This window comes from Diplotaxodon limnothrissa, linkage group LG18 (assembly GCF_057381915.1).
Source record: "Diplotaxodon limnothrissa isolate DT_005_m linkage group LG18, D_limnothrissa_male_GT1.1, whole genome shotgun sequence".
NCBI classification, from domain to species: domain Eukaryota; kingdom Metazoa; phylum Chordata; class Actinopteri; order Cichliformes; family Cichlidae; genus Diplotaxodon; species Diplotaxodon limnothrissa.
This window is the reverse complement of record NC_140613.1, coordinates 38,238,263-38,310,351: the sequence shown is the minus strand read 5'-3', so window position 1 is coordinate 38,310,351 and position 72,089 is coordinate 38,238,263. Positions and strand designations below refer to the sequence as shown.

The following is a 72,089-nucleotide window of genomic DNA, read 5'->3' as shown; positions in this document are numbered from 1 at the left end:
TTCTGTCGGTCTGCCCCAGGGCAGCTGTGGCTACACCTGTAGCTGCCTCCACCAGTGTGTGAATGTGAGAGTGACTGAATAGTGGCATTGTAAAGCGCTTTGGGTGCCTTGGAAAGCGCTATATCAATCCACTCCATTATTATTGTTATTATTAAATTACTTACGAGTTTAATTTGTCAGCAACTTTCTGCCAGCCCTCTCTCCTTCCTTTTGCAGCCTTTGCAGTGTTCCCTTGCGTTCTGATTAAACTCTGAAACTCCTGAAATCCCTCACTCAAGAGTTCTTGCTCTGCTGCCGAAAAATACCGAGCGCTCTCCTTCGACATTTTCGCCGACCAATCAGAGGGTTGCCGATCAATGTTTCTACTATCGATGCGTAGCCCCTTTTACGACACCCAGTGATCTCACATTACTTCATCCAGCTGTACTGATCGTCAACAGCAGGTGTGTTCGGGGAACCGGATTAGCGAGCTCACGGTTAGCGCGATGGTTTGGTCTTGGATGTGTCATTTGATCTTGGATGTAGTAAGCGACGTACGAAGAACGGGCCCCAGAGCCCCAATACAGGAAGTCTGTGTCGGCACTCTTTTTAAAAAAGTTTTATCCTCTGAGCCTGTGGGTCAGAGTTCACATGGAGCCAATGTGGATGTGATGAACCAAGCAATGAAGGAGCATCAGCCACAGGTTAAAGTCCAAAAAAAGGCTTTTCATTTAACCCCAAAACAAACTTGGTTAAATTATACAACAATCAAAATCTTGGGCCCAACTGAAGCTAACATAACAAATCCCCCCCCCCCCATGATCCAGAGTTGTGGTATGACCCAATTTGCAGGTCTCCATATAGGCTTGCTTCACCCTTTTCCACCTCTTGGCTCATCAACCAAGGGACTGGGAGCAGCTGCCACTGAGGTAACTCAGAAAACAAAGAAAGATTAAATCATAGATGCACAACAGTGTAACCTAAAATCTGCGCACTTATTTTAGAATAGTGTATTATGTGATTGTATAAATGAATGAATTCTAAACCAAAACCAATTCTTTGTTATCCTGTAAATTAAATCCTATATTTAAAGAAAGAAAAATGTAAATGTAAGCCTCTATTGTAACACTATTACCACTGTGTGGCTGTACCTGCAGCCATAACAGTGGATGAGGGGACTCGCCCAGCTCTGACTACCTCGAAGTCCAGGTGTCTTCCCTCCTTTCACTGTTGTGGGGGGGACCTGACTAGACTTGCAGCTCATATCCTACCAGTCACACCTGTTACAGACCCTAGATTGTTAATTTTAGGGACCATGACAGTAGGCCTCAAGGTACTGTTATATTTAAATGGCTGGAGTAACCTGTAAGAACTTTTTACACTCGGAAAACAAGGGACTTAATACCCAGATTTTTACCTTTAACCATTTCACAAAAGGTTAAACATTTAATGTCCACAATTTAGACTTGCAGGTTACAGAATCCAAAATTAATAAAAATCAAAGTATAATAATCACATTACCTAAATTATACTTCTCTAATTTACCAACTCTGAGCTAATGCTGATTTTGTTCTGATCCTGTGGAGGAGAGAGGCTGGAGAGGATGGTAAAATGGTAATTGGCCTGTATTTATATAGCGCTTTTCTAGTCCCTAAGGACCCCAAAGCGCTTTACACAACCAGTCATCCACCCATTCACACACTGGTGATGGCAGCTACAATGTAGCCACAGCCACCCTGGGGCGCACTGACAGAGGCGAGGCTGCCAGACACTGGCGCCACCGGGCCCTCTGACCACCACCAGTAGGCGGTAGGTGAAGTGTCTTGCCCAAGGACACAACGACCGAGACTGTCCAAGCCGGGGCTCGAACCGGCAACCTTCCGATTACAAGGCGAACTCCCAACTCTTGAGCCACGATCGCCCCCACAGGATAAAGCAGATCAAAGGAAAAACAGGATCCCCCGGGCATTCAGTGGAAGTATGCTGTGAATGAAAGACCTTCTGAATTAATCATCTTAACACGGCTTCAAATTTAGCAGAGGAAAACCCCCAAAATATACAAAACCAACTTGCAGGTGTACGGTTTGGTCAGTGATTGGTTCCTCTGGCATCTCTGCTGGAATTTTCAACTGTGACCTCTTTAGATCCAATCTTCTGATCATCAGAAGACAAAAAAGAACCTTGTATGTCTTCTTCACCTCACTTGTATACATTTCCACCTTTTCTCCCCCTTTTCTTTCTGGACACTAAATCTTCTGAGATCACATCCTGCCTCACCCACCACAGGGGCATCAAATTACTCAGTTAACATCGAATCACCTGATATCCACACACCTTATCATCCTCTCTCTGACTCAGTCATCCCACATGCATGAACTAAAGTTTAAACTTTAAAATCACTTCATGACATTTTCTGTGTTATTGTTAACATAGATATTTGAACATTCAGTCATATATGGGTACACTCCTTCGTTTCATTCAGTTTATGTAATTCTACTTCAGTTAGATATCTTCAACATATTCTCACATGAACATTCAGTTTTAAAATGATGCCTTTTTAATTCAAATCAAGAGGATTACTTGCTTTTATTTCTTTCTTTTATTCAAAATCATAATGGGTGAGACACACACTAGTCTGCCAAGGTCAGAGCCAGATCATGTCCTCACAAAAATCAGACATTAGAACAGTTATTTCCACTACTCAAACTACATTTGTCATTTAACATACCATACTAATCAGACTTCTACTTTGGCTTCAGTAAATCATTTTTTAAGAATAAAAATGATTTACTATTAGCAAATAAGGGAAAAGCGTTTTACCTCCTCTCAGATGGAATAAGAGGAAACAGCCAGGGGAACTTCAGTCTCTATCGGTCCCACCTCTTTCACACAGCATAACCAAGGGAGGATTCACATGAGCAGGCCCTATCAAAAAAGCAAAGTTTTAAGAAATATCTCAAAAGTAGAGAGTCAATATGACCCTGTTCATCAGCCAGCTTTATCTGACAGGACACCTGTTATAAATTAAGATGACATCAGCTTGCAGAAACTTTTAAATCTCTCACTGTAAGAGAAGAAGTCACACAGACATCAAACCTATTGTGTCTGTGTGCATTTGATGTAAGAAGGCATCACATCCAGTTCAGAGTCTAAGTGTACAAGATACTAGTAAATGCACTAGTAATTATATAGTGCATTTGAGCACGCAACCTTCTGCTACATCCCACTCACCCAGTCACTTACACACACACATTCATACAGTGTTTTGTATCTATGCCTTTAATCTAACACACACACACACACACACACACACACACACACACACACACACACACACACACACACACACCACTCATTCCCAGTATCTTTTCAAAGGACACGTCAACAAATGGAGTTGATCAGTCCACTGACCTTCCGTGTAGTAGAGGACCTTGTCAAGCACCCGAGCTACAGCTGCCCCAACACTGAAACCTCAAATTGTGAAGTTTTTCTATCTGTCCACTAGATGGAGCTAATTGATTATATAAACTTTTGGCTGCTTTGTGTTTTATGCTTACCTGCAGTAGTAGGACAGAAATTACAAAGCTCAATGGGAGAATCCTGCAACAGCAAAGATGGTGATGGAACTGAAAAAAATCCTAGGATTTTTTTTTTTTACTTCAGAATTGAGCTGGTTAAAAGGTAACTGCTTTGAAGTAACTGCTCGAATAAGTGCTCTGAGCTATTTCAAGCTGGTTGCTGAGCAGTTAACACCTGCTTCTGGTAGTGTGTGATTTACATTTTCTAAATGTGTGACATCTTCCAGCTGTTCCACTGATTCTTTACTAGACTGAAAATAACATTGCTCTGACAATGGCAAAATTCATTGGAGTAAGAAATCATCACTAACATAACCTCATTGTATATGAGGCCTTTCTGTTTGTGTGAGAACACCAAGTCTTATTCTATTTTTTTTTTTAAACAAGTCTGTCCATTTACTCTGATAATTTCAACCTTACCTCCATACATACTAATGAAAAAACCAGTATGGCCCACGTTTCCAAATAATTTTAGCCCATGAATTCAGTTTGTCTCTGCTGTTTAGGTTATTATTCAGAAGAGAGAAAGTTCTGCTGGAAAGCACCTCATTAACAACAACAACAACAACAACAACAACAAAAAAAAGCCAAAAAAAAGTGTGATCTTGCTCAACACTGCTTGCAATACTGAAAGCAATTGACTATAAAGGATAAAGGTTATCATATGAAAGTGATAATGTGCTTGAGAAAACTCAAACTACAGCATGTGCATTGTTACAGCAAGTGGTCCTAAGTGAGACTGTTTAACTGTAACTCAGCAGTCCTGTCCAACAGATGCCTGGAAAACTGGAACACACACTCTGGAAATTTGGTGCAGAGACAAAGGGGCAGGAGGAGCAATAATAATGACACTAAAAAGAGATGGTTATGTAAAAGAGGTGGAAAACGGATTTAAAGTTGAGGTGAAAATGTGTGAAAATGAAAAGAGTTGGAAGGAAAGAAAGGGGGATGTGTCTGAGTTTTCCATTCTCTCATTAGCATTGTATTTGGGAATCCATTCCAGCTTCATGCACAGTATGGCTGTGCACGATTTTTTTTTCAAAAATGTGAAATCGTATAATCATCGGGGTCATAAAAAGTAAAGATTTTCTTCTCTGTGAAGGAAAATGATTTATCAGTTCAGTTCAGCTGAATATACTAAAGCTGTGCCACTCAGTTCTATCTACCACTGCTCCCTGAACCTCCCTCACCCAACTCCCCCCACACACTACTACAGCTCTATTGGGATAATATGGTACTATCTTTAAGATATGACTGAGCCTGATTATTAGCCACATGGAGAGGGGTAGACTATTTTTAAAGCATTCCACTATTCCATTTTAACTTTACTTTATGAAACAATTTAAAAAGGTCATACACTCGATCATGCATGCTACCACCATCACTATCAAGAAGGGAGCTTAGACAAAAACAGTGTGGGCCCAGTATCGTGAAAGTGTCATGGTAACCCGAGCCTCTTTGCAATACCCACAATCTTTATCTGTTTTCTATAGTTTAGCTGTAGGAGGAAGATACTTTTCAGTCTTGACAATACTGACAAATGTATTTTTAATTTATGTATTTACTTTTTTTAAGCAATCTTCTAATGTTTTTGTTAATCTCTCTCTCTCGCTCGCTCGCTTGCGCTCTCTCTCTCTCTAATGATATACAGTTTTTTTTAATTGGTTTGGCACTATTTTCATAACTGAAGTGTACATTTTCAAATCTCTCAGTACAAAACTCACATTTGATCACATTTGTAACACCACTAGTCATTCTTTCAAATCTGATGTCATGATTTCATTGTATTTGCACATATTCCACTTAATCATTGTTTCAGAACACATGATCATTGTGATATATTTTGAGAACATTTGCTTTAATCACCCAAACAAAACAGTAAGATCTTTTTTCAACTTAGTACTTTTACCAATCATTTCATTCAGGAGCAAATAATACAAGGTAAGGGTTTCATATTGTCCTTGTTGATGAATGAGTGTAACTGAACTGTAAAACTTTACACAGCAAATATTACACTTATGTTCAGACATAAAAAAATTATATACACACACACACACACACACACACACACACACACACACACACACACACACACACACGAAAAATAGAGAGAAAAAACAAGTCATTTACATAAGCAAAATATATATTATTCTGTTTTATTTTATTTTTTTTTATCACTTTTACACAATTAATCAAGCCGGTCATTAACATTGGGCCATAAATTGTCATCAACATCACAGTAGATGTCTTCGTTGTTCAGGCACCGTGGGAAAAATCTCCTGCCATGACGAATCCAGGCTTGACATTGCTCAGCAGTTATATCACCGCAAGCTTCACACATGGCTTGAAGAAGGGAGACATGCTCATGGGGATGGCGATCATACACCTTCCACCTCCATGTAGAGAAGAATTCCTCAATTGGGTTGAGGAAAGGGGAATATGGTGGAAGATAGTGTCATGAAGCGAGGATGTGTTTGAAACCATTCCTGAACCAGCTGTACATGGTGGAAGCTGACATTGTCCCACACAACAACATAGACGATGTCTTCTCCCTGACAGGCCTGCTCCAGTTCATTTAAAAAAACTATCAGGTGTTCAGTGTTGTATGACCCTAGAACTGGTCTACAGCCTACCACACCATATAGCATATCGCTGCACACATTGAGATGTTTCCCCCACGTTGTCCAGGGACGTGGATGGTAGCCCTTTGTCCAATAAGGTTACGTCCTCTGCGTCTAGTTTTTGCCAGATTGAAACTGGCCTCATCAACAAAAATATACTTGTGATGATTCACAGCAGCGTCCAGCTCCATCACCCTCTAAAATGATAATTCAGTTGTTTTTTTTTTAATTACAACTAATAGTTGTCAGTACTGTCACAGTGATTGCATGCCAGTTTAAAGTTTTTCCAGCAAGATGGTGCACCACCACATTATGGGTGCCAGGTCCAAGCATTTCTAGATGAACAGTTTCCTGGAAATTGGATTGTCATCGTGGGCCAGTTGAATGGCCCCCAAGGTCTCCCGATCTGACCCCCTTAGACTCATCTGAAGGCAATTGTCTATGGTGTGAAGATACGAGATGTGCAGCACCTGAAACTACGGATACTGGATGCCTGTGCTGGCATTTCTCCTGCGGTGTTGCTATCAGTGTGTGAAGAGTGGGAGAAGAGGGTTGCATTGACAATCCAACACAATGGGCAGCACATTGAACACATTTTATAAGTGGTCAGAAACTTGTAAATACCTCATGAAAGAATAAAGTTACGTTGAAACCAGGCACACCATTGTAATATATATATATACCTATACATACATATGAATGTATGTGTATGTATATATATGTGTATATATACACTCAACAAAAATATAAATGCAACACCTTTGTTACTGCTCCCATTTCCCATGGGATGGACGTAGAGACCTAAAATTCATTCCAGATACACAATATAACCATCCCTCCCAAACAGTGGTCACAAATCAGTCCAAATGTGTGGTAGTGGGCACATCTGCTATATTGAGATAATCCATCCCACCTCACAGGTGTGCCACATCAGGATGCTGATCTGACATCATGAGTAGTGCACAGGTGTACCTCAGACTGCCCACAACAAAAGGCCACCCTGGAATGTGCAGTTTTTTGCGCTATTGGGGGTCTGGGGACCCAGAACCGGTCAGTATCTGGTGTGACCACCATTTGCCTCATGCAGTGCAACACATCGTCGCATGGAGTCTATCAGATTGTCAATTGTGGCCTGTGGAATGTTGGTCCACTCCACTTCAATGGCTGTGCGAGGTTGTTGGATATTCGTGGGAACTGGTACACGCTGTCGTATACGCCGGTCAAGCACATCCCGAACATGCTCAATGGGTGACATGTCCGGTGACTATGCTGGCCATGCAAGAACTGGGACATTCTCAGCTGCCATCTGCCCTGAACAATGTGAACCATGATTCATCCGTGAAGCACACACCTCTCCAACGTGCCATCGAATGTGAGCATTTGCCCACACAAGTCTGTTACGGCGACGAGCTGGAGTCAGGTCAAGACCCCGATGAGGACGACGGGCATGCAGTTGAGCGTCCCTGAGACGGTTTCTGACAGTTTGTGCAGAAATTGTTTGGTTGTGCAAACCAATTGTTCCAGCAGCTGTCTGGGTGGCTGGTCTCAGACGATCTTGGAGGTGAACCTGCTGGATGTGGAGGTCCTGGGCTGGTGTGGTTACACGAGGTCTGCGGTTGTGAGGCCGGTTGGATGTGCTGCCATATTCTCTGAAACGCCTGTGGAGACGGCTTATGGTTGAGAAATGAACATTCAATGCACGGGCGACAGATCTGGTTGACATTCCTGCTGTCAGCATGCCAATTGCACGTTCCCTCATTGCTTGTGGCATCTGTGGCATTTTGCTGTGAGACAAAACTGCACATTCCAGGGTGGCCTTTTGTTGTGGGCAGTCTGAGGTACACCTGTGCACTACTCATGATGTCAGATCAGCATCCTGATGTGGCACACCTGTGAGGTGGGATGGATTATCTCAATATAGCAGATGTGCCCACTACCACACATTTGGACTGATTTGTGACCACTGTTTGGGAGGGATGGTTATATTGTGTATCTGGAATGAATTTTAGGTCTCTACGTCCATCCCATGGGGAATGGGAGCAGTAACAAAGGTGTTGCGTTTATATTTTTGTTGAGTGTATGTATTTATGTTTTTCTATGATTAAGTGGAGGAGTGCAATAGACCTGTATAGTCCAAAGCAAATTTCTCCTAGGGGGGACAAATAAAGACACTTTGACTTTATTTTGGCCACTTTGTAACTCAAAATCAAACAGAACATGTAGTTTGGTCTAATACATTCATATCATCAATATCATCACAATAAAACCTTTTATTCTTTTTATGTAAATTATGATTACATCCTCTTATGTTTTAACGTTAACTTACACTGAAGAAAAAAGAATAAGCCCGAAGGTGTGGCAGAGCAATGTTAGCATTGCTTCCAATTCAATTTAATTCAATTTAATGTATATAGCACCAAATCACAACAACAGGCACCTCTTCCAGAGAAAAATGATTTCAAATGAACTAATTAATTTTCCATCCATCCATCCATCCATTCGCTTCTGCTTATCCTTTTCAGGGTCACCGGGGGCGCTGGAGCCTATTCCAGCTGTCATAGGGCAAAAGGCGGGGTACACCCTGGACAGGTCGCCAGTCTGTCGCAGGGCTAACACATAGGGACAGACTCACATTCACACCTAGTGGCAATTTGGATTATCCAATTAACCTATCCCCACAAGCTGCATGTCTTTGGACGGTGGGAGGAAGCTGGAGTACCCATGCAAACACGGGGAGAACATGCAAACTCCACACAGAAAGACCCCGGCCTGATGGTGGAATTGAACTCAGGACCTTCTTGCTGTGCGACAACAATGCTAACCACCGTGCCAAATTTTGTATATTTGAGCTAATGGTAGCACTAGATGATGGCAGTATAGCTCTCTTACTCATGGATGTAAAGCTCCAGCACAGAATGAAGATATGACTTATGACTGTGACTAATGCAGAACCTGCATCAAAGGAGGAGGGGAGGTGGTTTGCAAGGAAGATCGCAAGACAGTTTGCAATACATAATAGAGATTTAAAAAAAAAAATCTTCACAAAGGTGGTACACTGAACCTTCTAGCAAGCCAAAATAATAATTCTAAATTGATTTGTACGGGAGGAGCTTGTTAATGTTCTGAAGGCAGTTGGGGCCATAGTTACTAAGAAAACCAACTTACCGTTGGTGTTCATCTGTAATAGACAGAAATCCTGCACCACTCGCAAGGTCCCAACAAGGCACATGTACAGAGAATACTTGGGAGAACCTGCTGTGGTCAGAATGCTTACATCAAGTTACAATAATTTCTTCAAAGTTGACATTTTGCGCCCACTTAAGACAGTGTATAATGTCTTCCTAAATTTTAGATGCCATTTATAATGACTTACATTATAAATGACACCTATAGTAAATTTTTAGTTCTAAATAGTTCATCTTTCATTATTTCAGTGGAAATAATGAAAGATAAAATATTTGCTCACTGAACAATACCAAGCACTGCTGTTTCTTTGAAATCTCCAGGTTTGTTTTTATTACTAAAGCTGATCACAAAAGTGTCATTCATCTGTCTGCTGAGATGGTTTCTTTAACTTTATGGTCTGCGAGAGCAAAACATAAAGTGCAGGGTTTAAGAAATCCTTTTAAAGTGCTTTAAACAGATCTCACATATGCCCAGGATTTCATTAATTTAAGTGGTTCTGTCTCAAGTTATCGTTAGTGGAGTACCTAGACAGCCTGTGCTCTAGCAGTATGTCTGTTAATACAGATGACAGATGAAATACTTCTGTTAAGAAATTTTTTTTTTTAAAAATTCAGAATATTTCCTTTCATGGCCAAACAGCCTGTCTGGTCCTGGTGGAAATCCCATTTTATGCTGCTATTTCACACCAAAGAAGAGTGGTAACCATTTTTAGAATACTGTCTGCAGTGTTTCTGGGGTCAACTATAGTCCTTCCTAAAATTTACAGCTCTATTTTGATTTAACTGACAAAATTTTAGGTTCAGTGCAGCCAGGCTGAGTGGCAGTTTACCTTACAAAGAAGAAGTTACAGTTTTCCCACAGTTAATTATGTATAATATTGCCTTATCAAAGCACATCCCACACTCAGCATAACAGTAATCATAGTTTTTCGCTGTTTCTCAAGAGTCGTGTTGCAACCACATTTTCTGCACTTCATCAAATGTCTTTGTTCTAAAACCATAACAACTCTGTTTATAAGACTTTATAAACACAATGATGGTCCATAAAGTCTTCCATAAAAATGACCAGCTTTGGTAATTCACCTAAACAGCTTTTTTTCAACCATGGACCTTATATGTAAAATTAAATAAAATACAACCACACTGACATCACTCATTAATTTAGTCAAGTCTTGTTGTGAAGCCTCAAAATACGTATTTTTGCCATCACCATATTGGGAACCCCAAAATGAAAACCAAGAGGTGGAGCTGGCTTTCTCCTCCACGACAGACCAGTGCAGCCTGAGTCTCCCTGCAGTCTATCTGTCTCCCACTTCCCTCTCAACTCATTTGTGAACAAGATACCAAGTTACTTAAACTCTACTTAGAGAAGCAACTTGTCCCTATCCCAGAGTCAGCACCCCACCTTTTTCTGTGTGAGGACTAATTCTCATTCCTGCCACTTTGCACTAGGCTGCGAAACTCCCCAATGCAAGCTGGAGGCCACCACCTGATGAAGCCATCAGAATCACATCATCTACAAAAGGAAGGATGAGATTCTGAGGCCACCAAGGTGGAGCCATGCCACTAATTGACCACGCCTAGAAATTGGTGGTAAGGGAAGCTCTGGTAGAGTCCAAAACACACTGGGAGCGAGTCCAGCTTATTGCTGGCAATGTAGACTAAGCTCTTGCAACAGTTGTACAGGGACTGAAATGTCTCATAAGAAAGGGGGTCAGACACCCCGTACTGCCAAAGCACCACCCAGAGGATAACCTGAGGGATACAATTGAATACCTTCTCCAAGTCCACAAAACAAAGTAGACTGGATGGATGAACTCCACACACACTCAGATTTTGTGAGCCACTAAAGAGTCACTCCAGCATTTCACAAGAAGGAAAAAAATCAAATACTCCCCCTATTGTTGTTGTGCTGCATACCTGCAGTTTAATTGGGGGTCAGCATCTCCCTCAGCATAAAGTCATCTAGGCTTTGCTTCTCACTCTGTACTCCTTTGCAAACAGCAATGCAATACCATAATTATGATACAGCGTCCTTTCATTCTTTGGAGATGGCATGCTTATTAACTGCCAATTGTTAAATGTGTGTGCGCGTGCGTGTGAGATTTTATTTGATCTATGACTGTTAAGCACTTGGCCCTGCTTTTAACACATCAGTTCCCTCAGAAGTCCCACTTAATAATCAAGGTGGATAGGATTGCTTTGTCAACCAATTGCTGTCCAACCATCTGCTTTGAGGATTACCACCACAACAGGTACCAACCACCTTGAACCATGTTCCACACCTCCATTGTTGTGGCCCATGGTTCATTTGAACTCCATGTTTCTAGGCTCTCTTGGAATGTTGTTGTATTTCTGTTGGAGTTGGGAGCTAAAGATCTCACAGTCTGGGACCTCTTAACAGCACTCCCAGAGCACCCTCACTGTATGTTTAGGTGTGCCAGGCCTTTCCAGCATCCTTCCCTGCCACCTGATCCAACTCACCAACAGGTAGTGATCATCTGACACCTCAGCTTCTCTCTTCATCCAGGTGTCCAGAACATACAATCACAGATCTGATGATACAATTACAAAATTAACTTGTGACATGGTGTGCCAATGGTCCCGTGCAATTATGGACACGCCTATGCTTGAACATTCTGTTCATTATAGACAAACTATGGTTTGCACAGAACTTCAATAACAAAGCACTACTCAGGCTTAGATCAGGCTGGCTGTTCCTCCCAATCATGTCCATCAGCCCTTGGGTCCAGGGTTGCTGAGGGTGCTCAAGAGGGTGCTGCTCTTCAACATCTTTCAAGAGGGAGGCTTGGGACACTGAGTCTGAGTGGACCATACTGAGCATCTCTAGTGCTGATGTCGAAGTACAAAGATGTTGCTGAAAGGTGGTTGGTGTCTGTCCACCAGATGATGGACACCAGAGGTGAAGGGAGCCACCAAGCTAAAGAAGGAATGCTAACAGGCTTGATTAGCCTGTGGGACTATAAGCAATCCAACTGGAGTGCAGTAATGTCAGTAGCTGAACCAAAACCTCAGATGTGGTAGGAGTTTGTTGAGGCGTTGGTCACTTCTCTCACCGCTACAACTTTTCCCTCACAGTCACTTGTCACCTGCCTTAAGGCACAGGAAACTGCTGCAGTATTCTGCAGTAGTCCAAAGTTGCTAATGATAAACAGTCATTCTATAACTCCAAACCCAGAGGATTTCCTGTAGAAAAACAACAACTTAAGCTGAGCATGAAGAAGTGAAGAATGAAGAATTTTTTTGAGAAAATGACCACAGACTAATAAAGCAGATGTATCGTGATGAGACACACAAATAAGCAGAGAATATATGTGGATGTCACCTTTTGCCATTTATCGCTATCACATCACAAGATTACTTACATTAACCTACTTCGTGTAACGTGATCCAAGACCTGCAGGACCTCCAGGAAAAGCAAAGAAGTGACATGATGGAGGATGTGAGTCACATTCAAACTTCAACCGTGTGACTCTGTGGTCTGTATGTCTGGGCTCATGGAGCAGGATGTCTATTTAGAAAGCACTCAGCAGGCATTTGCTGCTCTGACTGGGCTTAGAGGAAAGGTGACTTAGGCTATCATTATGCAAACAATTGTTTTGGCACAGAAGTAAGAGTCTTTGTAAAGTGAAATCTTTGCAGATTAGTTCAAGAACTACTTTTCAAGCTATTTCTGTCTTTCTGCCTCATTTATACTTCTCTGCCTTTGGCTGTAGACAGACACGGCAAACAAAGTTATTTTCCTTTCCGAGTGATTGATGTGTGATTTAACATCCTCTTGCTTCCAACAATTTCTTATTTTCAGTCTGTTCTTCAAAGATCTTTACTTTCATAAGCTACCTAAGCTGCTTGTTATTTTTGTCTTGTCTCCATTACCACACCACAACCACAACAAGGTTATTCCTGCAAGTACTTTGGCTGTATTTCTCAGTCTGTCTGAGAAGCTTAGAGTAACAAACCAGATGTTGTAACGTAATGCCTGGGGGACACATTAGCTCTCCCTGCTGTCTGCTTTTCTTACTTCCCTCATTCATCTCTCATCTTTACTTGTCTGCTGCCCTCAAATCCCTATTATTTTCCACCTCTCTCTTCTCCCCACGTCGTCTTTTTCTGTTCTCATCATTTGCGTCTCCCCTGCTTTCTAGTATTTCCTCTTTTAGAGCACTGATGGTCTGGCTGGAAACCTAAACGGAGCCATCTGCTGCAGAAATATTCAAACTTACATAATCTACATATGGTTGAAGTAGGTTTCCTAAATACACAAAAATATTTTCTTTCAACATGAGAAAATGACTGTATCAAAAATCCAAGATGTTCCCTAAGTCATATGTAGCAGACAAAGGACATGTGAGCAAGTTTCATTTTCTGTAATAGGTTCTATTTAACTCCACCAACAAATTCCAAGAATACAAATGACTGAAAACAATTAAAGAGGACCCACTGTGTTCATTTCTATCTCCAGATTTTTTCTTGCACTTTTCTCAATAGCATTTTTTACCATTCAATATAAAGTAATGTAAATAAAGTTCATTTATATAGCACTTTTCACAGACATAAAGGTCACAATAAAATTCACAAATCACAATGTTAATCTATTAACTATATTAAACCAGAAAAATAAAATAAAGAAATATATAAATAACAACAGAATATCAGCTGAAGGCCTGATTAAGGCCAGAAAAATGTACAACAGGTTTTTTTTAAAGAGTCCACAGACTCAGTTAAATGGAGCTGGAGTGGTAAACGTTCCAGAGCCCACAGACTGAAAGGCTGTTCCCCCAAGTCTTCAGTCTTGTATAAGAGAGAACTAAAAGATTTTGAGTGTGTTTAACAAGAAGCTGAAATGTTGTTCAAGTTTCCTTGTAGGCGTTTCACCTCTCATCCGAGAAGCTTCTTCAGTTCTAAGAGCAATTGGTGGAGAGTCCCAAATTTTAAGCCCTATGGGAGTTTCCCCAAGAGGGTCATGGACCCCCTGTTGATCCTGTATCTAATCACACGAGCTAAGGTATGAAAATGGGTGTGAGTCACAATCAGCCACGGTTTCGGGTGAACCCATTGTGAAGCCTAGACCCACGTTATCATGTGATTTACTGAGGTCAAATGACCCACTATGTGAGTGGGCGTTAAAGCATCTGCGAAGGGATCTCAAAACTGGATTACAGATGGCAGTTGATGTCGTAAGCCACCGCCTCTGTTCAAAGATGATCGCTCACAGTGGACATAGATGGCTTCTTTCACTCCTCTTTCAAACCATCTGTCCTCTCTGTCCAAAATGTGAACATTGGCATCCTCAAAAGAGTGACCTTTGGCCTCAGGATTGCAGATGGAGAGCCGAGTCTTGTCCCGTTGAGGTGGCTCTTCTGTGTTCTACTATGTGTTTATTAAGTGACTGTTTGGTCTCTTCAGTGTAGAGGTCTGAGCATTCCTTGCTGCACTGTACAGCATACACTACGTTGTTAAGTTTGTGTTTAGGAGTTTTGTCTTTGGGATGAACCAGTTTTTGTCTGAGTGTGTGGCTGGGTCTGAAGCAGTGGCGGTCCTAGCCCCTGGGCGAAGACTCCCTCTGGTGCCCCCCCCCCCCCCCACACCCACCACCACCACACACACACACAGGATTGTACATTAACATAGAACTTTTGTCAGAACCATACTGAATTTCACAAGAGAAACATACAGATGTGAAGAGAGAGAGAGAGTAAACAGCTACCAAACAGCCATCATAATTCGTCATACAATGAGAACAGGACAAATCAACAATTGACAATGGACAACTGTACCCTCAAACACACAATAATAACATGGACTGAACCACCACTCACAACCACTAGCACTTTATATAGCCTCTGTAGGAATTATATCTCACTCATCTTAACTGCACTACTGTATAGCTCTGTGTAAATAATCATTCTGTACATTCGATAATTTTTAATCCTACAACTGTTTACAACTTGCATAGTTCCCATTTCTGTATAGCTGTATATCTCAGATTTCTGTAAAGTTATTTATTTCATATTCTGTATAGTTTTTCATATTTATATCCTGTACATAGCTTGTACTCACTACAGCCTGTACATACTTATAGTTATAGAATATTCACAACATACCTCATACCGTGTACATTATAACATACCATAATAGACCCATTTCTGTAATATACTTACATATCTATATTATTGCTAATATATATTGTAATATATCTATATCACTAAAGCACTTCTGGATGGATGCAAACTGCATTTCGTTGCCCTGTACCTGTGCATGTGCAATGACAATAAAGTTGAATTCTATTCTATTCTATTCTAATTAATATTAAAATCTGTAACATAATGTATTTGGAGTTTAGTCTGTTATTGTTAATATTTTTACCATTTCTTCTTGGAGCAACTGTAACCCACATAATTTCCTTAGGGATTAATAAAGTATTCTGATTCTGATTGTTTCAGGATGACCTGCCATTATCCAATGACACATCTGCTTACCTGTATCTTTTGCCCGTTTCTCCTCCTCCTCTTTTCTCTTTTTTCTAAACTGAGGACCTGATGGCGTTGAACCCAGGATTCAAATCACGAATACATAATGGCCTTGAATTTACAACATTATGAATGAAATGTGCTCTATTTGGAAGCAGCAGGTCTCCCTCCCCTTTCCACGGGTTGTGTGTGAGACTTTAAATCATCAAAATATAAAATATAAATTTTAAATTGTTATTGATCCCTTTACCTCTAGTCCTAAAGTGTATATTTATTTTCTTACTGTTCTTATATTTATTGTTTGTTTACTTGCACTGATGTAACTGGAGCTTCGTCGTCTCGTCTAGCCAGTGTTGGGAAGGTTACTTTTAAAATGTATTCCATTACAGAATACATGCCCTAAAATGTATTCTGTAACGTATTCCGTTACGTTACTCAATGAGAGTAACATATTCTGAATACTTTGGATTACTTAACATATTATCATGCATTTTACAACTACATGAATGTACTATTGCTGTGTGATTTATTACTGTTACTGAAGGTCCGCGGCTCCGAACCGTAGTAAAGGGACCTCTGACTAATACGGGTTCGTGTCGGGCTCGTAGCCGAAAAATAGCTTTACTTTGTTGTGTGGGTCAACTCTGCTTGCGAGAGACAGAGAGAGGCGTTGAAAGACTGCTCCAACGGAACTTATTGTTTCGGAGGAAAACACGAACACAGTGTACAGTCGAGTTTTAATAGCTTACTTACAACTGGCCTCGTCACCTCTCTGGGGACATCTCAGGCCCTCCAAGGTTTGGAGGCCTATCTCCCCCCACCACCACTTCCCCTGCCAGTGGCGGACTCCCTCAGGTATCGGTGCGTTGGTGGTTCTTTGTGTGTGGGGGTGGGCGTCCGGGTACACACCGGCTCACTCCTTGGCGGCCGCTTATTGGGGCTCGCTCAGGCCACTTCGGAGGTGGGGTGCCCCCGGCCTCTCGGCCTGGGGCTCGGTCACTCAGGCACAGCTGGCTGCCGGCGGAGCTCACGGGCGCGTCACTGCAACTCCCCCTGGCTTCTGCTCCGCGGCTGCTGAGTGAGCCCTCATCTGGGACTCTCCTCAGCTCTTTCTGGGACAGTGGCGCGGCTGCCCCTCTGTTGGTCTTCCTTGGTCTCTTGTGTTCTGGGGGCCTCTGGATGTCTGGAGTTTTGATCTCCTCCATACCTGCTTCATACCCTGGAGGACGGGGCTGTGGCCCCCCCACACTCCCTAGCAGATCGTTACATGGAGAAACCTTTGGAATGCAAGCATGCTGATCCACACAGGTATGCACACAGGTGTACACACGGGTATTCACAGACGCGGACTACAGCTTTCTTGGCTGCTGCCTCAAAGCACATTGTGCGCTGTCTATCTTGCGTGCTGCACAATATCGTTTATTATTTAGTATCTACTGATATCTACTGCTAGCTAGTTTATTGTGATGGTGCCGTTTTTTTTACTATGTTGCTCTTTGTTGTTTGCTTTCTCTTCTGTTTTACAGACCCAGGTGTTTTTATTTTTTTATTTTTTTATTTCTTCCCCCCTTCTCACCGTCTCTTCTCCCCTTTGGTTTTCTTTCTCTCCCTCTCTTTCTTTCATTCTTTCTCCCTGTCCTGTCCCGTGTGTAGCAACTGAAAATGAAATAAATTCATAATTATAATAAAGGTCAATCAAATGGACCAATATGGCAAGGCCATGATGATCCACTTGGTAAAATAAATCCGCTTGGCATCTTTCTTGGCCTTAAGACAACAATTCTGATGGCTAAAGATCCAAACGGGACACACACAAGTAAAAAAAAACAAAAAAACAACAACAACTGGGCTCGTCAGGCTCTCTTCTTGGCTGCAGTGGTTATTATTATGTTTACATGCTTCCAGCTCCCGTTTTTGCTCGATGACAACTCGTACTTTTCGACTCTCCTTTTTCTCCCACCTCGCGTTCACAGACACATAACGAGTATGGCAGTCCATTCTCCCTGCAGCACGGACTACACTGCCCATAATGCTACATTCTGCATTCTGCTTATTAGCTTAGCACAACAACAACAAAAAAGGCGCTCTCTCACCCAGGAAACACGCAGAGTGAGAGCGTCACCCTGTAACCATGGCAACCGCAACGCTGCCGCCTGGAACTACTGTCAAACAAAACCGAAACAGTCCTGACCTGCCACAATATGAAACAGGAAAGTACTGCCGTGTACTCCATTTATTTCAACAAAGTAACTGTTGTCGCGGACCACTGGAGGGCTCCACTCACACCCAGTTCTCAGGAAGTGTTGTTGCTGTGTTTTGGAGGGAAAAGTATTCAGTTGTGTGGTGATGAGTAATAAACCAGCAGTGTTAATCGAGAGCTCTCATGTCGTCTGTGTTTACCTCCACATTGGTGACCCCTGACTCGAACATGCTGCAGTCCGATGGTGGCACTGACTCCGCTCTGGATGCATCAGCAGCCGCCAGCCCTCTGCCTCCGGCTGCAGCTACGTTTGCTGTAGCGCTCGAGCTGCCGGACTTTTGGCTTCACGATCCAACGTCGTGGTTCGTGCACGTGGAGGCTCAGTTCGCCCTTCGTGGCATCTCGGCTGACGACACGAAATATCACCATGTGGTGGCTTCTTTCGACCCTCTAGCCATCCGTCGTGCATTGACTCTCCTCCGGGACCCACCCACCCAAGGGAAGTACGCCGCCCTTAAGGAGCTGCTTCTTCGGCGCTATGCCCTCTCCGACGCAGAGCGAGCAACTTAAAGAAGTCCAGATGCTTTTCTTTGCAAGCTCCTTTGACTACGAAGGATTATCGCTCCCTGGCTGAGGACGCAGATCGTATTCTCCTGGCTACCCGCACTTTCCACGATCTCGACCTGGTTCCAGCCTCGCCGGCGGTGCCTTCCACTTCCCCGCTGACCTGCCCAGATGTATCCGATCCTTCGCTGACGGCAAAGATCGCGGCACAGCGACGCCACGGACGGGACCTCTGTTTCTACCATCAGCGTTTTGGCGCTAGAACGTGCCGCTGCCAGCTGCCTTGCACTTTTCCGACCCTGGGACACGGGCCCCGTCAGCGCGCTGTAGCGGCCACGACCGCTGGCAACAAAGAAAAACTGCTCTTCATAGAAGAAAAACTGCTCTTCATAGAAGACTTGCGCTCTGGGAGACGTTTCCTGGTCGACTCCGGCTCCCAGAAGAGCCTCCTTGCCCCGTCAGGAGCCGACAGTTTAGCAGTGGGCTGCGGACCGCAGCTTATTGCGGCTAATGACTCTCCCATCGCAACGTTCGGGGAAAGGTTCGTGACTGTTTATTTTCATGGTCAGGATTTCCAATGGACCTTTGTTGTTGCCGCTAGCTCTGTACCTATTTTGGGCGCCGATTTTCTTTGTGCCCACGGACTGCTGGTCGATGTCGCTAACAGATGCTTAATCGATGCCCTGTCTTTTTATTCAATACCCTGTTTCACTCGTGCCATCGAGCCCCTGAATCGGGCTAATTTAGTGACTTCAGGGAATGTTTTTCAGCGTTTGCTCTTGGAGTTCCCTTCACTGACTGTTCCTAATTTCTCGAACACGGCAATGAAGCATGGGGTTGAACATTATATACCGACGGTCGGTCCCCCGGTGTTTGCACGCGTGCGCTGCCTCGACCCCGCGAAACTCTCCGTCGCTCGGGAAGAGTTTGCTGCAATGGAGCGCCTCGGCATAGTGCAGCGCTCGAATAGTGCCTGGGCTTCTCCGCTACACATGGTGCCCAAGTCAGACGGTCAGTGGCAGCCGTGTGGGGATTTTCGCCGTTTGAATAATGTCACGGAGAACAACCGTTACCCCATTCCCCACATCCAGGATTTTTCCGCCCACCTCGTCGGCACCTCGATTTTTTCTAAAATTGACTTGGTGCGGGGGTATCACCAGGTTCCCGTGCGCGCCGAAGATGTCCCCAAAACTGCCGTTATTACCCCTTTCGGCCTGTTTGAATTTTTACGCATGCCATTCGGCCTGAAAGGCGCCGCCCAGACTTTTCAGCGGTTGATGGACTCTGTCTTGCGCGGGCTGCCTTTCGTCTTTGTGTACCTTGACGATATATTGGTGGCCAGCTGTTCTGAGAGTCAGCACGCGTCCCATCTACATCAGGTTTTCCAGCGCTTGGCGGCACACAGCCTGATCGTCAACCCCTCCAAGTGCCAGTTCGGCTTGCCGGTTCTGGATTTCTTGGGCCACCGCATTTCTGCTGATGGTGTGGTTCTGTTGCCAGACAAGGTTCGGGCTGTCTCGGCTTTTCCGCGTCCCGCGTCCATTAAAGCGCTGCAGAAGTTCTTGGGGATGGTCAATTTCTACAACCGCTTTCTCCCCAGAGCTGCGCACCTGCTGCAGCCTCTCTTGCTGCCTTGAAGGGTAAAAGAGCTAAGGACCCGATTGATTGGCTCCCTGAACGCATCCAGGCATTTTCTGGGGCCAAGACCGCGCTGGCTAACGCCGCCCTGCTGGCTCACGCCGCCCTGCTGGCTCACCCGTTTCCGTCAGCGGAGATTGCGTTGACCTCCGACGTGTTGGACGTGGCGTGGGCGCAGTGTTAGAACAGCGGGTCTCCGGTGTCTGGCAACCGCTCGCTTTTTTTAGTCGCACGCTTAGGGACAGTGAGCGCAAATATAGCGTTTTTGACAGGGAGTTGCTGGCCCTGCACCTCGCGACGCGGCATTTTCGTTTTTTTCTCGAGGGTTGGAGCTTCACCGTGTACATCGATCATAAACCCTTGACATTTGCGATGTCCAAGGTCTCTGATCCGTGGAGCGGGCGCCAGCAGCGCCAGTTGGCAGCCATTTCCGAGTTCACAATTGACATTCAGCAGGTGGCTGGTAAGTCCAACTGCGTTGACTGTCTATCCCGCGTGCTGGTTTCTCCCGTTTATGTTGGCATAGACTTTGAGACTATGGCCGCTGACCAACAGGCCGACCCGGACGTCCTTGCCCTTCGGTCTGCGCAAACAGACCTGTGTGGAACGGCGGGCCTAGCCTGCTCTGTGACGTTTCCACCAGCCGTCCACGCCCTGTAGTTCCCCTTTCGTGGCGTCGTCGCGTTTTCGACTCCGTACACGCCCTCTCTCATCCAGGTGTCCGGGCCTCGGTCAAGCTGGTCAGCTCTATGTTTGTTTGGCCGGGCCTTCGTAAATCGGTGAAAGACTGGGCTGCCGCGTGCATCCCATGCCAACGTGCTAAGATCCATAGGCACACACAGGCGCCGCTCGAATCCTTCCGCGTTCCAGGGAGGCGTTTTGATCATGTACATGTGGATCTGGTTGGTCCTCTGCCGCAGTCACAAGGTTTCACGCACCTTTTGACTGTAGTGGACCGCACAACCCGCTGGCCCGAGGCAGTGCCTCTGGCATCCACTACAGCAGCAGCAGTGGCCAGGGCATTTTTGTCAACGTGGGTTTCGCGTTTCGCGCCGACATCACCTCAGACAGGGGCCCCCAGTTCGTTTCCGAGCTTTGGTCTGCCATGGCTGACGGCCTGGGGGTCAAGGTCCACCGGACCACTGCGTACCACCCGCAGGCCAACGGGATGTGCGAACGTTTCCACCGGTTATGTGTGGCGGACCACTGGAGGGCTCCACTCACACCCAGTTCTCAGGAAGTGTTGTTGCTGTGTTTTGGAGGGAAAAGTATTCAGTTGTGTGGTGATGAGTAATAAATCAGCAGTGTTAATCGAGAGCTCTCGTGTCGTCTGTGTTTACCTCCACACTGTATTCTAAATACCACCTTTTTAAACGGTACATGTAACGGAATACAGTTACTCATATTTTGTATTTTAAATACGTAACGGCGGTACACGTATTCCGTTACTCCCCAACACTGTGTCTCTCTATATACTGGACTGTAGCGGAGATGACAATAAAGTTTTTTTTGACTTCAGCAGCGAGCAGGCGCACCGAGGAAAAACATCGGTGCAAATTATAAGTCTGTATCATAATGTCTGCTGTTTCTGTGTTTGTTGTTTTGTTTTTATTTTGTTTTATTTTGCCAGTTGGTTATTAGACGCCGCCCCTCTCCTCCCTGTGCCGCAAGCATATAAGCTGTGGGGCATGGCCACATATCCACATCCACAACTCCACAACTGGGGGGGGAGGTGTCGTATGGATTATGTAATGGAGTAATATTATTTATTAGTGATTGAAGAACACAGAAAAAGAACAACCATAGGTTTCTCTTCAGCACTGTAGCCAGGATGACAAAAGGTTTGAGCTCTGTTGAACCAACCTTTAACCTTAACTAATAATGAGTTCATGAAAAAATTACCCATAACCATCTCACAGACGTAACACTGTGTACAGCTGCTTTAATACCATTGATATTTATTTACACTTTTTTTCTACAATTGATCTTCCTGAGTTAACTTCAGTAATTACTTCCTCCAAACCATCAACGTGTTACACCCCATTCCTACAAGACTGCTCAAAGAATTAATTAATGTTCCAATCTTAAATAGGGTCAACCTATCTCTATTAATCAAATAGGTAACATAGGCCTTCAAACTGGCAGTAATAAAAACCATTACTTAAAAAGCCATTACCTTTACACAGTGGTCTTAGCTAATTATAGGCCAATCTCCAACCTTCCTTTCACATCAAAAATTCTTGAAAGAGTAGTTTTCAAACAGCTAGCAGATCATCTGCAGAGGAATGGTTTATTTGAAGAGCTTCTGTCAGGTTTCAGAGCTCATCACAGCACAGAAACAGCTTTAGTGAAGGTTACAATTGATCTTCTTATGGCCTCTGACAGTGGACTCATCTCTGTGCTTGTCCTGCTAGACCTCAGTGCAGCGTTCGATACTGTCGACCATAATATGTCAACGTGATTAGAGCATGCTGTCAGTATTAAAGGCACCTCACTGCAGTGGTTTGAATCATATCTGTCTAATAGACTCTAATTTGTTCATGTAAATGGAGAGTACTCTTAACACACTAAGGTTAATTGTGGAATTACAATGGTTTCCTAACTAGGACCAGTTTTGTTTCTGTTATACATGCTTCCTTTAGGCAGTATCATTAGAAGGAATAGGATACAGTTTCACTGCTATGCATCTGATACCCAACTTTATCTGTCCATGAAGCCTGATAACACGCACGAAATGCAGCAATGTCTTAAAGACATAAATTACCTCAAATTTTCTGCTTTTAAATTCAGATAAAGTTGTAGTTTTTGTACTCCACACTAACAGTCTTAGAAATACAGTATCTAACCAGATGTTAACTTTGAGTAGCATTAACTTGGCCTCCAGTAACACTACGAAGAATCTTTGATCAGAATATGCACATATTAAAAAAATACGTAGGACTGCTTTCTTCAATTTTATCATCTTATCCATTCTTTCACCCTTAAAATAATCTCTAAACTTTTAACCTCTCATTCGCTTCCAACTTTTTTTCTTTTGCTTTTCCTTCTTTTTTTCTTTCTTAACCAAGTCCTATTTTGGTAGTCTCTTTTTTGTTTTCTTTGGTATAAATATAAATAACCTTTAAGTGAGTGTAATTGCAACCCAAAGATTTTGATCTCCATGAGAGCCCTTCTCTATCGTTCTTTTGTTTCTTTGTTTAAAGTTTTAGCTCAGTGGTATTTTAGAATGTGTATCTAGATACCACTGTTATCTTTAAACTAGACATTATGCATTGCATGTTTAAAGACTACTCTGTCAGAAGAGAGCATCCTTAGCATATGACTTCTACTGTGAGTGTGTGTCTATTTGTGTGGTCTCCTTGCTTTCAGGCGTTTAGAACAAGTCATTCAAAGTGGTACAGAACACACACACACTAACGCATTCACTCAGTTTGGCAAGTCTGTAGTGTATGTGTATGGGCGTCTTTCTTCTGCATCCTGCTCAGTGGTCACTTACCACACACACTCCACCACCACATCAACATGATGGTTATATAACTTTTGATGTCATCTCCACTGATGTTCCACTGAGTTTTAGTGGAATATTCCTGCTCAGAATTTATGCATTTGAAATCAGCTTGGACTTAATGTCATTCACTTATCTTTAACGTTTTTCAAACAATTTTTTTTTCTAAATTTCATTTCTTTCTTGTTACAACTTTGCTGTGCACACACATACTTTTTCAGCTGGTAAGACTGCAGAGCAGAGATAAAGAGCTGGCTGAAATGAACCAGATTGGAAGAACAGCGGCAGTGAGCAGTGCATCACCCTGTTTGTACCCATGTGTGTTTCTCTAACATGTAGCAGGTCTGATGTGTGTCCCGAGCATTTCCAGTTTGAAGTTCAACAGCATCTGGCCCAGGGTTTATTTTCCATCCTGTGTTCCTTCCAGTGGCTCTGCTGCTTCCAGGAAAATTTAATCATACCTCACAAATAATGCCCACAACAGGATACAGAGGCACACAGAGAAGGAGAAAAGTGAGTCAATGACACTGAAAAACGTTTGAATCATTTTATTATAAATGTACAAACTCCTAGTTAAGCAGTCAAAATTCTTGCCCTTGTCCTATTTTGGTTGTAAAAAAAAAAAATACCCAGACAAGTTAAAAATTATTTTACCACTTCTATCAACAATGGGAAATACATTAAAAGGACAAACAATAAAAATTTTATCACAAAGAAAATAACAGGCAATTACTTCAATACAAAATCTGAAAAAAAAAATCACTGGTTATACTGGTTACATGGGGCATATCATATGCAAATCTGCTTTCATTAAGCAAAGAATTTGAAAAGCTGTATTTGCTGTATTTGAGGCTGATTTGTGTAATTTTGACTCTGTGTAGATTAAAGAAAGTTCAAAATAAATTTAAACTTGTTGACCTATTTCTTGTTTTTTTTCTCTTTTAAGTCATTAAAGATGTATGTTGTACAATCATTCCACTCTGTAAAAAGAGCAGTTCAAAGACATCTTGAAAAGCCCCAAATTACCATAACATTCATGGTCATTATGAGTAAATATAAACCTCTGCCCAACTTACAGTCCCTTACTGTTTCCACATCCACTATAACCAAAACAATTGTTGCTTCTGATAAATCATTTTGCCCAGAAAAGGTTATAAGACCATTTCCAAACAAAATGAAGTCACTCTACGGTGAGAAAGATTATTGATGTGGAAAATATTCAAGACATTTGCCAATTGTCCCAGAAGTTAACATCCCAGCAATTCCCCCTAAGGTCAGATCATACAGTGCTCAGAGAAATTGCAACCAAAGAGCTACATCTCAGAATCTACAAGCCCTAATTAGTATGTTAAATGTTACAGTTCATGACAGTGAAATAAGAAAACAATTGAACTAGTATGGATTGTTTGAAACACTGCTGCCAGGAAAAAGTATCTTCTTCTTCATGTCACCCAAGATACAATACAATTCTGCTTTTCTTGTCTGCAAGTGCTGTGTCCGACAGTTACTGACTTAAGTGCGTGCACATCAGAGCAGCAACCCAGTGACCACACAGTGTTTAATTTATCCACAGTCTTTTCGAAACAAAACACAGACGGAATATCTGTTCAGTTTTCATATTTCTTCCATCCTCGGCTTTGTTTTGACTCACTGGACAAACTAAATTGCCAAATATTCATCTAACCATCTGCCCATTATTCTAAATAAGCAAAAATGACATCATACATCATCTGATGACCATTATCCCATGAGTACAGTTTCTTGTCCAGTGGACAATAAGCCAGCTGGGAGTTATGTGCATGCATGTTTGTGAACGCCAGGCTTGGCACTGTGTGCGTAAGCGTGTGAGTGTCAAATGCGTAGGTCACGTTTGCATAGCGACGCTCCATACTATCCACTGCATAAAGCACACCACATACCAAGAAGCTGTTACCGTAACGACCTCTTCTGAGACCTGTGCGAAAGGTCTGTATTGGCTGAAGGTCTCGAGGGTGGAGGTGGATTAGCAGGATAACTTCCTGGTGGAAGCCCTCTGTGTCCAAAGCAGGGTAAAGCAGCCACAGGCCGGACTCATCTACCGCAAACTCAACCTGCAAAATACACAAGCTCAAGTTTGTATGACTTTTGCATCTTAAAATAATTTTAGACTGCAATCTTTCAGGTTGTTGTTTTGGTTTTAGAACCTAGAATTTTACTGATCTATTCATTCCCACTGCAGTTATTCATCTGCAGCAGGCAGCTGTTTACATACTGTTCTTAGCTCTCCAGACAGCAGATTAAGGTAGATTAAGGTAGTCCTTGCTGGTGGAGATCAAAAACAGATTTGGAGAATCTTTAAAGAGATTTTAAAGAGTTTAAAGAGAGCCTGACTGGCTGACTTTTCTTTCTAACTACAGTTGAGGCCAAAATTATTAGCCCCCCAGGAATTTTGGAACATTTTGCTAAACTTTTGCCCAACGTTTGCAGCATTGATGAAACTTGATACATTCAAACATTCACCAGTGCGATTTAGTAGCTTTCGGTACATTTTGTAATATAAAATACCTTTTTAGGTTTGCTTCATATCAAATATAATAAAAAATGGGGAGGTCAAAAATATTAGCCCCATGTGAATGTTTGCTTTCAAAACACCTAGAGTAATTAACCAGTCAGCTTTGAAACCACATCTGTGCAGTCAACTGGCTTCCTAACAACATTCAATTGGCATAAAAAGGGTTCAAGGAACAGGGCATGAGAAGAACTACTGTTACTGGCCATGCCAAAGATAAAGGAAATAATTCTGGAGCTCAGAAAAAAAGATAGTAGAGGCTCATGATAAGGGGGAAGGCTACATGCCATTTCCAAGCAATTCACAGTGTCTAGAACTGCTGTATGTTGCATCATTGCCAAGTCCAAGGAGACAAATTCTGTAAGAAACAAACCTGGCCGTGGCCGTAAGTTCAAGATTTCAAGAACCCTGGAGACGAAAATAGACACAGATGTCAGCAAGGAACACCTGCCAAGACGATTGTTACTGACCTGGCTTCTTCTGGAGTTGATGTTTCAAAGAACACAGTTGTGACGGCTATTTATCATGGTGAACTTCAGGGGCATCATCCCAGAAGAACACTTTTACTCAAAGAGCTGCACATCACAGTCCGACTGAGGTTTGCCAATGAACATTTGTAAGGTAAAGATCAGTTTTGGAAGTGCTTTGATCTGATGAGACTAAACTGGAACTGTTTCAGCACATAGTTGTTGCTTATGTTTGGCAAAGAAAGGCACAGGCCTTCAACCCCAGGAACACAGTTGGGAACATCCTGCTGTGAGGCTGTTTTCAGGCACAGGGAGCCTTGTTTGGTTGCATGGCATCATGAAAAAATAAATTATGTTGACATTTTGAAAGAGAAAATGCAGAAATCCGCTCATAGTCTAGGCTTAGGTTGTCGCTGGGTCTTCCAACAAGGCAATGACCCAAAGCATACATCAACATTAGTCCAACAGTTCCTCAAGGGTACCAAAACCAAGATCCTGGAGTGGCCCGCACAGAGCACAGACCTCAATCCTATTGAGAATCTGTGGCAAGTGCTCCAAGTGAATGTCCATGCTTGGAAACCATTCAATTTGGATGAGCTAGAACAATTTGCAATGGAGGAATGGGCCAAAATCCCTCAGAAGACCTGTGCAAACCTAGTAATGACCTACTCTAAGAAATTGTTGTCAGTTGTGGCTCAGAAAGGGTACAGTATATGACTATTAATGGCCATGGGGCTAATAATTTTGGATGTCTCATTTTTGCCCTTTCTTGTTTTAATTTGGTGTATCAATAAAATATCCTAATTAACCTTAGTGGACATTGTTGTTTTGGAAACAGATACACTATACAAAACAGAGACTTGTTGTTAATGGTCATTTTCACACTAAAATCGCACACACACATATAAACATCCACATTCCAACATATACACATCCACATTCCAATGTATGGAACATACACCCACTGATGTATATAAATAAAGACCAGGGCAGTGGCAGAGCGTGAGTGCCTGAGCCCTCACTCCCGTGCGGGTGCTCTGTGACTGCCCTTGCTGCAAGTAAAACTGTGTGTTTCTCCTCTCTGATTCTCAGCTGAAGAAGTGTCTTAGAATACATCTCTTGACAGAAACAAACCACAAAAGTGATCAGTTTAGTAATTTATAATGTTCCCACACATAATTTTAATGATGCTTGAAAGACTTCTAAATGTTCTTGTTTAAATCATTATGGAGTACTTCTTGGGCCGTTATTTAAAAATGAAAGTAATGAGTCTTACTTCAGTCTGTGTCTTGTGAATTTGCTCCTCCAGTAAAGCATCGTGCAGTGTGGTCCACGCAGCCACATATCTGTGCCTCAGGTCATATCTGATAACGTCCCTGCTGAAGGCTCGATTATAGTAGAAAGCTCCATTAAACACAACATGGCCTGTTCCAGTGAAACTGTAAGGTAGCTTGTATGAATTACTTGTCTGACCTGAACAGGAAGGACACACAGAAAATAGATATGCACAACCTTAATGATCATCAAACTAAGATATGTCCATCATGTAGAGAAAATATTTTACTGCAACTGATTGATTGATTGATTGATTGATTGATTGATTGATTGATCATACTTTATTCATCCCGAGGGAAATTGGGTTAATAAACATTGCAACGATTTTTACCTTAATTAATAACAGTATTTCAAATGGTTAAAAATTTATTTTGTTTTCTAATAACACTAATGTTGAGACTAGATTATTTTTGTTTATAATGTTATGCAATAAATCAGACTGTATTTTATATTTCATATTTGGTTTCACAATTATCCTCTCATTTGTACTGTCTTATAATTAAAAGACCCGCCTCCACACCCTTTAAAAAACAAACTTGTTTCCAGGCTGTGGATGATCTTTGTCTTTGTCAAGAAATTTTTTAAAACTATTTCAGCTTTTTAGAAACATCTTGGTTTCAAGCATCCAATGAAGAACAACAAATATGATTTTTGTCAAAGCCTTGTGATTAAGTAATCGTCATTAGGATATTGAGCTAAGTAATTGTCATTGTAAAATTTCCCCAAATTGAGAAGCCTTATTTTCTAAGGCAGAAAATCCCTGCAATATCCAGGAGAAGACAAATATTACATGCTCGTGCATCAAAATGATGTTCAGGCTAACTTTTCATCCAGATGCAAAGGCGAAGGCAGTTTTACATCACTGCAAAGGGACAGCTATGGTAGATGAATGCCCTTTCCTGAGCCTGGTTCTGCTGGAGGCCCCTTCTTGTTAAAATGGTGTTCTTCCTTCCCACCGTCACCAAATACTAGCTCATAATGAGCCGTATGCTCATCAGGGTTCTCTCTAATAGTGTCTATTACATGGGCCTTTCCTTACAATATGAAGCACTTGGAACAACTGTTGTTATCTACTGGCACTACACAAATAACCATTAATTTAAACTATTTTTACGTACTTTATGAAACCTCATTTAAAATGAAATTGGCAACCAAGATTTAGAGGATTAAATATAAAGATCATTTGATTGTTAAGTATCTAAACTTTAACTCCTAGACCTGGTAATATTGAAACACAGGTGCTAAAATGAATTTCACAAGTGTATAGCATTTTACCATACTCGTGTTCAGCTTGAAGGACCTGATTCTAATCCATGAATATTTTTCTAACACATCCATTGTGTGTGAAATATTGTTTCCTGTTTTTCTGGTTTTTTACTTTTACGGATCTTCATGTCACTGTTTGTTCTGTCGTTCAAATATGAAATGCATTTGTCAGTGGAATCTGTTCTGATTGCTAAAACATTGATAGAACTTTTATGAGATTAATTAGGGTACCTGACACTGTTTGAGATTAGAAGATAATTTTTTTCACAAACACAAACCTCTGTACCTAATTTGAAGGTGTCCATGTCTCGGAACTCCAGTAGGTTGTTGCCATAGTGACCACTAGTGAGGTAGATGACGTTCCCATGACCACGAGCATCTCTCATCCAGGCTCCATCACTAAGGCCATAAGTATTTTTCTGGACCGGTTCAGAGATGCTGGCTACTGTGTCCTTACACACTCCTGTAAAAATACACATTAGGTGTCAGTAAGGATACACCTACTACCAGATGAGGTATTACAATACGCCGATCAGCCAAAATGCTATAATTACACCTTTCTAGTAATTATTTTGTCTGTCTAATATCTATAAGACTAAACAGTTATGTTGAAAAGGGAAACTATTGATAGAGACCAAGACCACATTTTTTTATCAGGCTGGGAAGCTGAAACTGAAGGCATTTTAACACAGGATTTTGTGAGATCTCCCTCAAGTGGCCACTGGAGCCCTGGAGGTTACCATTTCATTTTTATGAAATAATCAACATTATTAGCTTCATATGGAAATGAATAGGTTCATTAGTCTTACTCTACCTGGCTTTTTGGTAACCACTGGTTGGTCAGCGGGGCTCTCTGTCCAGCTGAGGCGGCTTTTGGTTCTTGAATGAGGCGCTGAGGTGGGAGCTGCACCAATAGGTGGAGTGATATTGGTGTCTGAGGGTGAAGTGGTATACTGGCTGACAGGCGCAGTGGGGTGAATAGCAGTTCTGGTAGTTAAGGATTTTTGGGTAGTTGCCGTTGGGTTTGGAGTTGTTGTGGAGGAGCGAACTGGTTGGGTTGCAGTTATGGTTTGTTGGCTGGTAGATGGGGGAGCTGTTGGTGGATGGGATGGTGAAGATCTGGTCAAAGGTATGTCTTTGAGGTCTGGCTTTATGGTAGTTTTTGAAGGCCTGTTAGGTGGCAGCTGCTCAGACACCTGCAAATCCACTGACGATTTTGTGGTTACAGAAGCTACAAGACAAGATAAAAGAAGAAAGGGCCTTTCTCTGTAATTTTTAAAATAAATTTTACCTTTGATTAAATTAAAAAAGCCTTTAGCACATAACTTGAAAGCATTGATTTTACAGATCAATGCAATAGACTTACTGTTCTGTGCTTTGCCTTTCTTATCCTCCTTGTAGCTCTCTTCCTCTGCCTTGTAAAAGGTCACACCCCTGATGACAACAGTGTTTTTGTCTTTCATTTGCTGCTTTGGCTCTGTCTTCTCTTTGATCGGCTTTCGTGTTTCTGTCTGATTCCTGATTGGGTTCTGTTCCTCCACACCATCTTGCTGGTGGTTTGTCTTCAGCTGGCTGTCATAATTCTTCTGTAAGAGAAAATTCAGTCTCGTTTATAATGAAGAGGGACTATCTATGCATGATAGCAATCTTCTAGAAGAGTGCACAGCATAAAATCAGACAAGAGTTTGTCTTGACTTGTGATCTGTTAAGATGCAGATTTTCACAAGGTTTTTACCTGCTTGTGGGCGTAGGGAGCTGCTCCACTTTTAACTCTTGAGCGCTCATCATTCAGTTTCTTTTTTTTCGGCTGGATCTTTTTTTCTTTATCCTTTTCCCTCGCTCTTTCCTTTACACGTTCTTTCTCTCTCATTCTTTCAGTCAAATTTTGTGTGAATGCCTTGAGTTCAGAAAAAGACACATGCAGGGTCAACCAACTATTTCAGGTGACATCACTTTGCACTTAGTCTGGACTCTGTGAATATACAAATATATATTTTTAGAAGTCTGGATATTCAATTCAATTTTATTTATACAGCGCCAAATCACAACAGTCAAGACGACTATCTTACAATCAAGACGACTATCTTACAATCTATTATTGTAAGGTAGACCCTACAATAATAAATACAGAGAAAAACCCAACAATCATAGGACCCCATATGAGCAAGCACTTTAGCGACAGTGGGAAGGAAAAACTCCCTTTTAACAGGAAGAAACCTCCGGCAGAACCAGGCTCAGGGAGGGGCGGGGCCATCTGCTGCCACTGGTTGGGGAGAGAGAAGTAAGACAGGATAAAAAGCATGCTGTGGAAGAGGGCCAGTGATTAATAACAGGTATGATTCAGTGCGGAGAGGTCTATTAAAACATAGTGAGTGAGAAAGGTGACTGAAGAAGAAATACTTAATGCATCATGGGAATCCACCAGCAGCCTACACCTATTGCAGCATAACTAAAGGAGGATTCAGGGTCACCTAATCCAGCCCTAACTATATGCATATCAAAAAGGAAAGTTTTAAGCCTAATCTTAAAAGTGGAGAGAGTGTGAGTATGAATGTTATCTGTCTCTCTGGTTCAGTCCTGTGTACCCTGCCTCTGACCCTAAACAAAATCACAGAAATATTTCTTTAATAGTAAAACTTCTATGGCTTAAAGACAATACCAACTATATTTTTTTTTTCAATTAATTGTAAAAATAAGCTATTCCAGTATTGCAGTACAGCCATCCATGTAGGGGTATCATATTTCAAGGAAATGTCCAACAATCATATTTCTGATATTTAAAAAAAAAATGAATACATTTTGTTGATTTTTGCGGCTCACAGACAACAAACTTTACAAGTGTAAGTGAGTGACGGGCATTTGCCATCCTTCTTTTCCAGTGAGCTACTTGCAGCATTATAGTACAATAGTAGTGACACAGTCAAATGTAAACGCAAAAGTAGCCAACGTGTTTTCCTTGGAAATTTTAAGTAAAGGGAAGTTGCAACAATGTCAAGAGTTTAGAGCACATAACTGGTATACTAGTATTGCCCTAAAGTATATGATATGGCACAGTTTAACATCCAAGCACAGTCAAAGAGCAAGCTGACAGAGGATATGAAGAAGCAAAAGTGTTTAGTTTTACCATTTGTTTGTGTTAGCAGGTCTGTCTACCTTTGCAAAGCTTCTGCATTAAAAATATATACATGCTCTACATAAGAGTATGTACTGTATACAAACTATCAGTTTTGATTTTTAATAGGTGATTTTTGGACAACATGTACTCACCTTCTCTATGTTGTCCACCCTGGTCAGTAGCTTGGTGGTAACAGAATGGAGCTTTAACAAGTCCATTCCATACAGAGAGACTTCCAACAAGTCAATGATAGTTGCCAGCTAAACAAAATCAAGAAATTGTTTTTTTTTTAATTATTATTAGTTAAACATCTTCCTGCTCAAAACTAACTTAACAGTGTATCATCAGTAACCAGAACACATGTATATGTTTCTACCTTGATGTCATCTTTGCTCGCTTCCTGTAGTTTTTTAAACCTGTACTCTCCCTCGCAGGGATTGACAGCGGAAGGTGGAGCCATGCACACACACTTCTTGCAGTCTGTTCCTTTGGTAATTGTCTCTACAGTGTAAAAATCCCGAGATGGTGATTTTAGGTCACTTTCATGGACATGGCTGCAGTCGGATCGCTTAATTGGTCGAACAACACAGCGACACACACAGTCGGACCCTGAAGACACTGTTTTTACTTTGTCGTAATCTCCCAGCAACTGAAACAGAGGCAGAAAGTTGTCTTTCTCAGTATATTTTTTCCACAATATAGGCCAGATAGCAGGAAACCTGAATAAATAGTGAATGTAAAATTGATAGTATATTATACTATACTTATATTATAATTTATTTAGCAGAAATGCAGGAACTAAAATCAGAAAAAGAGTTGAAATGTCTGACGATATGCAGCTGCAACAGTGGTGAGCTGTGTGGAATGAAGACAGCTATAGGCATTTACAAACAGGCCCTCTTTGGTTTGGACCACTTACAGTTTGAGGATATTACATAACCAACCACCAGGGGGATGCAAACTTTTACCATAGTGTACACACACACACACACACACACACACACACACAGCTCTGGGCTTGATTTACCATGACAGTATGAGGTAAAAGGAAATTTCCCGTATAGTTAAACTTTTGGAATCGCTGTGTCAGAAACAACCCCTGAAATCCAACTCAAGATGGAAAACGAGAGGTTCAGGGTTCACTGTTTAAAGCAAAGTAAGTCCTAACAGCACAAGTGCTGTGGGATCTCATGTGGTTTTCCCTTGGTGAGGTAGATGGAAAGTTTTGCTGAGGTACTAACTGCTGTTACTCAGTTGAAGTCTCCTGGAAGAAGAATTAAGCAGGTCACAGGTCATGGATTGAAGTTTTAGTTTTTATAATTTGCATAAAAGAGCATGGCTTTGCAGAACTTTACTTCAGTTCAGTCAAATGTAAAAATAGGTCAAACAGCACATCATCTTGTGCTTTTAACTTTTAAAACGTTTTAAATTTGATAACTGCCTTAATTATTAAAACTAGGAATTTCTGTTCTCCCAACTCATTCGCAGTATGTGAATATACATAAACTTCTTTGTCAGTGTAGTTTAACATAGAATACAATTAATCATAAAAAGGCGCACATTATAGTTCACAAACCTGGCTTATTATATTCTCTTGGTTTTCCAGCTCGTCCTCCAGAGGCTCGACAGTGGGTTGGAACTGTGGAACTCTCCCCTGAGTGGCTTTCTCCGGGAACTGGTGACTACCCTCTGCTTTGCTTGTGGAGTTGGCATCTTTAATCGGCCTCAGCTCGTCGGTTTCAGCTAGCAGCATCTTCTCCCGAATGCTTCCGTCCACCGCCAGGCTTCTTACAGCACAGCAGAAAATCAGCAGTGAAAGTCCGCGCCACATTTCTGCACAGCAGCTAAGGATAAGAAGGACTCTGTATACAAACTAGTCTTTATCAGGTAGTTGTAGCCAAAAATTGCGGAGCAAGTACGAATGAATAAACACCCACGCATCAAACGGTGCAGTAAATTACTTCACTAGAAAGTAGGCTTATTGTCCGGGTAAAAACGAGTCCATAAAACGGTTTAGCTTGAAAAAAAAAGTACTCAAACTTAAAAAAGAAAGAAAGATCTCGTGTACTTGTTATTTTTTTTATGAAGACTCGTATTAAAATAATTGTTGTAAAAGAAACGAATTAAAAGCTAAAATAATAATAATAATTTTTTAAAAAAGGTTGCTTTAACTCGGGTCAGTGTGACGTGTCGCCGGTGAGCTGAATGGCACCGACGGACCTCAACACCGGCCCCAATCAGAACTGGACTAACTGCGCTCGAGCCTGAGCCTGAAGTGGGAGTGGGACAGATGGGCGGGGAGGGAGAGGGGAGAGAGAGAGAGCAGAATGGCTCCAGGTTGAACACTTAACATTACACACAGCTTACTGCAGCTTGCCAGCCAATCAAAGTAGCCTAACTGGGCACTGCAAAGGTCCCGAGCGGTTTATCATGTCACAACTGTTTTTGCTTTACCAGTAAACCTCACGGTATGTTCACGTTTAATAAGGTTCCCATTAAAACCGATGTCAAACAATTTTCTTACTATTAATGTCTCGAAATATACTACAAGGTATTTAGTTTAACCAGAATATCTGAAAACGGATCCTGCTTATTGTAACAAAAACTATTAGAAATATAGAGACTTTTTTCAAATTATATTTTAATATTTATATAAAAATACGTCATATCGTATATGAAAAATTATACAAACAAGTTAAACTATTGTATCATTCCTAACTCTTTGTGTCTTTCATAAACACATGGCCATTAGAATGTCATCAAATATACACCCATCCGTTCACTTCCGCTTATCCATTTCAGGGTTGTGAGTTGGACTCACGAAAATGATGTGCATGATGAAAAGGCACTTTCGCTGTAGTAGGGAATTGTGCTTTTTGTGATTGTCTTCCATGTACATGCTGTTCAATGATGTTCATATTAAGTATGGACAAAATTCTAGGTCAGTGTTTGAAAAAGTAACCCCTATGAGCCACAAACTCATAAGACTGTGTGGCGTGAATAAGACACGGCGGGACCACGGAGCAACGTTCAGAGTCATCTTTATTTACATCTCACCACACCACAACCCCCCCAAACCCCTCAGTCCCCGTGTTTTTAACTAGGCGGGCGTGATTAAGGATGCCGTGCAGGTGCGTCCGCCCTCCCTGCACGGCACCGCAGACCACGCCCCACCACATACCCCCATCGCCCGATTGAGGCCGGGGAGCCATCCGGCCGAACCTACTCCCCCACCGCCAGTGGGAGAGGGAATCAGCCCGGACAGCTGGCACCCCCAGGCCCCGGCCAAGCGACGGGGAGGTGCGAGTTCAGGCGGCCGCCCGCGAATCCAGCGGCGCAGGCAAAGCTGGTTCGGAAGTCGGACACGTGACAGGTGCACCCGGCGCGGCCGGCACAAGCGTGAGCCCCAGCTCACAGGTGGCTGGGCAGAGGTGTGGCGTGTACAGGCCTCTGGTGGTGGTGAGGCCGGTCTGGCGAGCACGGCGATCTCAAGCGTGGCGCCCGCCTCGCTCGCCAGTTCCACTCGAGCAAGCTCCCCTGGCACTGGGACCTCCAGCTCCTTGCGCGGCCCCTCCGTCACCGCTGTCGCTCCCTGCTGGAGCAGCCCATAGCGCGACTCCTCCGTCACTACTGCTCCCTCCGCCGCCACTCCCGGCTCGAGCAGCCCCTCGTGCAGCTCCTCTTTCTCCAACCGGCGCAGACCCTCGCGCACCTCGTCTGCCGCCTCCGGTTGGAGCGGCTCATCCACCACTCCCGGCAGGAGCAGCCCTTCACCTGGCTGTTCCCCCTCCTCCGGCAGGCGCAGATCCCCGCGCGCCTCGTCTGCCACCTCCGGCTGCTGAGGTGCCTCACGCGGCTCCTCCACCGCTTCACTGTCCTCGGGACACACCTGTGGGGGTGGCGCCCAGGCCCAGAGCAGCGCCGCCAGCTCCCCAATCCTTTCCAGGTGCCGCTCGGACTGGTCCTGCAGCTCTTCCTGCTGGCGACGCACCTCCGCCGCCTGCTCCCGCTGGGCGGCCGCCATTTCGGCCACCCTCTGGGCCAGCTCCTCCATTCCCTGGCTCCGATATGGACCCGCCGTGCTGCCTCCTGGGTTTCGGCACCAATGTGGCGTGAATAAGACACGGCGGGACCACGGAGCAACGTTCAGAGTCATCTTTATTTACATCTCACCACACCACAACCCCCCCAAACCCCTCAGTCCCCGTGTTTTTAACTAGGCGGGCGTGATTAAGGATGCCGTGCAGGTGCGTCCGCCCTCCCTGCACGGCACCGCAGACCACGCCCCACCACAGACTGCAAACAAACTCTAAGTGTTCTGTACAAAAACCCAGTTATAAAGTACACCAAAAGCTGAAAGTTATGTTTTGTTGTGTTAGCTAAATATTGTGGAAATCACAGTGCTCATTAAAATGTGTTTAGAATTTGCAAATTGATGATGATTTATCTAAAAAATCATGTTGTTGCCTACATAAGCTGCCTTCATAGGTTGACGGTATTGGAATTGATTAAACTGGTCCTGTGTTTACTCCTTGTCAGAGTGTGAATAGCCTAGCTCTGGCTGAGCATAGAAGCCCCACCCTGGCTGAGCATAGAAGCCCCACCCATTTGATTGAAAAGAGGAGGGGCTTAAAACAGCTTGTTTCAGACACTCTGCAACAAAGCCGGTAAAAGATGAAGAAGTTTATTTTTTAAAAGCTACTCCTTCACTGTCCAAGAATAAAGCCAAATTGAACTTTAAATAAACATAATACAAAATATAATCTTTAAGAGATTTAGTTAAATTTGCTATTATCTGGAAACTGTATATTTTGAAATGTAGAAGGTTAGGGTCTAGACTTTCATTGGTTGCTACAAAGGTACTTTTTTCATCTTAGTATATAAGGTTGACTTCAAAGTTTTACAGATTCAGCAGAGTTGAGAAAGGTTCAAATAATTATTACTTAAATAAGTTCATTTTTCCATTTGCCGTCTTGTTCTTTTGGTCACTACCCACAGTTCTAGCTCAGAGGTGGGGGCAGGAACATAGACTGATTAATAACGATCTCTCCGTGAACTGCCACAGATAACCCAAAGATGAGGGACTAAATGCTTGTTATCTTTTCTAACTTGTTCAATAAATGCATCACATAAAAAAATACTTATGTTGTTAGGTAAGGGTATTATGTTAAACATGTCACTCTTGTGCATACCAGCAGATGGCCTTGCAAGGATGGCTGTGACACTTGGGTACAATGTTAAAGTTGGTAGGGGCCGCAGTGACAGATTCCACCTCACATTTTGCTGGCCCCGCCCCACCTCACCACACACTGACTCACAGAGCACAGAGGAAATGAGTTGAGCAAAAGCCTCTTGACACATCAGAGCAGCTCATTCAGTTGACATGTGTTTCCTATGTGTGTTGTGCGCAGATCCTTAAATAACCCCAGTCACCTGTTCTTAACAACCTTCAAAAGAAAGAAAGTAGACATCATGGGAGCATCTTCCTCTGGCTTGCTGGATGAGGCCAAAATCAGCTACATCAAAGGTAACTAAGAAATCACTTTTCTTTTTCAGAGCAGCTCAGAAAAACTTGAATGTCAGTTTTCTAATCCTAAGAAATAGAAGGGAGAGAGTAAAAGTGAAACAGAACCTATAAATGTATGGGCACAATGATAGCAGCTACTTTGGCTTTGTAGTAGTCAAAGTAGTAGCAGTAATAAAAGCAATAGATGTGGTTATTGCAGCTGTATCAATGTAGTAGTAAATTTAAAAATAAACCAAACTGCTACTTTTGTTCGATTGCTTTTAGACAGCATAAATATATTTTTATTAGTCTTCTAGTTGCTAACTTTTAGCAAAAGGCTGACAGGAAACCTGGTTAGAGGTGCGGTGTGTTACAAGGGTCCCCGGAATAATGGGTTGACTGGGGAAATTGCGGTTATTTTGGGCTGGGTACCAGCCTTGACCACCAAGCTAAGAGTGTGACAGTAACCAAGCAAAGGACATTATGCTTTAAAGTCTAATTAAATTATATCTATTTTAATGAATATTTTAACTTTAATAGAAAAAAAGTAACAAAACTGATGTGCTCTGTAAATGTTTTTGCTTATTTCTCCATGTGTACATTCCTATACATGTTATCAGCACAGTCACATCCTGTCACTAATCTCCCTTGCAAACTCAAATGTAATTACAGCTATTTCCAACTATTATATTATTATGGGTTGTCAGATCTCTGTCTATCTATGTGTGTCAGTATGTAAGATGAAAGTCAGGCTGGATAGTGGTCTCATACTGTAAACAAATGATTATGATCAATCTACACTGAAGACACCGGATTAAAAACCCGGAACCACAGTCAAAACCCACTTACACACCAGCGTACACAAGCAGGACTTTTGTTAAATTCGGCCACATGACAAATTACTTCACACCTGCACACTGTGGTATTGTTTATATTTGGCCTTTGTATATGTGTGAGGTAGTTGATATATCCTCTCACCCTTTTCAGACATGTACATTATTTCTTCAAATATGCCTGTCTTGTTTTACCTCTCCAAGATTACTTTTTACTTACCATTTATTACTGTTTTTTTTTTCCCGCCGCCTGTCCCGTTTGGTTCTTTTGCCATCAGAATTATTGTCTGAAGGCCAAGAAAGATGCCCAACGGATTTACTATACCAAGTGGACCATGGACCAATACGGCCATTGGTATTTTATATATATATATATATATATAAACACCCAGCACGCCCCTGCGGGCGGTTTATCCTTCAAGCTCGGGTCCTCTACCAGAGGCCTGGGAGCTTGAGGGTCCTGCGCAGTATCTTAGCTGTTCCCAGGACTGCGCTCTTCTGGACAGAGATCTCCGATGTTATTCCCGGGATCTGCTGGAGCCACTCGCCTAGCTTGGGAGTCACCGCACCTAGTGCTCCGATTACCACGGGGACCACCGTTACCTTCACCCTCCACATCCTCTCGAGCTCTTCTCTGAGCCCTTGGTATTTCTCCAGCTTCTCGTGTTCCTTCTTCCTGATATTGCTGTCATTCGGAACCGCTACATCGATCACTACGGCCGTCTTCTTCTGTTTGTCTACCACCACTATGTCCGGTTGGTTAGCCACCACCATTTTGTCCGTCTGTATCTGGAAGTCCCACAGGATCTTAGCTCGGTCATTCTCCACCACCCTTGGGGGCATCTCCCATTTTGACCTCGGGACTTCTAGGTTATACTCGGCACAGATGTTCCTGTACACTATGCCGGCCACTTGGTTATGGCGTTCCATGTATGCCTTGCCTGCTAGCATCTTGCACCCTGCTGTTATGTGCTGGATTGTCTCTGGGGCATCTTTACACAGCCTGCACCTGGGGTCTTGCCTGGTGTGATAGACCCCAGCCTCTATGGATCTTGTACTCAGAGCTTGTTCTTGTGCTGCCATGATTAGTGCCTCTGTGCTGTCTTTCAGTCCAGCTTTGTCCAGCCACTGGTAGGATTTCTGGATATCAGCCACCTCCTCTATCTGCCGGTGGTACATACCGTGCAGGGGCCTGTCCTTCCATGATGGTTCCTCGTCTCCCTCTTCTTTCTTGGGTTTCTGCTGCCTGAGGTATTCACTGAGCACTCGGTCAGTTGGGGCCATCTTCCCAATGTATTCTTGGATGTTCCTTGTCTCATCCTGGACTGTGGTGCTGACACTCACCAGTCCCCGGCCCCCTTCCTTCCGCTTAGCGTACAGCCTCAGGGTGCTGGACTTGGGGTGAAACCCTCCATGCATGGTCAGGAGCTTTCTTGTCTTTATGTCAGTGGCTTCTATCTCCTCCTTTGGCCAGCCTATTACCCCAGCAGGGTACCTGATCACGGGCAGGGCGTATGTGTTGATGGCCCGGATCTTGTTCTTACCATTCAGCTGACTCCTCAGGACTTGCCTGACCCTCTGCAGGTACTTGGTGGTTGCAGCCTTTCTAGCGGCCTCTTCATGGTTCCCATTTGCCTGCGGGATCCCCAGGTACTTGTAACTGTCCTCTATGTCTGCAATGTTGCCTTCTGGTAGTTCAATCCCCTCAGTTCTGACTACCTTCCCTCTCTTTGTTACCATCCGACTACACTTCTCCAGTCCGAACGACATTCCAATGTCATTGCTGTATAGCCTGGTAGTGTGGATCAGTGAATCGATGTCTCGTTCACTCTTGGCATACAGCTTGATGTCATCCATGTACAGGAGGTGGCTGACAACTGCTCCGTTCCGTAGTCGGTATCCGTAGCCAGTCTTGTTAATGATCTCACTGAGGGGGTTCAGGCCTATGCAGAACAGCAGTGGGGACAGAGCATCTCCTTGGTAGATCCCGCACTTGATGGTAACTTGTGCTATGGGCTTGGAGTTGGCCTCTAGTGTTGTACGCCACATCCCCATTGAGTTCCTGATGAAGGCTCTTAGGGTCCCATTGATCTTGTACAATTCTAGGCATTCCAGTATCCAGCTGTGGGGCATTGAGTCATAGGCCTTCTTGTAATCAATCCAGGCAGTGCACAGGTTGGTCAGTCTGGTCTTGCAGTCTCGGCTGATTGTTCTGTCTACCAGTAGCTGGTGTTTTGCACCTCTGGTATTCTTGCCAATTCCTTTCTGTGTCCCGCTCATGTATTGACCCATGTGCATGTTCATCTTAGCCGATATGATGCCTGACAGGAGCTTCCATGTAGTACTGAGGCAGGTTATTGGTCGGTAGTTGGAGGGGACCGGTCCCTTCTTGGGGTCCTTGGGGATCAGGACCGTCCGGCCTTCAGTTAGCCATTCCGGGTGTCTCTCGTTAACTAGCAGCTGGTTCATTTGTGCTGCCAGACGCTCGTGGAGTGCAGTCAGCTTCTTCAGCCAGTAGGCGTGAACCATGTCGGGCCCTGGTGCTGTCCAACTCTTCATACTGGAGACCCTTTCTTGGATATCTGCCACTGTGATGGTTACTGGACCCTGTTCAGGGAGGTCGCTGTGGTCTGCCCTCAGATCCACTAGCCACTGAGCATTGCCGTTATGGGTTGCATCCTTCTCCCATATGCTCTTCCAGTATTGCTCCGTCTCCAGCCTTGGTGGTGCTGTTCTCTTATTGTTCCCTTGCCACTGAGAGTACACCTTTGCTGGTTCTGTGGAGAACAGCTGGTTTATTCTCCTGCCTTCTATCTCTCTGGTGTACCTCCTCAAGCGGCTGGCCAAGGCTGTGAGTCTTTGCTTGGCAGTTTCCAAGGCCTCAGGTATGGACAGCTTACTGTATTTCTTAGGCACCTTATTTGTCGCACCTTTCTGCAACTCCGTTAGTTGGCTAACCTCCCTCCGTGCTACTTTGATCTTGCCCTCCTGACCATGCATGGAGGGTTTCACCCCAAGTCCAGCACCCTGAGGCTGTACGCTAAGCGGAAGGAAGGGGGCCGGGGACTGGTGAGTGTCAGCACCACAGTCCAGGATGAGACAAGGAACATCCAAGAATACATTGGGAAGATGGCCCCAACTGACCGAGTGCTCAGTGAATACCTCAGGCAGCAGAAACCCAAGAAAGAGGAGGGAGACGAGGAACCATCATGGAAGGACAGGCCCCTGCACGGTATGTACCACCGGCAGATAGAGGAGGTGGCTGATATCCAGAAATCCTACCAGTGGCTGGACAAAGCTGGACTGAAAGACAGCACAGAGGCACTAATCATGGCAGCACAAGAACAAGCTCTGAGTACAAGATCCATAGAGGCTGGGGTCTATCACACCAGGCAAGACCCCAGGTGCAGGCTGTGTAAAGATGCCCCAGAGACTATCCAGCACATAACAGCAGGGTGCAAGATGCTAGCAGGCAAGGCATACATGGAACGCCATAACCAAGTGGCCGGCATAGTGTACAGGAACATCTGTGCTGAGTATAACCTAGAAGTCCCGAGGTCAAAATGGGAGATGCCCCCAAGGGTGGTGGAGAATGACCGAGCTAAGATCCTGTGGGACTTCCAGATACAGACGGACAAAATGGTGGTGGCTAACCAACCGGACATAGTGGTGGTAGACAAACAGAAGAAGACGGCCGTAGTGATCGATGTAGCGGTTCCCAATGACAGCAATATCAGGAAGAAGGAACACGAGAAGCTGGAGAAATACCAAGGGCTCAGAGAAGAGCTCGAGAGGATGTGGAGGGTGAAGGTAACGGTGGTCCCCGTGGTAATCGGAGCACTAGGTGCGGTGACTCCCAAGCTAGGCGAGTGGCTCCAGCAGATCCCGGGAAAAACATCGGAGATCTCTGTCCAGAAGAGCGCAGTCCTGGGAACAGCTAAGATACTGCGCAGGACCCTCAAGCTCCCAGGCCTCTGGTAGAGGACCCGAGCTTGAAGGATAAACCGCCCGCAGGGGCGTGCTGGGTGTTTTTTTTTATATATATATATATATATATATATATATATATATATATATATATATATATATATATATATATGTAGATAGATCGATAATCTATGAGTATATAACAGTAAATACTAAATATTGAATATTATTGTGCAGCTTTAAGTGTTTTGTTAACTGCGTTAAATTAAAAAAAAATCTCCCTGGAGTCCAGTGCTAGGGCAATTTCTATACCTTACCTTACGGTTGTAAGTTTTTTGCTCAAAACATTAAAAAAAGGTTAGGGATGACTATCAAAACAGTGAGCTGACAGAGATATTGGAGTTATGTCAGCCTGATGTCTTAGTGGTCACACTGCTTTCCCATAAAAGTCACAATGAGAGACTTGCTGGGCTGGATTTGAATGGTGAATTGCCTTGTAACCATTTACAGCCATTCATGCAGTGCTGTGTTCTATGCCTTTAAGTGCTATCTAACTACAATGACATTCTCACCTGTGACCCTTTAACTCACGTAGTTATATTAATAAACGAGCATGCACAACATTATAATTCCACATGTATCTTGTGCATTTTATGCTCAGCTCAATAACATCAGGATTATTTTCAACAATATGTATATAACAGTGTGGTGTCTCGCTAACTCTTAATGAAATTTAAAATAACACTTACATTTGGTCCATGCCTGAATGTCAGACAGACTTTAACATGCTGAACAAGCTAGCTAAGTTATGTAGCCCATATCTGAAGCAGGCTATGAAAGACATTGGCCTAGCAATTTAAACATTTGTCAGTATAAAAATATTGACAAGTGCAGCTTTAATATGTACATTTCCATCCTTAAAACTAAATTTACCATTCCCAGTTACTCTGCACTTGCAATGGTTTCCTTCAGTGAAGGGTATGTATAAGTTCAAACACTCGTTTTGAAATTAGTTTTTAATATCATGGAGTTTTTAATATCTGTGTAACAATGCACACAGAGAGGAAAACTATGCTGATTACTGTTATAAAAGAATACACATGTAAATATGTGTCATTATGAAAAAAATTGTTCTAAACAAGTTTGAGTAACATCAAACATTATAATAATCCCAACAACAAGCTGTGTTTCTGTATGCATCCAGGACTGGTTGATGGTACATTCCAGAGCTTCAGTGACTTTTACCGTCAGCAGTACTCTGTAGCCTACCTTGGACACTTACACCAGGAGGTGGAGCCTAAGAGAGAGGGGAGGGGGTTATTGCTTACACAGAGGGTAAGAGTTAAATCTTTTCAAACTCAATTCGACTACATATATATTTATGCATGTTGATGCAGCTGGAAAATTGGTCTAAATTTCTAATTATGTTAAAGTTTAACCAGTGTGTGCTTGTGTGTTTGTGCACTGTACAGCCTCAGTATGCTCCTGAGGAGGTGCTGTATGAAGGGAGCATTAAGTTCTCCAACTGGGATGAGCAGCTAAAGAAATGCAGAGAGAGATACATAATTCTGCGAAGAGACTACAAAGCAGAGATACATGATAGCATGGAGGTAACACACAGATTAATACGCTCACACACAGCACGTGAAATTTGCAGTCTAAATGATTTGCATCCTGTGATGAACATTGCTATCTGTGATTCCAATTTTTAGACTTTCAACCGTGGATGTGTGGCTAAGATGGTCCTCCAGCTGACGGGGGCAATTGTTTTCACCAAAGATGACGAATCAAGAGCTCACCTTGAGAAAACCTGTGCCGGAATACTGAATGGTATTTTAGATGTGCAACAGCATGACTGATACTACTCATAGTTTGTCTTCCCAATGAAGATATGATCTGCTTTAACTCAGCATCTCTGAAGTCAGTTAATGAAAATGAAACGACTGTCAGTAGGGAAATGCTCCATGATGAGGGTATGAGTACAGCAAACTGAGTAACACTACAAACTTAATCATTTTAGTACAGATAATTATTTATATATGTAGAACACCTCACACAAGGCAACAACTTGATAACAAGCAGGTTTTAATAAAGAAGTGTAACCTTCAAGGTTTTCCGCTGGATTTAACAAATTCCTGACCGTTCAAAACATATTTGAAGTTTAGCAAGCTGTGATAAAAGGCGGAAAACACCGCAGCCATTAGGATGATTACCAATCAGTGATGCTGACTGCTTGTGTTTGTGAATGTCTAACACTGTGCCACATTGACTTATGGTATAGCATTTTCTTCTTTCCTTTCATAAAGGATCCACCAGTGCAGTCCGTCATTTGTATTAGAGCCTAGATTGTACTAAATTCTTCTAGAGGGAGAGAGATATTTTGAAAATGGAAACAGGAAACATCGAGGAAAGTAAGATTATACAGTGATACACGCTATCTATCAACTGTTCGAAACCACTTGTAAATGTCCTTGGTTTTTTTGTGTTTTTTTAAGAACATTTAAATAAAAAAAGGGTTATAATATTGTAAATGAAATTTACAATAATGAGGTGTCTGAAAAATCAGATTGTGTTGACCCGTTTAAGTGTCAAACACAAGATTTTATACAAGAGTGTGTACTACTCCTCTCACATAACAGGACAATTTGATCAGAATAGAAGAAAATGTGGAAAGTTGCTAAAGATGATCAAGCTCAACAGAATCTCTAATGAACCTCAAATTCACATGTTCAGGCTGGGTTGGAATTTGATTTCATAGCAATCTGTCAAATCAAATACCATGATTCATCATTATTAAGTAAAAAAGGTCACCAGTATCTTTGAAGATGTCCAGTATCTGATAGATTCGATTTTAGTCACTTAATTACATGATAGATAATTTACTAAACAGTCAGAGGCTTATGAGTGTAACATAAACAAAAGCTTCTTTGTTGGACACAAATTAATAGAGAATACAGTCAAACCCACATCAGTAATTTTGTTTTATTTGTGTTTCCAGGAGGAAAGGAGGACTCTTCTTCTGCAGTCGTTAATCCAGATGCATTTGCTGTGCATCTCCACTTGGCTTACACAGGCCACACCTGCTTCCTGTTTCAACAAGAGGAGGAGCGAGATCACTTCCTGTCTGGCCTGAAGACCTGTATTAGACATCGCAACCTTGGTAAACACTCATATGTATGCTTTTGCCGTGGCCCACTTAGCCTTGCTTCAGATGTGCAGGGTAATAACACAAAATAAAGACAAAACAATGTCAAATGCCTGCTTGCACAATCACTGCAAGCTAAGAAATTCCCTAAGCAGTCAAAGCCATCACACGTGTAGATAATTTTAAAAGATGAATCGCTCGCTTTCAAATTATTTGAAATATCCAAATTTTTTTTTAAAAAAAATGACCAGACCCATCAGTTACCTCACTTTTTCTCCCCAAAGGTCTTTAAAAGGTCTTTATATGTTGGTATGACCAAGTGCAATTTGTCTATGTGCATGACTTCTAATTTCTGAGGATGTCCTAGTTCAGAATTATGTGTTTTCATATCAAATGAAAACAGTTTTACAAAGTATGCATCATTCTAACTACTACAAGGTCAACAACAAGTTTGGGTCCATTTCTTGCTCAGTAGCTCTGAATTTTTCTAACTCTCTCCTAAGCTGGTAGTCCTTGCTAATATTTTTGAGCTAAGAGCTCAAAAGGATTTTCAATATTTTGTCATGGTGTGCAGCGCTACATGCTGTTGATTAAATCCAAATACTTTTTACAGTTGTCTAATATCAGATGTGAGTGTAAAATATTTCAAATTGTTGTAGCAGAGTCCTGCTTCTGGTTGGCTCGTCTTTAGTTTGTCATTCATGTTGTGACAGTTGCCCGGGTGACAGATATAAATATTAATGCTGCTGACTTCCTGTGTGGTTAGCTAGGATACAAACCAAAAAACAAACCCCTTCAACTTTAAGCAATAAGGTTGCAAAAACACAGCACATCATATCTGCACAAAGATATCCTCAGCAGGAAATAGCACACAGATGGCCGCCACTGTCTATTTCACTTTAGATGTGTAAAGCCACAGCACTTACAGTGATGTTGATTTTATTCATCTCAAAGTGATATATCAACCTCTTCTTCCAATAACCATATCTCTTCATTTAAACACTTCCTTGGAATTTTAAGTCTTTGACTTTTTTAAACATTTGATGATGTTCTGGTGTCCCTTCAAAAAAAAAAGCTAGCCTACCTGAAGTACTTCTGCCCCCACTGTACACTTGTATGATATATAACACATAATGTTAATTTTAGATTATTGCAATCTGCCAGTTGTGGTCAGATGTTTACATAAACTCATGAATGCCATGAATAGGCATGAATATCTTGTTAATTTAGGGGGTTTTAATTTTTTTTTTTTTCATTTGAGTTACGAATTTGTATTTTCTCTAATCCACACAGGATCATACAGGCTGAAACACACATATATGCACTCATATCCTTATAAATAAAACACAACTTGAACAGGTAGTTGTTGACAGGCTTCTGGCAAATTGTGGTTGGATATTTGACCACTCATCTTGGCAGAATTAGAAGACTTAATTTAAATTGGTATGGTAACAATATTAAACAATAGTCTGTCCAGTTTTTACCCTGCCCTTCACATCATGGTAGCTAGAATAAGGCTTTTAAAGGAATGGAGAATATTTTTGGCCAGGTTTGCAAATTAAATTAAGAGAGTTTAAAAGTATCATGTGGAGGGTATTTACAGATGTCTAAATATTGGACTTTAGAAAGAAATTTTGCAATCATTATTGAAGATTGTTTGGATAGCTATTATTTTTAGTGTTTGTGCATACAAACTAGGTTTTACATAGTCTTTTCTAAAATTAGGAAACCTGTCAGTAGCTGCAGTGAGAAAAAATGCACACTGTTTTGTGAATTTAGCAATGACACAGATGCAGACTTGGTATGTTAGTCAGAGCAAATTCAGGGGTGATAGGTAGTGATGGGACTACCTATCATTTGAAACACAGAACTATTTCTATCCATCCATCCATCCATCCATCCATCCAAACCAACTGAGCGAGTCCTTGGGTCTACCTCCTTGCGGTAGGACATTTCCGGAATACCTCACCTAGGAGGTGTCCGGGAGGCATTCTAGTCACATGCTCGAACCACCTCAAATGGCTCTGATGTGGACGAGCAGTGGCTCTACTTCAAGTCCCTGGTCGAGTCTTCCACTCATTGAAGAAAACTCATTTCTGCCACTTGTATATTTAACCTCATTCTTTCAGTCACTATCCAGAGCTCGTGACCATAGGTGAAGGCTGGAGCGTAGGATTGATGGCTTTGCTTTTATGCTCACCTCTGTCTTCAATTCAATTAGATTTAATTTGATTTCAATTTAAACAAATCACAACAATAGGTGCAAAAAATCACTCAGTGGGTTGAGGAGTATAAAAAAAACATGCATCATATTCAATTCAATTCAATCTATATAGTTCCAAATCACAACAGAAAAACCCAACAAGAATCATACGATCCCTAATGAGCAAGTGCTTCAGCAACAGTGGGAAGAAAAAACTCTTGGAACAGAAAGAAACCTCCAGCGGAACCAGACTCGGAGAGCGGTGGCTGGCTGGGGGTGTAGAGGGGAAGACAGGACAAAGACAAGCTGTGGAAAAGAGCCAGACAGGGTTTTCGGAACAAACTGTTAAATGTTCAGTTTCTATGCCATATGTCAGAACAAGATCTAGAATGTCATTAAAGTGGTGGGTGGGTTGTTTTATATTTTAAAAGAAGCCAATTGACGCTGTAATTTTTAGTATCTACATGGATGTTAAAATCACCCACAACAATTATTTTATCTGAGCTGAGCACATAATTTAGATAAAAAGTCTGAGAAATCGTTCAGAAACTTAGTAAGGCCCAGGTGGATGACAGATAACAACAAGTAAAACTGTTTTTTGCTATTTCCAGCTAAGGCTAAGAACCAGGCTTTCAAATTAATTAAAACTCTGTCTGGGTGTTTGGTTAATTAACAAGTTGGAGTGGAAGAGTTTTTGAACACCACTCAGACTCAGACAGTCAGGGTTTTCAAACAGGGGGCTAAACGGGGTCTCCAATTCAGTGATCCTGGCCTCCAGAGCTGCAAATAGGCATTTAATTACAAGTATCATTGTTACTAAAGTAGGCCAAGGAGTAAGTAAACATCTGACACAATGAGCAGGAAAGTGCAGGAGGAACAGGTGAAAAGACCATGCTGCTAGAGAGTCTGCTATGAGCTAATCTAAGCGAATCCCTAGAGACACATTTAGTGAATACTGTCAATATAATTAGCAGATCAATCAACAGAGAATGGATATTGTATAAAGTATGTGAAGACTATACTTTGAGATAAGATGTTGTCTATATGTTTTTAAGTAAAATCTATGCTATCTAATCAAAACTATATCTTCAGTCGATGTCAGCAGCATCCCATGTGTAAAATGTCTCTTCCTCTCCTGAAATATCTGATGGTTTACCAGAATCGCTTTGAGGCTGACCAAAAGTCAAATAGGAAATGGCCGCATGCTGTTTTTTTTTTAAAATTTATTTATTTTTAATTTTTAGCAGGATATGATTCATGACTTTCTGTTCCTTAAACTTCTGCAGAAAAAAAAAATCTGAAACAGCTCAAGGGAAACTACACTACAAGACATGTTTTTTAGTGAATTAGCAAAAGAAAAAAAAGAAAAAAAGAACAAAAAAATTAGAGATGTGAAAATGGTCAGATGTGTTGTAATGAGAATGGAATATTGATGTCAGGGATCCACCGAGGATACAGGATCAGCACAATTTCTACCAAACTAAAATGACTAATGACAAAATACTAAGAATTAAGTATTTTAATACTTACCACACTTGTAGATCATTTTAAGCCACGGGTGTTCTAATAAGAATGGGATACTGATTTCAACTTTCAAAAATAAAGGGACAGGATGAGCATGCCACCAGATTCTTTCAGAATAATAACAAAATCCCTACTTCCTGCAGACCCGTGGTGTAATTCATCATATGAGAATCAAGCATATGCACGAGCCCTCCGACTCTACCGACAAGACAAAGGATGCTATGAATCCTGGGAAATGCTGCTGGGCACTGAGGAACAAGTTTGTACACACACACACATTAAAACTTTAAGCCTGTCTGTGTTCTTCATTTCACTTTAGTTCAATTTATTTTTATAGTGCTAAATCACATTAATAGTTATCTCATGGCACTTTTTTTTCTAAAGACCCTACAATAACATGCAAGAATTAGAAAACTCCAATAATCAGATGTCCCACTACGAGCAAGCATTTGGTGACAGTTAGAAGGAAAAACTCCCTGAACCAGGCACAAGGAGGGAAAACCTCCTTGTGCTGCAACCAGTTAGAGTGTAGGGAAGGGAGACAGCAGAAAAGACAAACTGTGGAAAAAAGACAGAGATTAGCAATAATTTATGATTAAATGCAAAGTGTTGTAAAGACAAAGCCATAAACAGTGTGCTTGTGTATGTAGGTGCTTGCCTCCCAGGTGATGGAGGAAGTGTTGCCATGGTTACACAGTCAGCTTCAGTCCAGGATAAAAGGCAAGAAGACTGAAAAGATACGGCAATGGCTCGCAGTAAGTAAAAATATGACACCAAGTCTCTGCAAATTCTGAGTCTATCTATTTATGAAATGTTCCTGTTCAGGATTGTTTTAGTACTATGTCACTCGTTTAGCATGTATGTGTAGCATTTAGCAATATTCTAACTACCGTAATTGTCGGGCTATAAGCCGCTACTTTTTGCACAAGCTTTGAACCCTGCGGCTTTTAGTCAGGTGCGGCTTTTCTATAGATTGTCCATGATTTTTGTGATATCATAAGACGATTTGTTTTGTTTGTTCCGCTGTTGTACGGCACTACGTTGCCTGGCGGAAGGATCGGGGTTCAAGAGTGGTATGTTGGTCACATGTCCATCCGCCAGGCAACATAGTGCCGTACAAGTAGCGCGAAAAACAAACTTCAAAGTAGCGCTACGCGTTCAGCGGGAGGCGTGGATGATGAGCGGCGATAAACTTGCGAAAAGCAAGTTGTGCTCAACTCTACCGGTGGATTCTGACAGCGTGGAAAAGTGTGCAAACATCCACGATCACCAACGGATTTCGAAGGGCTGGACTGCTGCATGATGAAGAGGAGGACACCGCCACGGCCCTTCAGAGGGTGTTCGACTCCGACACTGACACTGACAATGAGGATTATCTTTGGTTTTGAAAGTGACAACGAAGGAAAGAAGCTGAGAGTGGATGACGAAGCCATCCTGAGCCTGTTCGTATCCGACACTGGAGAAGAGGACTTTGGTGGTTTTAGTGCGCAGGAAGATGGTGGTGAATGACTGACTTTTCTTCTTGTTAAAGCCGTGTCACTGCACCTGAGCCTAAAAGGTAGTCTGAATCTATTTTTCTGGTGTGCTGTAGGTTACTGTTATGTACTACATTTGTTACTCATTTATGAAGCACAGCACATGTGCAAATATGTACCCATAACTTGATTTTCAAAATATTAATAAAAGGGGTGTGTCTCCAAACAGCCATCTCTTTCCTGACAATTCGCTTTGTGCATATTCTCTTACATATGATAAGTCAATATTGAAACACCTGCGGCTTTTGGTCAGGTGCGGCTAATGTATGTACAAAACAGGATTTTCCCCTGATTTTAGCTTGTGCGGCTAATATTCAGGTGCGCTTTGTAGTCCGGGAAATACGGTAACACTACTGAATGGTACGGTAAAAGATGATCAAAGCATTAAGCAACATTCACAGGAATTATCATCTAATCAAGCAGTTCTGAGCAGCTTGCGAACATATGAGGTAATGAGCTGCTTTGTAAGATGTGTTTAACAATATATTTATATTTAGCAATACATAGGGGTATTTCTTTTACTACACTTTTTCTCCATGGCCATTTATGCAAATTAGAACAATGTTCAAAAATGTAAACAAATATTTAGATAGCTGTCTAAAGATAATGTAATGTGTCATTGGCATATTTAAATATAAACCTTGTATTACAAAAGTCCCTATTGTAATCAACTGGGGATCTTAAGCAAAAGTTCCTTGTTATGCTGCCCCCACGTGGTCAAAAAATAGCATTTTTTAAAGTGAACTTCAAGACTTTTTCTTTCTTTAGAAATGATATAATCTGATACCATACCAATCTGATCTTCTCAGAATGCTACCTAACTTATCAGAATTAAGGGAATTATCTGACAGCAAGTATCTTTGAACTACAACACTATTATCTTTTACCCCGTGTTCCAACAAATTGTGTGTGGCAGTTTTAGCATCAGTTTTTAATCTCTCTGTTGCACAGTGTATTAATTTGTTCGTATGTATAGACAGTGCAAGCAACCCACACGTTGGTGCTGGAAAAGCTGACTGCAGGTCTGGAGGCTCTGAAGAAGGAGTGCCGTGAGACAGCATCAGACAATCAGGCACTCATCAGATCCAATCTGGACCAGATAATGTCCTCTCACTTGTTCCTGGAGCAAAAAGTCAGAGGTACACATTGTTTGACTAATCTCATCTGAAAATGCCTAGAAAATGAGTGACTGTTTTTAATGGCTAAACTCAGCTAAATCCATATTAAGCTACAAACTGAGCGTCTAGCCATGGTTCAGCTTTTGTGCACATTTTGTGAATCTGTATCTGTTTCAGCATGTGTATGTGAAGAGGCAGAGAAAGTGTGCAGTGAGTCTGTAGCACCCTACATGTCCTCCATCCTTGAAGCACTTACCGAGAACATAAGCGGAGGTATTCTTGGGATGCAGCGCACGCTGAAAACACAGATGGATTCGGCCTTTTTACACAAAAACGAAGGGACACAGGAGACAAAGAAGGTGAGAGAGGACTTGTTTTTAGTTACCCTAAAGTATTTGTGTGGCAGCCAAAATAAGAGCTGTTCCAATTCTCCAAATACTGAAGAAAGAAGTTTGAATGCTGCCTTTATCGTTTCCTTTAACATAGGATACAGTGCACCATCCTTTATGAAAACGGAGGTGAAAACACTCCCATAATTTACTACAATGGACTATCTGACAATTATGAACACAGTCGACATAAGTGGAGCAGATCATGTAAATGTTATTTGTACAGTAGCTGCATTTTCCATTTCATTCCAAACCTCTTGATATATTTACAATTTTTACCAACAGTTTGTTAAGCTCAGAGCTGAATATCACCAGGAGCCTCTAAACACTCAATGTGAAGACTGAGTGAAGAGTTTGAGGTTTTAGCAGTAACAAGAGCAATAGCAACTTTGAGCCATCCATGCAAAGTGCAGATTACGAATTCATTCTGATAACATCACCCCTTCTAAAAGTAAACTCTCCTAGTAGCAACTATCACAACCACAATGGGCATAAGACATGATTTTATGGTTTGTTTGTTTTGGGTTTTTTTGCATTTGATTTCATGCAAGATGTTAGTAAATGTTAGTAAACCTATGGCCACGAGCTGTGGGTAGTGACCGAAAGAACGAGATCCCGGATACAAGCGGCAGAAATGAGCTTCCTCCGAAGGGTGGCTGGCCTCTCCCTTAGAGATAGGGTGAGAAGTTCGGCCATCCGGGAGGGGCTCAGAGTAGAGCAGCTGCTGCTCCACATCGAAAGGAGCCAGCTGAGGTGGTTCGGGCATCTGACAAGGATGCCCCCTGGGCGCCTCCTGGGTGAGGTGTTCCAGGCATGTCCCACCGGGAGGAGGCCCCGGGGCAGACCCAGGACACGCTGGAGAGATTATATCTCTCGGCTGACCTGGGAACGCCTTGGTATTCCCCCGGATAAGCTGGAGGAGGCGGCTGGGGAGAGGGAGGTCTGGGCCTCTTTGCTTAGGCTGCTGCCCCCGCGACCCGGCCTCAGATAAAGCGGATGAAGATGGATGGATGGATGGATGTTAGTAAATCTGGCCATAAATGTTCCTTCTTCTTTAAAGTGCCAGCCTTTGTAATGAAGGGATATTTTTCACAGGCTGTTCTCATTTACATAATCTCCATAAAACAGAACACAGTGTGGCATTTTGTACTCCATCTTCCTCATATTGTAGTTTCAACACAGCTGGGACATTTTCATTAAGGTTAGACTTTTGGAAGGCACCCATTGTGCCGCTTTTGTGCCATCTTGAAGAGGGTCTCATTTGAAATCAAGAAACACAAGATGTTTGAAGTTGAAGATGTCTGAAGTTTTTGCTTGCCCAAATTTTCAAAAGTGCTGACAGAAAGCATTTGCTCTATTTCTTTTAGGCCTTGTCCAGTCTACGATCAATGCGTCTAGATCAGTGCTACAAGCAGGTGGAGAACCTGACAGAGAAACTCGAAGCCTTAAAAGAGCGATTTGGATTGAGCAGCATTCATAGACTGGTTCACTATGCAAGTCTGGAGATGGAGCTGGTATGAAGCACAATCTTCAGTATAGACATGGCCTCTCAAGGAGCCTAAAAGTAGAAAAGATTGACGTGAGCCGTTTTTTAGTGTTTGCTGTGTGTGTGTTACAGTTGCTGGACAGTGCTGTCTACACCTTGGAACAGTTCCTCCAGTCATCAGCCAGACTGCAGCCCACTCAGGTTCCTGTTAAGCTGAACAGGGCTACAGAAAGAGTGCTGAAGGTAAATAAGTTAATTATTTTGAATTAAATTTTTATTTAATAAAAAATCTATCATGTGTGATCAGAAGATTTCTGAAGGAACTGTATAGACCGTGTATTTTAGAAATCCAAATAAATGAAAGATATGTGATTTTCATAAAATAAGGAATAAATATGCTTAGATACACCATTAAAATGTTACACACTGAAACAAAATGATGTGTGCATTCTAGTGGGAACCCTGGACTCTGGTCCCAAGCCCTAAAAACATGTCTTTGTAGCAGGTGTAGTGCGCAGCTTGTTAAACCTGGAAAGCCCTGAGAGACTATTTGAAATCTACAAAGAAAAAGTATTTGTGTCACTGACAACTTGTGTTTTTATGTGGGTCAGTTGCAAATTGACACACTACAAGTTCAATTGCGGATTCAGACAGCAAAGTAAACTAACCTGTCACAGTGATAAGTAACTTGTTCCTGTTTTCTAGTGTGCCCCACAAATACAATACAATCTTTGCTCAAAAGTGAGTATTACAAAAAATCTTGCTTGTGTGTGTGAGTAGCAGCTGGACTATGACAGCAGGGTAGTCCAGAGGAGGCTGTACGAGGAAGCCCTGCTGGAGATCACTCTGCCTACTCTCACCAGGAAGATGGACAGCAAGTGGAAAACTGTAGGTCAACCTGCTGCTACTTCACTCTGTCTGACTCTATCGTGTGTTATTGATATTTTATATTCTACAAAGCATGGACTGTCTGGTTTTCTGTGTCTAGGAGCTGCAACAGTTTGAGCAGTACATTTTCGCTGACTACAGCAGTTTTATCCTGGTTCATAACATTTACGATGATGTTCTGAAAACCATTCTCAGCAAGCAGATAGAGACAGGTAAATATTGATCTTGATATTGATCTTTGTTTGTGCATTGGTATAGATTTTGTTTCTTCTTTTTTCTGGTATTCTCTCCTAGGCTACAAGGAGACAGGTTACAAATTAAACGAAAATCCTGGACTCATTTTATTTACATGGTTTTACCTCAGAGAGAAGCATCATTGTGAATCTATAAATTGTAAGGATTTGGTCACTTTTACCCTGTCATGAAGCATCTTCAACCTATTCTTGGATGACAGTGCATCCAAGCCCATTCATCAGGCACAGAGAACACTCATTTTCTGCTTCTAAATTGAAACTGAGGTTATTGTACACAGCCCAGAAAACCTTAGAAATATGGTATCTAATCAGATTCTTGCTCTGGATGGCATTACCTTGGCCTCCAGTAACGCTGTGAGGAACCTTGGAGTCATTGTTGACCAGGATATGTCCTTCAATGCACATATTAAACAAATATGTAGGACTGCTTTCTTCCATTTGCTCAATATCTCCACAAGTCTCAGAGTGACGCTGAAAAACTAGTTCATGCATTTATTACTTCTAGGTTGGACTACTGTAATTCATTATTATGAGGATGTCCTAAAAACTCCCTAAAAAGCCTTCAGTCGATCCAAAATGCTGCAGCAAGAGTCCTGACAGGGACTAGAAAGAGAGAGCAGATTTCTCAGATATTGGCTTCGCTTCATTGGCTCCCTGTTAAATCCAGAATTAAATTTGAAATCCTGCTCCTCACATACAAGGCCCCATCTTATCTTAATGACCATATCACCCTTTTAGAGTACTTCGCTCTTGCACTGCAAACTTACTTATGGTTCCAAGAGGATTTAAAAATAGTAAAAAAGTAGTACATCGTACTTGTATGATTAGGCTTAAAACCTTCTGTAACAAACCACGGCAGACACAGCAGACCTGGTGACATTTTTATGCTCTTAAGCATCCTTTATTAACTCTCACACGTTGCTATTCACACCACAGCCAGCTTAACATACCGACAACAACAAGAACCACACTCAGGACCCAGTAGTATTTAAGCAGGGTGGTGTGATGACCCGATGCAGCTCCAGTGTGTTGGCTTCTCCTCCAGCTGTGCCACAACCACGCCTGCCACACTTTCCTTTTTCTAAAGCGTATAGTTAGACAGTAATCAGGTGACCCTGAATCCTCCCTTAGTTATGCTGCAATAGATGTAGGCTGCTGGGGGATTCCCATGATGCACTGAATATTTCTTCTTCACTCACTATGTGTTAATAGACCTCTCTGTATTGAGTCATACTTGTTATTAATCTCTGGCTCTCTTCACAGCATGTCTTTTATCCTGTCTTCCTTCTCTCACCCCAACCAATCACAGCAGATGGCCCCGCCCCTCCCTGAGCCTGGTTCTGCTGGAGGTTTCTTCCTGTTTAAAGGGAGTTTACCTTCCCACTGTCGCCCAAGTGCTTGCTCATAGGGGGTCATATGATTGTTGGGTTTTTCTCTGTATTTATTATTGTTTATATATATCTTACAATTTGAGTGGTTTGGAAAAACGTGCTTCATATCTAATTCCATTCAATTTAGTTCAGTTTTATTTCTATAGCACTGAATCACAACAACAGTTGCCTCAAGGTGCTTTATATTGTATAGTAAAGTAAAGTAAAGTAAAGACTTAATAATACAGAGAATCCCAACAAAAATCATATTACCCCCCCTATGAACAAGCGCTTTGGTGACAGTGGGAAGGAAAAACAGCAGAATCAAACTCATTGAGGAGCAGCCATTTGCTGCGACCGGGTGGGGGTGTGGGGAGGAAGACAGGAAGAGAGCCAGAGATTAATTATGACTAATATTTGAATGCAGAAACCTGTATAAAGACATAGTGAGAAAAAGGTTAGTGAAGAATAAACACTCTCCCCAGTGCATCAAGGGAAGCCCCCTCCCGCAGCTTAGACCTAAGCCTGATCTTTACAAGAGGGTGTCTGTCTCTCCAATCCAAACTGGAAGCTGGTTCCATAGAAGAGGGGCCCAAAAGAAGGCTCTCCCTCCCATTCTACTTTTAAACACCCTAGGAATCACAATTAAGCCAGCAGTCTGAGAACAAAGTGCTCTGTTGGTGTGATACGATAACTATGAGGTTTTTAAGATAAGATGGGGCCGGTTCTTCAAGACCTTTTACGTGATAAAAAGGTTTTTAAATTCAATTCTGGATTTAACAGGGAGGCATTGAACAGAATCCAGGATGAGAAAAATATGCTCTTTCTTTGTGTAATGGGGAAGGCTTTAGGACCCAGGGGACTCAATGGAGGGCATAAAAGAGGGCGTAGTAACAGGTGCTGACGATTCCCACTGACAAGCGGCTGTGAGTAATGGATGCGTGAGTAGGTGAAGAGCCGAGAAGTTTAATCGCCTACGACGCAAACTGTGGTTTTAAACCTCTATAGATGAGGTTCAAGTAGTGATTTCTGTGGAAGAAAAGGCCAAGACAAATCAGGTGTGCAGCAAATACAGTTGCCTACTCGAGGGCAGGCTGCACATGCGACCTTGTCACTGTTTTTTTCCTCCTCCTCTGTATGGTTGTGTTTTGTTGGTTTTAGCAGGTCACCGTTTTTAATTATTTTTGTTGTTTTATTTCGGGTTTTGTTTATTTTTATTGGGTTGGTGCAATACTAAGCGGGCAACGTGCAATCCCTGAGTGGGGCTCATACCTCGGGGGAATGAGGATTTTTTAGTGGTGCTCTGTGTGTGGATTTGCCGTGATTAAGGTTTATTAAGAGTGCTTTTGTATTACCACCGTCTATTGCCTGAACTAGCACTTAGTGCATGCTATAAGTGTTCGGTTGGGCCTTTTTATGTTTGAGGTGGATTTGTCTCTTTTAGAGTGACGAGCACCTGGGACCGCCAAGGAGGAACAAACCCTCAGGTGATAGCTTCGTTGCTGGCAAGGTTGCACCGCTACTATTTTTTTGTTGTAGCGATGTTTTAGGTTTTTTTTTCTTTTTCTCAAAACTTTGGTGTCTTGTCATGTTAATAAATTGTTGAACATCTTTTACTGATATTGACCCTCTTGTCCTGTTTATTCTGGATTCGATCCTGTGAGAGTTTTTTTTGGTCTGAAAGTTCGTACTAGTCATAAGAGAGGCCCACAGTGGTTACTTGGTGCCTTATACCACGCTACATTAATTGGCGTTGTCGACAGGATCTAGGTCATATCAGTTACGGTGTTTGGTTTTTATTTTGACGGTGGCCCTGCTTATTTTAGGAAGAATATTAAAGGAGAGGAGGGAAAGAAAAAAAAACAGTGACATTTTCTACGGAGGGGAAGCCAACGCTTGGACTGCTGTGGGGATAATAGACCTCCGTCGCCGACCTTATGGATGACGTACAGGCCCTTTTGGAGCAGCTGCAACAGCTAAAAGCAGCAAATGAACAGTTGAGGGACCAATTACAGGAACGTTCTCCTGTGACTGGCCAAGTGCCAGACCCAGTGCCAGGTCCATCTACTGTGCCCTCAAATATGAATTCAATAAATGAAGCTTCCAATGTGTGTTACGTTTATGCACCTCGGGAGCGTAAATGCCCAAGGTTCACCGGTAAACTGTCAGTGGACTTGTTAACGGTTGACCAGTGGGTGGAAGAAGTACATAGGTGCTTGGAGATTCGTCCTATGTCAAGAGCAGCACAAGTGATGTTTGTGATGGACCATCTTGATGGCAGTGCCAAATCGGACGTCTGTTTTCATTCGAGTATCAGCAGAGACACTCCTGACAAGATCTTTGATATTTTGGTCGAGAACTATAGCTGCACTCAGTCATATGTAGCTGCCCAGCTACAGTTCTTCCAGCGCACCCAGCGAGAAGGGGAATCTCTGCGAGATTACTCTCATGCTCTTAAATCTCTAATGGACATTGTAAGCTGTAAGACACCAGGTGGTATTCCAAATTCTGACATATTGTTAAGAGATCAGTTTACTGAACATGTCCATGATGATATGCTGCGTAGAGAGCTGAAACAGCGGGTCCTCCAAACACCAGACCTGTCCTTTCTTGCCCTACGCAGTATTGCCCTTAAGTGGGCTGATGTAGGGAGGCAGGGAGGGAAAACTAGGCCCCGAGCCTATTCCTGTGATACGAATTGCCAGGTAGTAGAGGGAGTTAATGCAGAGATGCATGCAGTCACCCTTGGGTCTAATGATGACATTCTACAGATAAAAGAGTGCCTTCGTAAACAACAGGTTATGAAGCAGATGTCGGTCCATTTCTCACAGCCGTCTCAGACTAACATCCCCTCGATCTCTCCCACCACTGGGCCCTTTCGTTTCCAGGCAGATGGAAAGCCAATTTGCCATTGGTGTGGTAGGGCTGGTCACATTGCCAGGTTCTGTAGGGTCAAACATCTAGCCACGAAGAACAGTGGTGGGTCTCATGCTGACGCACATGCACACAGTCAGGTTGTGGAACAAGGCCCTGAGTCTCAGCTGTCGGGAAACTAGGTCCCTCTGGTGCAGAGAGCCAGGCATCGGGAACAGGGTTTGTAGGCTCAGCTGAAGTTGTTATGGGAGATCCCTCTCGCTTAATTGGAAATTGTCCAGTGGTGGAAATAGAAATGGGGGGTGTTATAGTTCCCTGTCTTTTGGATACTGGGTCCATGGTCACCACTATTCGAGAGAGTTTCTTTGAGAAGCACTTTAGGCCGCAGGGGGTGGGGCACTTAAAGAAATGCCAATGGTTACGCCTCAGGGCAGCTAATGGGTCGAAAATCCCCTATATAGGCTACATGGAGCTTGATGTGACTGTTTTTGGCGGCATCCTGACAAAAATGGGCGTGTTAGTGGTGGAGGACCCTCGAGATGGTAGCGTTCAGCAGCCACAGAGTGTGCCTGGTCTCTTGGGGATGAATATCATTAGCCGTTGTTACCACCTACTCTCGGAACAGTTCGGCCCTCGTCTGTTTGAATCCCCTGCCCTTGAAAATGCCAGTAAGACGTGGAAAGAGACACTTCATAAGTGTCAGCGCATTGAGGCTTTGAATACATCCGGGTATTTAGGTAAAGCAAAAGTCTATGGTCGAGCTGTTTGTGTCCCTGCTGGGTCGTTGAAATGGATACGCACTAGTTGCCCCTCTGCTGCTAATATTAATTTCCCATCAGTGCTCCTGGAGCCTATAGCGACGGGTAATCCCCTGCCGGGGGGCATCTTGGTTTCTCCGGCCCTCATTTCTGTTGAACAAGGTGTGGTTGACATTCCGGTGGTTAATGTGGGAACTGAGGATGTTTGGTTACCGCCTTGTACACAACTAGGCGAGTTGCATCTGGTTGACCCCCCATCATCTGGGAACCCTGTCGTTATCGCAGAGTCTGAGGACTCCACGCTGCCGATAACGATGCACGAAGTGACCGTACAGGCGCATTCGCACTTTGATGTTTCTGAACTCTCATGGCCTACTTTGTCCAATGAACAGGTCCAACAAGGAGTGTCACTTTTGCAGAAGCATTGTTCAGTTTTTAGTCATGGGGAGGGAGATTTAGGATGTACCACATTGGTGGAACATGAGATCCCTTTAATGGACGATGCCCCAGTGCGACAGCGGTATCGTAGGCTCCCACCTTCTCAGTATGAACAAGTGAAAGCTCATATTAAAGATTTGTTGGATCGGGGAGTAGTGCGTTTAAGCAGTAGCCCTTATTCTTCCCCAATTGTGGTGGTTTTCAAGAAAAATGGGGAGATTAGGCTGTGTGTTGATTACCGTTTGCTTAATGCCAAGACACGGAAAGATGCTTATCCCTTACCCCGTATTGAGGAGTCATTAGATGCCCTGACGGGAGCACAGTGGTTCTCTACATTGGACCTTGCAAGTGGGTATAATCAAGTACCAGTGGCCGAGAAGGACAAAGCCAAGACTGCTTTCTGTACCCCTTTTGGATTGTTCGAATTCAATCGAATGCCATTTGGGCTTTGTAATGCCCCTAGCACCTTTCAGCGGCTAATGGAGCGGATTTTTGGGGACCAAAGTTTCCAGTCCCTCTTATTGTACCTGGATGATATCGTGGTGTTTTCATCCTCTTTTGAACAGCATTTGGAGCGTCTTGACTTGGTCTTAACGCGGCTGAAAGAGCACAATCTAAAGTTGAAGCTGGAGAAGTGTCACTTTTTCCAGCCAGAGGTTCAATACCTCGGGCATGTGATATCGGCTTCTGGGGTGGCGACCGACCCCTCTAAGATTAGTGCAGTGGCTGGGTGGGCGCGACCGACTACTTGTATAGAGCTACAGTCATTTTTGGGATTTGCCTCATATTACCGGCGGTTTGTCAAGTATGCTGCCCCGCTTCACCGGCTGGTGGGCGAGCTGGGAGGTACCAAGAAGAAACGTAGAAGTGGTACCAGTGGGCCAATGGGCCAATGGGTCACCTTTGGAGTGAGGAATGTGAGAATGCATTCCAAACATTAAAAAGGTTGCTGGTTAGTGCCCCAGTATTGGCCTATGCCGACTTTGCTAAACCTTTCGTCCTTGAGATAGATGCCAGTCAGGCAGGGTTAGGGGCAGTACTATCCCAGGAGCAAGAAGGGAAGAGACGGCCAGTTGCTTTTGCTAGCCGGGGCCTGCGACCTAGTGAAAGGAATATGTCCAATTATAGCTCTAGAAAGTTGGAATTTTTGGCTCTAAAATGGGCTGTCACTCAAAAGTTTCGGGAGTATTTGTTGGGAAATAAGTTTGTCGTGTTCACAGATAACAATCCTCTCAGTTATTTGCAGACTGCTAAATTGGGAGCTGTAGAGCAGCGATGGGCCTCAGAGCTAGCTGTGTTTAATTTTGAGATTAAATACAGGCCAGGTCCCAGCAACCGCAATGCTGATGCGTTGTCACGGCAGCTACACCCACAGAGTCCATCTGGCCTGCTTCCAGGGGTGAAGATCCCACAGACAGATGTGCAAGACCAGACAGATGTGGGGCAGCTGGGAGATGCTGTTGCTGCTACGTGTAGGGCCATAGGTGCATTTCCATCCCGACCTAAAGCTGACTTAATATCCCTTCAAGCTGCCGACCCGGTAATTGGCCCTTTCTTACAGTATTGGGAAAGTGGGAGGCTGCCTACTAAACAGGAAATGGGAAATGTAAGTAAGGGAGTGAAAAAGTTGTTGCAACAGTGGCCCAGAATCAAGTTGAAGGAAGGTGTCTTGTATCGTCAAGTTCAGACACCTGGTAATGGCAAAGTTTTGCTTCAACTGTTGCTACCCCAGTGCTTGCAAATAGAGGTTCTAAGAAGTTTACATGATGATCATGGTCATCAAGGCATTGGACGCACTACCAGCCTGGTGAGAGAAAGGTGTTTTTGGCCTTTTATGGCACGAGACATTGAGAAATATTGTCAGGAGTGCGATCGTTGTGTCTTGGCAAAGGCTGTACAACCAAAGGTTCGCACATTTAGGGGGGGGTTTGGTGGCCGCTAAACCCCTGGAAGTCATTGCCATTGATTTCAGTGTTTTGGACAAGTCTAGTGATGGGCGTGAGAATGTACTTGTGGTCACTGACGTGTTTTCGAAGTTCTCTCAAGCATACCCTACAGTAGATCAACGGGCAAGTACAGTGGCACGGGTGTTAACTGAAAAATGGTTTTATATCTATGGGGTCCCTAAGCGTATCCATAGTGATCAAGGAAAGAGCTTTGAGGGAGATTTGTTGAAACGTCTGTGTCACCTGTATGGCATAGACAAAAGCAGGACCACGCCATATCACCCTGAAGGCAATGGACAATGCGAGAGATTTAACAGAACACTCCATGATCTGTTGCGCACACTCCCTACTGATAAGAAAAGAAAGTGGCCGCAATACTTGCCACAGGTATTGTATGCTTACAATACCACAGAACATCAGTCTACTGGTTTTTCACCGTATGAGCTTATGTTTGGCCAGAAGCCCCAGTTGCCTGTTGATTTCCTACTGGGGGCTTCCCAGTCGGAATCAATGTCTAGATCTGCGCAGGAGTGGGTGGAGGAGCATAAACAACGTTTAAGCTCGGTTTATGTGCATGCGAGAGAACAACTCCAACAAGCTGCAGAGAGGAGAAATAAACATTTTCAGCCCACAGTTATTTCCCTTCTCCCCCCAGGTACTTTGGTTTATCGGAAAAGTCACCCTTTAGGCCGCCATAAGATCCATGATGCCTGGGATTCTACGGTGTATGTTGTTGTGCAGAGTATGGACAAAGAAGGCAGGGTTTATAAAATACGCCCTAGAGATCATTCAGGCCCTGACAAAAACTTAAATCGGGCAGAGTTGAGAGTAATACCTTTGGGTACTATGGCACCTGCTCCAGACCAACATCCCCTCGCTGACCCAGGGCTGGTACTTGAGTCACCCCAGCAATCAATATCGGATATACCAGATGATGACAGTGAGGTGGGTGGAGTTATACTCGCCATGGCTCCAAACCCACCCAGAGATCAGCTACCCTTGGTATCGGTTTCAGAGCCTGTTGGTGAAACTAGGAGTCTAGGCCTGAGCAACCTGAACCCTGTAACCCTAGTTCCAGAACAGCCAAGGGAAAGTGGGATTGATAATAGGGAGAATGTTCCAGAGCAGGACCCGGGAAGAGTTCAGGAGCGGCCTAAAAGAAGTACAGCAGGAAAACATTCAAACCCCTTTAACCTCCCGCGGTCAGTAAATTCGACGGTTGTTTTTCTCACCGGTGATTCACAAAGTTCCCCTGTCCATAATGGTTTGCCCCAAAATGTATTTAGGCCCTGGCAGTAAGTGGTCGCCGGGACGGTGACCTTTTAAAATGAGGGCAATTGTAATGGGGAAGGCTTTAGGACCCAGGGGACTCAATGGAGGGCATAAAAGAGGGCGTAGTAACAGGTGCTGACGATTCCCACTGACAAGCGGCTGTGAGTAATGGATGTGTGAGTAGGTGAAGAGCCGAGAAGTTTAATCGCCTACGACGCAAACTGTGGTTTTAAACCTCTATAGATGAGGTTCAAGTAGTGATTTCTGTGGAAGAAAAGGCCAAGACAAATCAGGTGTGCAGCAAATACAGTTGCCTACTCGAGGGCAGGCTGCACATGCGACCTTGTCACTGTTTTTTTCCTCCTTCTCTGTATGGTTGTGTTTTGTTGGTTTTAGCAGGTCACCGTTTTTAATTATTTTTGTTGTTTTATTTCGGGTTTTGTTTATTTTTATTGGGTTGGTGCAATACTAAGCGGGCAACGTGCAATCCCTGAGTGGGGCTCATACCTCGGGGGAATGAGGATTTTTTAGTGGTGCTCTGTGTGTGGATTTGCCGTGATTAAGGTTTATTAAGAGTGCTTTTGTATTACCACCGTCTATTGCCTGAACTAGCACTTAGTGCATGCTATAAGTGTTCGGTTGGGCCTTTTTATGTTTGAGGTGGATTTGTCTCTTTTAGAGTGACGAGCACCCGGGACCGCCAAGGAGGAACAAACCCTCAGGTGATAGCTTCGTTGCTGGCAAGGTTGCACCGCTACTATTTTTTTGTTGTAGCGATGTTTTAGGTTTTTTTTCTTTTTCTCAAAACTTTGGTGTCTTGTCATGTTAATAAATTGTTGAACATCTTTTACTGATATTGACCCTCTTGTCCTGTTTATTCTGGATTCGATCCTGTGAGAGTTTTTTTTGGTCTGAAAGTTCGTACTAGTCATAAGAGAGGCCCACAGTGGTTACTTGGTGGCTTATACCACGCTACATTTGTAGTCCCTTGTCAGTACTCCTGCGGCAGCATTTTGGATTGACTGAAGGCTTTTCAAGGTGTTTTTAGGACAGCCTGACAATAATGAATTTTCTACTCCGTGTAGAAAATTCCCGTGTAAAAAAAATGGGTTCTGAAAACCTGTACATCCATTAGGCAGCTGACAGAATGAAGTGCTCTGTCCTATAATGAAACCTGTGACAAATACTGAATATGAACTGGAACATTCCTGTTTGGTCCAAACATAAATTATGATTTTGTCTCTTCCTCATTATCAGCTGTCCAGGATGCAGCTAGTAAGAAAAGCAACAATCTCCTGTTGGACACTTCAGATCTTGCAATTAGTCAGTACAGTTTGCTGGGACAGACGCCTCCAAACTCTGCACCAGACAGCCCATCTGTTCATGCCCGACGGTCCTCCTCAGCCATGCCCACTGATGATCAAGAAACAATTTCTGCAGTGGAAGAAAAAAGTCAGACAGTTGATGTTTGCCCCCAGAGGAAGACAGAAGGTAACACTGATAGTGAATGTGACCAGACACATGTCTCTGACCAGAGCACAGTGCTTCTTTCTCCAGTTATTATCGTGACACAACAGTTGGATGAAACTGGCAGCAAAGAGGACCTGTTCCTGAAGGAAACCATAGAAGTTCAGATCACAACTGATGCATCTTCTACAGCAACAGAGCCAACAATAGCAAACAGATCAGACACAGATGCAAATGTTACATATGAAGTCAATGCACCCAAGTTATCTGCTGAACAAGGACCGACCATCCCAGACTCTCTGGAGTCGTCCCCTCTGGTCTCACCTCAGACAACAGAGATCCAAGTTCAAAGTGAACCTGCTATGCCTGACCTTTCAGTCTCAAATCAGCCATCAGAAGAGGATTCTTCCATCCAGCCTGCCTTACCATCACACCCACCTGATGCAGATAGTCCAGTACAAATCAGCCTCGGATCACTAAGTGAGGCAATTGCTTGCAGTTCCTCAGAACCTTCTGTTATGCCAATGATGGGACAGCAGACCACTGACAGAGCAGTCTATTTGACAGGAGAACTTAAAGACAATTGGGAGGTGGAGAGAGTAAAAGAGGAGAAACACAAAGATGAAGCAGAAATTGAGGGGCGTGAGACAATTCAAGCACGGGAAGAACAGAGAGAGAAAGAAGAGGTAACAGAGGAAGAAACAGGTGAGGGGCAGATGGAGATCCAAACAGGAGGTGAGCCTGCTGATAACAGCTCATCTGGATCACCAGTGGAGACCACCACTGCCTTAAACACAGAGCAGAAAAAGAATAAAGAGATGATGGAGGAAGAAGTGCCAAGCAGTGAACTCAGGATTGAAAATAAAAAGGATGAAGATGAAGCAGTCACAGAGAAAGGAGATTCTACAGAAGAAAAAAAAGAAGAGGATACACCAGTAGAGAGTGCTAATGAGCTACCTTCGGACAGCGTGGCTTGCATCAGAGAACTTGTGGTTGAGATTATTGAGATAGAAACAACAGTCTCCCCTGTTGCTGACAGTAGCAACAATCTCTGAAACAAGCATTAAAACAGCAAGAGCAGTTCCAGACCAATGATTCCCAACCAGATAAAAGTCACTTCAATAAGCCTTACATTTTCTAATTATTCCAGACAGAAATTTGTGCTGATTTAATTAATGTGCTGTGTTTTCATACAACAGTAAACTGAAAAATGGAATAGTTTGTCATTCTATTGTAACTCTTTTGTTGCTTTTTTTGATTCTATATTTTCTATAACAATTGCATTGAATCATCCAAATAAAGATGTTAAACTTGTGATTTTTTTTTTTAAAAAGTCGCTTTAATAATTCATTTGATTTGGTCCTCTTTAACCAATAAGCTCCAACTAATGCACGGAGATCTTTCTGAGACCTTTCTAAAGCTGTTGTGGCAGGCATGTAACCACTCCTGGGGTGTACCAGGATGAATATTCAGTTGGATGGTCAATTCAGTTGGATGGTCAATCAAGCACAATGATAAAATGACCGGCAAACCATTTGGTAATAGTTTTGGCACTATGAGAAGGTGGAAAGCCCTGCTGGAAAGGAAATCTGCATCTCTATAAAGCTTGTCAGTAGACTGAAGCATGGAGAGCTCTATAATCTCCTGGTGGACAGCTGCGATGGCCTTAGATTCGAGAAAACACAGTGGACCAACTCCCACCAATGCTAGCAAGATGACATGCAAACCACAAAACAGACTACCTAAACTTCACACTGGTCTTCAAGCACCTTGAATTTCGTGTGTCAACACACAAGGTGACACACATTTGAAACACGAAATTTCAAATGAAATGCAAAGTTGGTTCATGAATAGTTTGATATTCCAAATATGACAGTTGTGCCTCCTTTAAGTGTTGGCTTACCTGCATGCCACTCCAGGAACTGTAAAAAACAAGATTGATTAAGATGAAGATTGAAGTTTTGATTTAAAGTCATGTCTGTGAAGGTTCTCAGTCATCCAGGTCATCGTAGTCAAAGGAGCTTGCAAAGAAAAGCGTCTGGACTTCTTTAAGTTGCTTGAAGACGTTTCACCTCTCATCCGAGAAGCTTCTTCAGTTCTAAGGTCAAATGGTGGAGAGTCCCAGATATAAACCTAGTGGGAGTAACCCCCCACAGAGGGACAAAAGGACCCCCTGATGATCCTCTAATCGCCTGAGCCAAGGTGTGAAACTGGGTGTGGGTCCCAATCAGCCAGAGTTTCGGGTGTGTTCATTGTGAAACCTGGCCCCACCTTATCATGCGAATTCCTGAGGTCAGATGGCCCAGGATGTGAGTGGGCGTTAAGGCGTCTGGGAAGGGATCTTAAAACTGGATTATAGATGGCAGACAGTTGGTGTCGTAAACCCCCGCCTCTGTTCAAAGATGGTCGCTCACAGTGGACATAGATGGCTTCTTTCACTCCTCTTTCAAACCATCTGTCCTCTCTGTCCAAAATGTGAATATTGGCATCCTCGAAAGAGTGACCTTTATCCTTAAGATGCAGATGGACTGCTGAGTCTTGTCCTGTGGAGGTGGCTCTTCTGTGTTGTGCCATGCGCTTGTGAAGTGGCTGTTTGGTCTCTCCAATGTAGAGGTCTGGGCATTCCTCGCTGCACTGTACAGCATACACCACATTGTTAAGTTTGTGTTTTGGCGTTTTGTCTTTCGGGTGAACCAGTTTTTGTCTGAGCGTGTTGCTGGGTCTGAAATACACTGGGATGTCATGCTTGGAGAAAACTCTCCTGAGTTTCTCTGATACACCGGCTACATATGTTGGGGATGACAATGTTGTTGCGTCTGTCCTTCTTATCCTCCCTCGCTGGTGTCTGGTCTTCTTTTCTGTGCCTCTTTGCTGACTTTAAGAACGCCCATTTAGGATAGCCGCACGTTTTGAGTGCTTCCTTTACATGTGTGTGTTCCTTCTTTTTTCCTTCAGGCTTAGAGGGAACATGTTCTGCCCGGTGGTGTAATAATAATAATAATGGATTGGATTTATATAGCGCTTTTCAAGGCACCCAAAGCGCTTTACAATGCCACTATTCATTCACTCTCGCATTCACACACACTGGTGGAGGTAGCTACGTAACCACAGCTTCCCTGGGGCAGACTGACAGAAGCGAGGCTGCCATATCGTGCCATCGGCCCCTCTGGCCAACACCAGTAGGCGGTAGGTGAAGTGTCTTGCCCAAGGACACAACGATCAGGACAGAGAGCCCGGGGATCGAACCGACGACCTTCCGGTTACAGATACGCTTCCCAACCCCCTGAGCCACGGTCGCCCCAGTAATTAGGGTCCTAATTACTCCAAGTTTGTGTTCTAAAGGGTGATGGGAGTGCCATGGGCTCCCCCGTGTCACCTATTGTAGCCAACCTTTACATGGAGGAAGTGGAAAGGAAGGCTCTTGGCTCTTTCAAAGGAAGAGTACCCAGCCACTGGTACAGATATGTTGGACGACACCTGGGTCAAAATCAAGACACAAGAAGTGGAATACTTCACTGCGCACATTAACGCTGTGGATAAAAACATCAAGTTCACCAGGGAAGACACAAAGGACAACTGTTTGCCGTTCCTGGACTGCGCTGTGCACATTGAAGAGAACGGCAAACTCAACATCGAAGTTTACCGGAAGCCCACACACACGGACCAGTACCTCCTCTTTGACTCCCATCCCAGGTTTCACAATGAACACACCCAAAACTCTGGCTGATTGGGACCCACGCCCAGTTTCACACCTTGGCTCAGGCGATTAGAGGATCATCAGGGGGTCCTTTTGTCCCTCTGTGGGGGGTTACTCCCACTAGGTTTATATCTGGGACTCTCCACCATTTGACCTTAGAACTGAAGAAGCTTCTCGGATGAGAGGTGAAACGTCTTCAAGCAACTTAAAGAAGTCCAGACGCTTTTCTTTGCAAGCTCCTTTGACGATTTAAAGTCATATTTGCTTTAACTAGTAAATTTTAAACACACTATTTTAACTTTAAGATGACTTTGCCTTCTCAGCCTACTGCCAGTAGACTGTTTATACTTTATAGAGCAATCAAGACATTGGCCAAGTCATGTGTGGAAGACCCTAAATCTGAGACATAATGAATAAGTCAATCAATTCTTTTCTTCCTGACGAACATTTGAACAGATGCATTGTACATTTCATCTTTTAATCACATTGAATGCAAAAGGCATACATATTTTTATTGTTTTTATCATAAAAATGCAAACAATAAATGTCCTGTTGATCTAAATTTGAATTATAACTTAAAGTCTGTTTAAATAATTAATTAATCATTTAATTTAAGTTGTATTTCACATATTCTTGTGCAGGAAATAGATGTATAAAGGCCAGCATTTAAGAAAACTTTGATAACCACTATTGTTAAGTGACATCCTTGGACTACTCTGAATAAAAAGCTTATATTTTATGCTGGTAGATTGGTTTTTGCAGCTTAATCTAATTCAGCATCTCTTATGAATTTTTCTGTAGCTCAGGCGGTAGAGCAGGTCATCTACTGATCGGTTGGTGGTTCGATTCCTGGCTTCCCCTAGTCTGCATGCCAAATATCCTTGGGCAAGATACTAACCCCAAATTTCTCTCCGATGCATCCATCGGAGTATGAGTGTGTGTGTGAGTTAGTTACTTAGAAAGCACTTAGAAAAATGTGCTTGTGCGAATGGGTGTGAATGGGTGAATGCACAAGTTGTGTAAAGCGCTTTGAGTGCTCAGAAGAGTAGAAAAGCGCTATATAAGAACCAGTCCATTTACCATTCTTCCTGCAGTATTTTAGTAATACGATCAGATGATACATAATTGTTTTGTTTGTTTGGAGATGGTGGAGGATTACAAATACCCTAGTGCTCAGCAAAAGACTCATTCAGCCATGAAGCGCCACACAATGCCACAGGAAAACATTACTAACTGTAGCCATTAAACAAAGCAGCTGCTTTGTAATTCTCAAAGATGCAAAAATACAGCTGAAAAACCGAAAGCCTTGATAACAAAGGTCTTCACCCCAAAACTGGTGTATTGTAATAAAAACTGTGATTATTCATTCTGAACCATTCTTAGACAGCAATAGGTCAGCCAACTATTTAAGAAGTAGTAACATAGTATGTAACCAGCTAAAATGAGGTTTGCAAATGTGAACAGAGTTGACTACTAGTGGCATATTCCTTTTATATTAATTGCAAGACATTGTATGCACTAGATTATATGTAAGTAAGTAAGTAAAATTTATTTATATAGCCCTTTTTATAGATAAATAAAATCAGAAATAAGAATAAAATAATAATAAAAACAATAAATAGAAAAAATAAAACAAATTAATTAAAAGCTTGTCTGTATTGAAATCTTCAGCTGCTTTTTAAAAGAGTCAGTGGAGTCTGTGCAGCGTAAAGACAATGGACAAGAATTCCACAATCTTGGTGCCACTGCCTGAAAAGCCCCATCCCCGTGTTTTGAACCTATTACACGAGACCAAAAGCAACCTCTGACCTGAAGACCTAAGTGCTCGGGAACTGAGTGGGAGCTGAGCACTCCTAAAACTCCTAAAGAACCTAGACTGGCCCTGCTCTCATCTGTGAAAATTACCAAATACCTCCTGCCCTCAAAGTCTTGTGCTTTTTCCACAAACTAACCACTGCATGAACAAAACTGACAATGAACAGATTGTCAGTTCCAGTGTGTGATATGAACCATATCCCACAGTGTCCTCTAATGTTGTAGTTACAACCGATGTGACAACCAACATTTGTTTTTATGAAACACTTTTGTTTAACACAAAATAAAATTAACTTAATCAGAAACGTTGTGCAAGGTAATTAAGTTTTAAATTATATTTTATAAATAACTAATTAAATGTATGTATGTATTCATTTTATTTTTCTGAAATATAAGTGTAAAAAGGAGCACTATATTTCATAAATATATAGTACCAACAACAGTCGCCTCAAGGTAGTTTGACACTAACAGTAATAGGCTTATAACATATCAGAAATATATTGTGGGCCTAAACCATTCGGTACTTTGTAAACCTACAGGAATATTCTAAAGTCTAGCCACTGGAAAGTCACACTGCCCCAAACAGACATTCCTGTTGACAAAACAGGGAAAGAGTTTTTGTATTTTCACGCTTACATATTGGGATGCTGAACATGACTGTTACTGGAAGATTGCTTGTACAACTTGTTATAATTTATCTTGCTAATTAAGTCCATCCATCCATCTTCTTCCGCTTATCTGGAGCCGGGTTGGGGGGGCAGCAGCCTAAGCAGAGAAGCCCAGACCTCCCTCTCCCCAGCCACCTCCTCTAGCTTGTCCAGGGGAACACCAAGATATAATCTCTCCATCGTGTCCTGGGTCTTCCCGGGGCCTCCTCCTGGTGGTTACATGCCCAGAACACCTCACCCAGGAGATGCCCATGGAGGCATCATTGTCAGATGCCTGAACCACCTCAACTGGCTCCTTTTGATGTGGAGGAGCATTGGCTCTACTCTCCCCTCCTGGTTCAGCCCCTCCCGGATGGCTGAACCTCTCACCTTGTCTCTAAGGGAGAAGCCAGCTGATAGGTTTGTAGCATACACCTATTTGCTGGAACGTTCAAGACAATTTACTACACAGCAAAAAGCAAGACACAAGTAGGCAAAGTTCTTT

General features: G+C 42.8%; 2 protein-coding genes across 2 annotated transcripts; one reads left to right on the top strand and one right to left on the bottom strand.

Moving 5' to 3' along the window:
- Positions 1-24,758: 24,758 nt before the first annotated feature.
- On the bottom strand, positions 24,759-34,714 carry olfml2bb (olfactomedin-like 2Bb). The gene is made up of 9 exons (XM_085377002.1): positions 34,069-34,714; positions 32,869-33,141; positions 32,645-32,752; positions 31,113-31,274; positions 30,744-30,963; positions 30,192-30,608; positions 29,664-29,840; positions 28,053-28,249; positions 24,759-25,851 (listed from the first exon to the last, which is right to left on the bottom strand). Exons 1-9 carry the CDS (start codon positions 34,321-34,323, stop codon positions 25,456-25,458), a joined length of 2,205 nt encoding a protein of 734 aa, XP_085233128.1. The 5' UTR covers positions 34,324-34,714; the 3' UTR covers positions 24,759-25,455.
- A 3,168-nt stretch (positions 34,715-37,882) lies between these two features.
- On the top strand, positions 37,883-66,522 carry LOC146614135 (protein Niban 1-like). The gene is made up of 14 exons (XM_085377001.1): positions 37,883-38,019; positions 43,963-44,093; positions 44,231-44,368; positions 44,471-44,588; positions 45,757-45,918; positions 49,774-49,889; positions 50,281-50,385; positions 52,142-52,304; positions 52,461-52,642; positions 54,040-54,186; positions 54,291-54,401; positions 54,939-55,046; positions 55,147-55,258; positions 65,216-66,522. Exons 1-14 carry the CDS (start codon positions 37,887-37,889, stop codon positions 66,478-66,480), a joined length of 2,991 nt encoding a protein of 996 aa, XP_085233127.1. The 5' UTR covers positions 37,883-37,886; the 3' UTR covers positions 66,481-66,522.
- The last annotated feature ends 5,567 nt before the right edge of the window (positions 66,523-72,089 follow it).

Excerpts from the sequence above, each read along its gene's own strand:
- olfml2bb (XM_085377002.1), bottom strand. The coding sequence starts at position 34,323 with ATGTGGCGCGGACTTTCACTGCTGATTTTCTGCTGTGCTGTAAGAAGC. Across the intron at positions 32,753-32,868 it reads CGAGCAAAGATGACATCAAG|CTGGCAACTATCATTGACTT; the intron begins GTAGAAACATAT and ends GATTTTGTTTAG. Across the intron at positions 30,964-31,112 it reads CTCCCTACGCCCACAAGCAG|AAGAATTATGACAGCCAGCT; the intron begins GTAAAAACCTTG and ends TTTCTCTTACAG.
- LOC146614135 (XM_085377001.1), top strand. The coding sequence starts at position 37,887 with ATGTGTGTTGTGCGCAGATCCTTAAATAACCCCAGTCACCTGTTCTTA. Across the intron at positions 52,305-52,460 it reads CCTGGAGCAAAAAGTCAGAG|CATGTGTATGTGAAGAGGCA; the intron begins GTACACATTGTT and ends TATCTGTTTCAG. Across the intron at positions 54,402-54,938 it reads CTACAGAAAGAGTGCTGAAG|CAGCTGGACTATGACAGCAG; the intron begins GTAAATAAGTTA and ends GTGTGTGAGTAG.